General features: G+C 57.4%; 6 protein-coding genes across 47 annotated transcripts in view; 3 read left to right on the top strand and 3 right to left on the bottom strand.

The window, feature by feature from the left end:
• NAA80 (N-alpha-acetyltransferase 80, NatH catalytic subunit) overlaps positions 1-1,579 on the top strand; it is a 2,882-nt gene extending 1,303 nt beyond the window's left edge. For 3 of the 8 annotated variants that reach the window (XM_005547198.5, XM_045386215.3, XM_005547201.5), the window contains exon 2: positions 448-1,579. In XM_005547198.5, coding sequence (XP_005547255.2) covers positions 448-1,372 — 925 coding nt within the window. In that variant the 3' untranslated portion in view covers positions 1,373-1,579. The other 5 variants (XM_065540635.2, XM_074032298.1, XM_005547200.5 and 2 more) reach the window with 3 other exon arrangements.
• Positions 1-5,162, top strand: part of HYAL3 (hyaluronidase 3) — a 6,465-nt gene extending 1,303 nt beyond the window's left edge. For 2 of the 7 annotated variants that reach the window (XM_005547191.5, XM_005547192.5), the window contains exons 2-4: positions 2,366-3,276; positions 4,270-4,359; positions 4,476-5,162. In XM_005547191.5, coding sequence (XP_005547248.3) covers positions 2,383-3,276; positions 4,270-4,359; positions 4,476-4,745 — 1,254 coding nt within the window. In that variant the 5' untranslated portion in view covers positions 2,366-2,382 and the 3' untranslated portion in view covers positions 4,746-5,162. Of the gene's footprint in view, positions 1-302; positions 3,277-4,269; positions 4,360-4,475 lie in introns of all 7 variants that reach the window. The other 5 variants (XM_074032281.1, XM_074032282.1, XM_065540633.2 and 2 more) reach the window with 3 other exon arrangements.
• A 391-nt stretch (positions 5,163-5,553) lies between these two features.
• Positions 5,554-10,257, top strand: IFRD2 (interferon related developmental regulator 2). 3 transcript variants are annotated; one of them, XM_005547202.3, is made up of 12 exons: positions 5,554-5,769; positions 7,317-7,436; positions 7,524-7,608; positions 7,702-7,826; positions 7,910-8,067; positions 8,234-8,284; positions 8,368-8,546; positions 8,633-8,738; positions 9,060-9,197; positions 9,286-9,414; positions 9,493-9,588; positions 9,728-10,257. In XM_005547202.3, the coding sequence occupies exons 1-12, from the start codon at positions 5,712-5,714 to the stop codon at positions 9,806-9,808; spliced, it is 1,326 nt and encodes a 441-aa protein (XP_005547259.2). In that variant the 5' UTR covers positions 5,554-5,711; the 3' UTR covers positions 9,809-10,257. The 3 variants fall into 3 exon arrangements, with proteins under 3 accessions (XP_005547259.2, XP_005547261.1, XP_065396702.1); XM_005547204.3 differs by lacking the exon at positions 7,524-7,608; XM_065540630.2 differs by lacking the exons at positions 5,554-5,769; positions 7,524-7,608 and adding an exon at positions 6,982-7,041.
• LSMEM2 (leucine rich single-pass membrane protein 2) lies at positions 9,885-18,020 on the bottom strand. Of its 9 annotated transcripts, none has more exons than XM_015445937.3 (4): positions 17,849-18,020; positions 11,405-11,598; positions 11,127-11,318; positions 9,885-10,919 (listed from the first exon to the last, which is right to left on the bottom strand). In XM_015445937.3, exons 2-4 carry the CDS (start codon positions 11,508-11,510, stop codon positions 10,786-10,788), a joined length of 432 nt encoding a protein of 143 aa, XP_015301423.2. In that variant the 5' UTR covers positions 11,511-11,598; positions 17,849-18,020; the 3' UTR covers positions 9,885-10,785. The 9 variants fall into 9 exon arrangements, with proteins under 9 accessions (XP_015301423.2, XP_065396710.1, XP_065396711.1 ...); XM_065540638.1 differs by having other exon boundaries at positions 11,405-11,644; positions 17,949-18,020; XM_065540639.1 differs by having other exon boundaries at positions 11,127-11,315; positions 11,405-11,644; positions 17,949-18,020.
• A 2,243-nt stretch (positions 18,021-20,263) lies between these two features.
• Positions 20,264-28,243, bottom strand: SEMA3B (semaphorin 3B). Of its 19 annotated transcripts, none has more exons than XM_015445928.4 (17): positions 28,065-28,243; positions 27,130-27,287; positions 26,914-26,976; positions 26,401-26,520; positions 26,229-26,322; positions 25,919-26,038; positions 23,983-24,206; positions 23,780-23,891; positions 23,598-23,667; positions 23,370-23,514; positions 22,847-23,066; positions 22,495-22,586; positions 22,374-22,415; positions 21,968-22,125; positions 21,809-21,864; positions 21,581-21,720; positions 20,264-21,131 (listed from the first exon to the last, which is right to left on the bottom strand). In XM_015445928.4, the coding sequence occupies exons 1-17, from the start codon at positions 28,171-28,173 to the stop codon at positions 20,727-20,729; spliced, it is 2,328 nt and encodes a 775-aa protein (XP_015301414.1). In that variant the 5' UTR covers positions 28,174-28,243; the 3' UTR covers positions 20,264-20,726. The 19 variants fall into 19 exon arrangements, 11 of the variants coding, with proteins under 11 accessions (XP_015301414.1, XP_015301416.1, XP_005547245.1 ...); XM_015445930.4 differs by having other exon boundaries at positions 23,370-23,511; XM_005547188.5 differs by having other exon boundaries at positions 23,983-24,128.
• A 10,013-nt stretch (positions 28,244-38,256) lies between these two features.
• GNAI2 (G protein subunit alpha i2) lies at positions 38,257-61,714 on the bottom strand. The gene is made up of 9 exons (XM_045386219.2): positions 61,455-61,714; positions 45,774-45,816; positions 45,376-45,517; positions 44,732-44,892; positions 41,251-41,379; positions 40,753-40,882; positions 40,515-40,668; positions 39,888-40,102; positions 38,257-39,245 (listed from the first exon to the last, which is right to left on the bottom strand). The coding sequence occupies exons 1-8, from the start codon at positions 61,570-61,572 to the stop codon at positions 39,912-39,914; spliced, it is 1,068 nt and encodes a 355-aa protein (XP_045242154.1). The 5' UTR covers positions 61,573-61,714; the 3' UTR covers positions 38,257-39,245; positions 39,888-39,911.
• Positions 61,715-65,379: the final 3,665 nt, after the last annotated feature.

Here is a 65,379-nt window from a genome sequence, read left to right as displayed (position 1 = left end):
GACAAATTTGTAGTCAGAGCAGGCTGGGGCCAGGACTCCTAGGTTCTGTCCTAGCCTTAAGCAGGTCATCCATCACTCCCAGCCTCCCTCCAATGTGGGGTAGACACCTGGATCTATCTGCCCTGCTCTACAGGGGATGGGTCTCTTCCAGGTCACCTGTGCTATCAGGTGAGTGTGGGACAAAGTGCAGCCCACCACTCCCCAGTTCCAGTATGCATGGTCCCCCTCGAACTCTGTCAGCCTTTCCCTGCCCCAACCCCACCCTCCCTCCTGGCACAGCCCAGCATGGCTGTTATCTACAGGAGGAGAGCCACTGTGGTCTGAAGAGATGCCACTGCCTGGAGACTGGGGTCTTAACCTCCAGCCTGGCACTGAGCCACCTGCAACCTAGCAGCAGGTGACCTTGGCTCCCAGCCTGACTCAGCTGAACCTGGATCCTGTGCATAGGCAAGAGCTGACTCTGAGCCCTGGCCCAGCCAAGCTGACCCCTACACTAGACCCTACACACCGGATGGAGCTGATCCTGAGTACCAGCCCAGCTGAGCTGACTCTGGATCCTGCGTGCCAGCCAAAGCTGCCCCTGGATTCCACATGCCAACCAGAGATGACCTTCAATCCTGGCCCAACTGAGCTTACCGTGGATCCTGAACACCAGCCAGAGGAGACACCAGCTCCTAGCCTGGCTGAGTTGACCCTGGAGCCTGTGCACCGCCGACCCGAGCTCCTGGACGCTTGTGCTGACCTCATCAATGATCAGTGGCCCCGCAGCCGCGCCTCCCGCCTTCACTCCCTGGGCCAGTCCTCAGATGCCTTCCCCCTCTGCCTGATGCTGCTGAGCCCCCACCCCACATCTGAAGCAGCACCCATTGTGGTGGGCCATGCCCGCCTGTCACGGGTGCTGAACCAGCCCCAGAGCCTCTTAGTGGAGACAGTGGTGGTGGCCCGGGCGCTGAGGGGCCGTGGCTTTGGCCGCTGCCTCATGGAGGGCCTGGAGGTCTTTGCTCAGGCCCGGGGCTTCCGCAAGCTGCACCTCACCACCCATGACCAGGTGCACTTCTATACCCACCTGGGCTACCAGCTGGGCAAGCCTGTGCAGGGCCTGGTCTTCACCAGCAGACGGCTGCCTGCCACCCTGCTTAATGCCTTCCCCACAGGCCCCTCTCCCCGGCCACCCTGGAAGGCCCCAAACCTGACTGCCCAAGCTGCCCCAAGGGGTCCCAAGGGACTTCCATTGCCACCACCCCCTCCTCTACCTGAGTGCCTGACCACCTCACCCCCAGTTCCATCAGGGCCCCCTTCAAAAAGCCTGCTGGAGACACAATATCAAAATGTGAGGGGGCGCCCCATATTCTGGATGGAAAAAGACATCTGAGGCCATCCAGGGCAAGGAACTGTCTTTCTGGGTCAATAGACTGCCCTGGACAGTCTACAAGCCTCAGCCCACTGACCATACCTCAGCCCCCTAGCCCCTGGGGGGCAGCTTTAGTCTGGGCATGTTTCCTGGGTACCAGTGGGGCCAGGAGGTGGCTCTGGCTCAGAGCCGTCAGTGTGGCTGAATAAAGCCTCTGTTGGGTGTGGCTGTGACAGAGTTTATTTGTTGACCCCCCTACCCTCACCTCTCCCCTCTTCTGCAGGTCCCTTATCCCTGCAGAAGTCCCCAGATCCACCTTGGTCCTAAGGCCATTGATGGGAGGATGCCTGTCCTTTGCCTTTACCCCCCACCAGGCTCAGGAGACAGGGTGGCTGTTCTCTTCCCCATTCACTCACTCATTACCATTCACTGAGCGCCTACTGTGTGTCAAGCCCTGGACAGGACATAGGCAGTGGGTAACTAGACAAACAGGCATACAGTAGCAGGATCCATATGGCACAGGGGAGGTACACAGGCTTTGGGAACCCAGGTGACTTCACTCCACCTGGGGATCCAGGAGACCTCCCAGGGCAATGATGTCACAGCAGAGACCTGAGTGCTAGGTAGGAATTAAACCAGGCAGGTAAGGAGGTGGGAGCTGAGTGTTCTTGGAAGAAGGAACAAGGTGGACAGAGGAAAGAAGGGGACTTGTGACAGCCGTGGGAGGATACAGTGGTGTATTGACAAAGATGGGGAATATGGGAAGGAATGTACCTTCAGCTCACTGTAAAGCCCGCTTTGGTGTGCACCTGCCACTCGATGCCCGGGGCATCATAGCCAGCTTGTGGTGTGGCTGTTTTAAAAGGCCCAAGAGACCCCTGGGGAAACATGCTTTCCCCAGCTCTTCCTGTAAGGATGGAAAGGAGCTGGGGGAGCTTTCCTGGCTTTCCCTGCTGTGTGGAAAGTGTGGTCATAGCTATGGACTCTAAGCTCACACCCCCCTCTCTCCTGCAGGTTTCCATCCTTGGGGCATGACCACGCAACTAGGCCCAGCCCTGGTGCTGGGAGTGGCCCTGTGCCTGGGTTGTGGCCAGCCCCTGCCACAGGTCCCTGAACACCCCTTCTCTGTGCTGTGGAATGTACCCTCAGCACACTGTATGGCCCGCTTTGGTGTGCACCTGCCACTCAATGCCCTGGGCATCATAGCCAACCGTGACCAGCATTTCCACGGTCAGAACATGACTATTTTCTACAAGAACCAACTCGGCCTCTATCCCTACTTTGGGCCCAGGGGCACAGCTCACAATGGGGGCATCCCCCAGGCTTTGCCCCTTGACCGCCACCTGGCACTGGCTGCCTACCAGATCCATCACAGCCTGAGACCCAGCTTTGCTGGCCCAGCAGTGCTGGATTGGGAGGAGTGGTGTCCACTCTGGGCTGGGAACTGGGGCCGCCGCCGGGCCTATCAGGCAGCCTCTTGGGCTTGGGCACAGCAGGTATTCCCTGACCTGGACCCTCAGGAGCAGCTCTACAAGGCCTATACTGGCTTTGAGCAGGCGGCCCGTGCACTGATGGAGGATACGCTGCGGATGGGCCAGGCACTGCGGCCCCATGGACTCTGGGGCTTCTATCGCTACCCAGCCTGCGGCAATGGCTGGCATAATATGGCTTCCAACTATACCGGCCGCTGCCATGCAGCCACCCTGGCCCGCAACACTCAACTGCATTGGCTCTGGGCCGCCTCCAGTGCCCTCTTCCCCAGCATCTACCTCCCACCCAGGCTGCCGCCTGCCCACCACCAGGCCTTTGTCCGACATCGCCTGGAGGAGGCCTTCCGTGTGGCCCTTGTTGGGCACCGACATCCCCTGCCTGTCCTGGCCTATGTCCGCCTCACACACCGGAGATCTGGGAGGTTCCTGTCCCAGGTAAGTGGAAGCTGAGGTCTAGGGGTCTTAGTCAGGAGGTATGGCCCTGTTCTAGGAAGGTCCCAGGAGAAGATCTTGCCTAGGGGTTGGTCCTAATCTAGGGGTTCTGAGTGGAAGGCCCTGTCCTGGAGTATCTGATGAGGGAGGCATGGCTCTGCCCTGGAAGATGTTGAGGGGTAGGGAGGCCCAGCCTTTGGAGTGCTGGTCTGAGGGGAGATATTCTGAGTGGAAGGCCTGAGAAGTCACTCAGAGACTCGATACAAAGGGGCCCTACTCGGGCTGGGTGAGTGGCTCACACCTATAATCCCAGTACTTTGGGAGCCTGAGATGGAAGGATTCCTTGAGGCCAAGAGTTTGAGACCAGCCTAGGCAACAGTGAGACCCTAGTCTCTACCAAAAAAAAAAAAAAATTGAGACAGTCTTGCTCTGTTGCCCAGGCTGGAGTGCAGTTGCACGATCTCAGCTCACTGCAGCCTCCACTTCCTGGTTCAAGTGATCCTCCCACCTAAGCCTCCTCCCGAGTAGCTGGACTACAGGTGCATACTACCATACCCACCAAATTTTTATATTTTTATAGAGATGGGATTTCGTCATGTTGCCCAGGCTGGTCTTGAACTCCTGGGCTCAAGTGATCCTCCTGCTTTTGCCTCCCAAAGTGTGGGATTACAGGTGTGAGCCACCGTGCTCAGCCTAAAAAATTATTAGCCAGGTGTTATGACATGTGCCTGTAGTACCAGCTACTTGGGAGGCTGAGGTGGGAGGATTACTTGATCCCAGGAGTTCAAGGCTGCAGTGAGCTATGATCATGCCACTGCACTCCAGCCTGGATGAGAGAGTAAAACCCTGCTTCTAAAACCAAACCAAACTAGAGGGGCCCTACTGTAGAGGTAGAATCACATTGTGACAGTGAACCAGAAGAGTTTCTTGAATGTGGATGTGGGCCCACATGGATCTGGCCAGCCCAGCCCTGGCTTAGCAGCTCTCTGTCTCCAGGATGACCTTGTGCAGACCATTGGTGTGAGTGCAGCGCTAGGGGCAGCCGGCGTGGTGCTCTGGGGGGATCTGAGCCTCTCCAGCTCTGAGGTGATCATTGCCCCTTTGAGCCTGCCATGTAGCACATGCTGGGGTCCCAGGGTGGGGGACGGCCATGTCAAGACTATAGAGCAGGCATACTGACACAACTCTTCCCTTCTCCTTAGGAGGAGTGCTGGCATCTCCATGACTACCTGGTGGACACCCTGGGACCCTATGTGATCAATGTGACCAGGGCAGCGATGGCCTGCAGTCACCAGCGGTGCCATGGTCACGGGCGTTGTGCCCGGCGAGATCCAGGACAGATGGAAGCCTTTCTACACCTGTGGCCAGACGGCAGCCTTGGAGATTGGAAGTCCTTCAGCTGCCACTGTTACTGTGGCTGGGCTGGCCCCACCTGCCAGGAGCCCAGGCTTGGGCCTAAAGAAGCAATATAAAGCCAGGGCCCCTGCCACTGCCTCTTCTTTTCCCTGCTGCCACTTTTCCAGTCCTGGAGCTACTCTGTCCCACTCTTGCTCTATTCAGTTTACAGTCAACCCTCCCAAGCACACACCCCGCTTCCCTTGGAATCCCTGAGGGGTAGAAGGGGCCAGAAAAAACGCTTATAAAACCAGAGGCCCTCTGAGATCATGTGACTCCTCCATGGCAAGGAAGCAGTTCCAGGGAGAGTCAGGTTCCAGCTAGTTAGGGCTGCCAGCCTAGGGCTTTGTGCCTACACCTCACTAGGCCCATGGAGAGGTCACAGAAGATGGGCCGTGCACGGGCAGATGGGCCCCCAAAAATCTTGGCTAAGGTCGGTAAAGTGTTAAGCTGTTGTCTGCACTGTTTCATCATAAAGTCACTTTTTTCCACTGCCTGAGGTTTGGCTGTTCCTCCTGTTATCCCAAGCTCTAAGCCCTTCCCATGGTCCCCAGACCGAGGAGCAGGGGTAGGACTCGTCGCGAGCGTCCCGCGGCCAAGTGCCCTGAGAAGCCAGTCCTGCCGTGGTGCTCCTGAGGGGCGCTTCGGAGTTTACGAGTGTGCACCGAGGGGGCTGGGGCGCGCGCAGGGCATTGTGGGTGCATAGTTCAGCTAGCGCGTAGTCGGCTGGTGGGCCCCAGGCGTGGACTACCATTCCCGTGGTGCTCTAACGCGCAGCCAGCCGCCGTCACCTGCGCGCTCAGGCCCCTGGGATTAGTAGTTTTAGCCTCGTGGATGTGGGCCTGAATCGGATGGCCTGGAACTCGCCTTCCCGGCGACCTGTTTGGCAGGGGGGGGCGCCTCGCGAAGATGGTGGCGCGCGGGGCGAGTGGCGCCCGTCGTCTGGCCAAGTCTCAGCGCAGCGCACCGGCCGGCATCTCGCTGCCCTGGAGCCCACACCCACCGGGTCCCTGACCCCGCGCCCCCCGCGCCCGGTTCCCGGCATGCCTCGCGCCCGTAAGGGCAACACGCTCCGGAAGGGTGGTCAGCGCCGTGGAGGAGGTGAGTGGGGTGGGGGGCGTGGGACAGCTGATGAGCGGCGGGTGGGGGTCCTGCTGGGTCCCCGTAGTTGTTCTCGAGGGCCCTGGGTGGGGAACCCCCTCGGCCAGCCCCGCGCAGCTTCCCAGAACTCTACCGAGGCTGGCACGTGCCCCAGCAGTCATTGGCCACGTGCGTGCCCAACTTGAGCTCGCTGCCCACTGCCTGTTGGGAGTCCGCGCTCCCAGCCGTGACCCGGCCAGCCTCTCCGGGCCTCAGTTTCCCCGTTGCCTCTCTGCCTCAGTTGCCTGCTGGGTGGGCAAACTCACCGGACAGAGCAGGAAGCCAGTCCCCTTGCCAAACCCTGATCCTTTCCTGGACTGATCAAGGAAGTTGGCGGGAGTCCTGGCCTGCTCCGGTTAACAGAAGGAGGGGGATCTGTTGGGAAGCTACCTGATTAGGGCCTTGGCACCTTGGCAGGCCTGACTCCACAAGGTGGCTGACTATCCTGGAGCCTGAGGCAGTCTTGGGACTCGCTTATCAGCTTAGGCCAGGAGCCTGTCTTAATGCAGTAAACACTTATGTTTACTCTGCTGGGATGGGGTGTGTACGACGCACAAATTTATTTATTTTTATTTTTGAGGGGGAGGGGAGGACGGCTGATCACAGGAAGGAGGAAAATACGTAGGCATAACTTTAAACTGGTCACCACCATGGTGGGGTTTGGGTGGGGGACGTCTAATAGGGTATAGAACATGGTCACTGAATGGTGTCAGCCCCAGACTTACGACTCAGGGAGGCCTGGGGGGAGGTGCTTCTGGGTGAGTCCTGAGAAGATGGAGAAGAGAGCAAGTTGTGCAAAGTCTTGGCAGCTGGAGGGACCCCAGCACAGTGGAGTGAATGAGGGAAGGCTGGGCTGCTCTGGCAGGTAGGATAGTAAGATAAAATGGGAGCAGGCTGGGTGTGGTGGCTCACATCTGTAATCCCAGCACTTTGGGAGGCCAAGGCAGGCAGATCACCTGAGGCCAGGAGTTCGAGACCTGCCTGACCAACATGGAGAAACCCCATCTCTACTAAAAATACAAAATTAACTGGGTGTGGTGACGTATGCCTGTAATCCCAGCTACTCGGGAGGCTGAGGCAGGACAGTCACTGGAACCTGGAGGCGGAGGTTGTGGTGAGCTGAGATGACGTCATTGCACTCCAGCCTGGGCAACAAGAGCAAAACTCTGTCTCAGAAAAAAAAAAGGTGGTGGGGAGCAGAGGCCAATGTGTAGGCTGGACTTCCTCCTGCAGGTGAGAGGTGTGAGTAGTTCTTAGAATTAGGGGCAGCTTGGTGATCACACCCTGTCCAAAACTCTGCCACAGCAGCCACCCTTGCCAGTGTGAGCCCTTGTCCCTGGACAGAGCCCACACACAGGAGTGCACCAACCCTACTGACCTTTGGCTTTGGTTTTCCATCTCCGAGAGGAGCACCATTCTATCTTTTGGGATTATGAGGTTGGGTGAGGTACCCCCAGCCATCCCTCATCAGTAGAGGCAAGTTGAGTGTCCTATTCCACCTTCCCCAGGTGCCCGGAGCAGTGCCCAAGCTGACTCGGGTTCCAGTGATGATGAGGCAGCCAGTGAGGCCCGCAGCACCACCAGTGAATGCCCCAGCCTTCTCAGCACCACTGCAGAGGACAGCCTTGGTGAGAGTGGGTGGAAGTTTGACAGGGGCTTGGTGAGGGCTCCATGGGCTGAGCACAAGCAGCAGTGCTGACCAGGTGGCCTTCCAGGGGGGGATGTCGTGAATGAGCAGGGCCAGCAGGAAGACCTTGAGGAAAAGCTGAAGGAGTATGTGGACTGCCTCACAGACAAGAGGTACCCCTGGCTGCCAGCCAACTCCTACACCCAGCTCCAAGTGTGACCAAGGGAGGGCTGGCCTATATGACCCCCCTTCTCGACCTCCCCCAGTGCCAAGACCCGGCAGGGTGCTCTCGAGAGCCTGCGCCTGGCCCTGGCGTCCCGCCTACTCCCCGACTTCTTGCTGGAGCGCCGCCTCACACTAGCTGATGCCCTGGAAAAGTGCCTCAAGAAAGGTTGGAGCTGGGGGTGCATGGGAGACTTAAACTGGGCAGACGCTGGCCCTTGCTGCATAGGCTGACTGGAAAGCATCCCACAGGGAAGGGAGAGGAACAAGCCCTGGCCGCTGCTGTGCTAGGTCTGCTCTGCGTGCAGCTGGGCCCGGGACCCAAGGGTGAGGAGCTGTTCCACAGCCTGCAGCCTCTGCTGGTCTCTGTGCTCAGTGACAGCACAGCTAGCCCTGCTGCCCAGCTCCACGTAAGTGTGCCTGTGCCCCATGAAACCCTTCCTGCACCTTATCCCTCAACAGAGTGCTGGGTTCCCCCTGTCTTCAGCCTCCCTTACTCTGAGGGAAGTGAGCTCCAGGGCTGGGAACCCAGATTCATCCGCTGACTGTGGCACAGCATTGCCCTTCTCCCAACAGTGTGCTTCTGCTCTTGGCCTGGGCTGCTACGTGGCTGCTGCCGACATCCAGGTGAGTGGTCTCTGGGCACAGGTGGTAGAGCATCTAGGGCTGTAACTCTGCCTCTGAGCTCCCCTGCCTCCCTGTGTTCCTAGGACCTGGTCTCTTGCCTTGCCTGCTTAGAAAGTGTTTTCAGCCGGTTCTATGGCTTGGGCAGCTCCACAACTCCTGTGGTTCCTGCCAGCCTGCACGGCCTGCTCTGTGCTGCCCTGCAGGCCTGGGCATTGCTGCTCACCATCTGCCCCAGCACCCAAATCAGCCACATCCTTGACAGGTAGGGGTGGCTGTCCACTGGGATGGAGGGGGGATCTCAAAAAGGCCCCCAACCCACACATACAGCTCAGCCTGCCCCTTCCCTAGGCAGCTGCCCCGGCTGCCCCAGCTCTTGTCCAGTGAAAGTGTGAACCTGCGGATCGCTGCCGGTGAAACCATTGCACTACTCTTTGAGCTTGCCCGGGACCTTGAGGTGCGAGGGACAAGGATGGGGGGTGCTTGGTGATACCACCTGCCCATCACAGGCTGGATGCAGGGGGTGCCACAAAAAACAGAGCAGCTTTAGGTCATTATGCAGAGGAGGTGGCCCCAACACAGATTCATCTGCTAGATGTCATGATGGGTGCCCTGAGCAGCGGTGTCCTGGCCTGACAGACGCCCAGGAGGGGTCAAAGGGGCCAGTCAGAGAAGAGAGGGTCTTTCAGGGAAAGGATGGGTTTCGGCAGTGCCCTGTTCAGAGCCAGCAGAGCTCAAGCATCTACCTACCACACACCTTCCAACGCTCCCGTTGCAGGAGGAGTTTGTTTATGAGGACATGGAGGCCCTCTGCAGTGTCCTGCGCACTCTGGCCACTGACAGTAACAAGTACCGTGCCAAGGCTGATCGCCGGCGCCAGCGCTCTACTTTCCGTGCCGTGCTGCACTCCGTGGAGGTGTGTGTGAGAACATATGTGTCCTAGTGAGGGTGCACTCCCAGGCATAGTAGCCAAGCCCAGTTGTGTTGGCCCCTCTACCCTGCAGGGCGGTGAATGTGAAGAAGAGATAGTGCGCTTTGGCTTTGAGGTGCTCTACATGGACAGCTGGGCTCGGCACCGGATCTACACTGCCTTCAAGGAAGTGCTGGGTTCAGGCATGCACCACCACCTCCAGGTGCGGGGATGCACAGGGAGGGGACACCTGGTGTGGCTGCTTCAGTCTGGCCTGAGCTCACTGCCCTCTGCCCCCCAGAACAATGAGCTACTCCGTGACATCTTTGGCCTGGGCCCTGTGCTGGTGCTGGATGCCACTGCCCTGAAGGCCTGCAAGGTTCCACGCTTCGAGAAGGTTTGCACCCTTGGGCACCTTTCTCTTCCCCCTATTCCAGTGTTTCCTGGAGGCCTGAAATTCTGCAGAGGCTGGAAGAGGACCCCCAGCCCTTTCCCTTCCCAGCTCCCCAAGGTGTCACTCTCTGTCCCCACTCTAGCACCTGTACAATGCTGCCGCCTTCAAAGCCCGGACCAAGGCTCGAAGCCGTGTGCGGGACAAGCGGGCAGACATCCTGTGAAGCAGGACCTGCTGAAGAGGAGACTTTCTATGCTCTTGGTCCGTATTTTTAACAGAAGACAGTGCAACAACTGGTCTCCACCAGTATTTGTCACTTTATTTTTTTAATGACAAAACCAAAAACAGACATGGGGTGGGTAGCTGGGGGCCCGGACACTTGGGACCCTGGCCCCTTTGTCCCTGCACTCAGCCCTGTGGCCTCTTCCTGCCCTGTCTCAGGCCAGGCTAAATACGTGCCTGTCCCAGGGCTGTGGGGCAGGCACTAGGGGGCCTTTCCCTTCCTTTCCTTTCTCAGGCCCAGGATGACCCACTCTTAGGGGGGTGGTGGCATCTGGACAAATGCCACCACAGCAGGTGGAGAGGCAAAGCTACCTGGAATGGATTTGTGTGCTGATTTTTAAGAATTATTAGAGATAATTAAACAGAATGGTCAGGCTTCTGTGGTCTTAACCCCTGGGTATTTTTCTGTTCTCCCTCCCCACCTACCACCCCAGGCTTGGGCCCAGCTGGGTCTTCCACAATGTCACGTTTGCCCTCCAAGGCAGTCTTTCCCCAAGTGGTGCCTCTCCTGCTACTCAGAGCCCAGCCTGTCTTTGAGAGCTGAGGCTGGACCCTCACTGGGAGGCCTGGCAGAGTTTGGGTGATTGCTGTGGGGGCAGCTATTTCTAGACTTCAGAACCTGCCATCTGGGGTGGCCAGAGAGTGCTGACAGGCCACAGGAGGAGCCCAGAAGCTGGTGCCCCTTCCCCTGACCTTGGGCCACCCAAAACAAGGCTTTGGCACCAGAGACTTGGCTAGGCCTGGCTTGAAGAGATCAGGAGAGGCAGGCAGCTGTGAAGTTAACATCGGGTTCTTATACAAAAATCTCACCAAGGAAATAGTGTAGATGTGGCAGCCAGCAGTAGGGAAGGAGAGACCTGCCCATAGCCACTTTATTTCCCCCACACACACCCCCAGGCCCCAGATTCAAATGGCATCTCAGCTGGGTGTTTGGGTCTCACTGGAGTTGAGCCTCCGAAGCTGGCTGAGGCTGGCCAGGCGGAGTTTGAGTAGCGTCTCCTCCTGTGTGCGGAGCGTGTGTGCCATGATGCGCAGGGATTCGCTCTGCAGCACTGTGAATGGGAAGTGGGGGATCATCAGACCATGTGCCACCCCATGACCCCTGCAGACCCAGCCCAGGACCAGGGGCACCCACGGGCCTCCCACCCCATCTTTCATTGCTGCAGCATCTGCAGTTGGCTCCTTCCAGCTGCACAGAAGGGCCTCCCAGTCCCCACCACCTTGCTGTCTATTCCTGCTGGCACCCTGTGCATCCATACCACTCAGGTAGACAGCCAGGAGTGCCAGCGCCAGGCAAGTGAGCACCAGCAGCACGAGCAGCAGCAGGAACCCTCCTCGTCTGTACACAGGGCTGCAGCCAGCCTGGGCACACAGTGATGGCGGCAAAACGCTCAGCAGCAGCTCATTCCACGGCCGTGCCTCTTCAGTCAGACAAGGGCGCAGTGTGCCTGCTGGGGGGATGGGACATCGGTGGGGTGGTGGGTGCACCTGCTTTCGTCCCTTCCCCCAGCACATCATCCTCACTGTCCCCGCTCACCTCCACTGTGTAGGTCGCTGATGGACTCCACCCGATGCAGGTGCACCTCCTGCACGTAGTTGGGGGCCAGTGGCCCCCTGCTCTGGCTGGGCATCATTTGTGCCATGGAGTCTGCAGGGGCAGCGCAGGCTGATTTAGCCGGTGGTGGGTCAACCCCCTTCCTTTTACCAGGTGCCTTCAGGCAGCAGGGACTTCTGGAGGATAGGGATAGTGGGGCGTTTGGTTCCAAATCCCCTAAAACTGAGTGAGGAGTGACCCTTGATTTGGATCCAGGATGACCGCAGACCCTTACAGGCTTATTCTGTATACAGGAGCAGCAGGTACATTTGATTTGTTTCCTTCCAAGCACCCCAGGGACTCAGGCATTCCTCTGCCTGCTCATTTCTAGCAGTTTATCAGCCTTCAATGCTAAACCCGCAGCAAATGGAATTCAGTCCTGCCTCTTTTGTCAGTTCTCCCTGCAGACCCAATGCCTGGCATCTTCTGGTCAGAAAGCCCTATTGTAGCCACTCTGGTGCCTTTCCCTCCTGGCCTTGGTTCTGTGTTCGTTAACATACTCGGTGTGACTCTGCTGTACATGTGTGAACCCTGCTGTTTTCATTCAACATTTACTATTGGAGAGACCCTTCTTTGTTATACTGTTTCATATGCCTCTGAGTTCTCGCCCTTCACACATCTCTCTGAGGCTGCCTGGGCATCTAGGTTGTTTGCAGTACCCCTCCCCCCCACCTTTTTTTTGAGACAGTAAAGTTTCACTCTTGTTGCCCAGGCTGGAGTGCAATGGCATGATCTTGGCTCACCGCTGCAGTTCCCTTTTGAAATTAACCCCCAGGACATCTACCGTTGAGTATGAAGGTTTTTTTCCCAATTTCCTGATAGTTACTAATTTCAGTTCCCAGAAGTGGAATTATTGAAATCAAGAGCAGAGTTTTGTGTTTTTTTTTTGTTTGTTTGTTTGTTTGTTTTTTTGAGATGGAGTCTCCCTGTGTTGCCCACGCTGGAGTGCTGTCGTGATCTCGCCTCACTGCAACCTCCACCTCCTGGATTCAAGCGATTCTCCTGTGTCAGCCTCCAGACTAGCTGGGATTACAGGCGTGTGCCACCACGCCCAGCTAATTTTTGTGGGGTTTTTTTATTTTTTTTGTTTTTTTTTTTTGAGACGGAGTCTCGCTCTGTAGCCCAGGCTGGAGCGCAGTGGCCGGATCTCAGCTCACTGCAAGCTCCGCCTCCCGGGTTTACGCCATTCTCCTGCCTCAGCCTCCCAAGTAGCTGGGACTACAGGCGCCCGCCACCTCGCCCGGCTAGTTTTTTGTATTTTTTGGTAGAGACGGGGTTTCACCATGTTAGCCAGGATGGTCTCGATCTCCTGACCTCGTGATCTGCCCGTCTCGGCCTTCCAAAGTCCTGGCATTTACAGGCATGAGCCACTGCATTCGGCCGTGTTTGGTTTTTGTTTTGGTTTTTTTAAGATGGAGTCTCCCTCTGTCACCCAGGCTGGAGTGCAGTGGCAGGATCTCAGCTCACTGCAACCTCTGCCTGCCAGGTTCAAACAATTCTCTGCCTCAGCCTCCCAAGTAGCTGGAATTACAGGCGCCTTCTGCCACACCCAGCTACTTTTTATATTTTTAATGGACATGGGGGTTCACCATCTTGGCCAGGCTGGTCTTGAACCCCTGACCTTATGATCCACCCGCCTCAGCCTCCCAAAGTGCTGGGATTACAGGCGTGAGCCACGGCGCCTGGTGAGATGATGATTATTATTATTTTGAGATGGAGTCTCGCTTTGTCGCCAGGCTGGAGTGTAGTGGTGTGATCTCAGCTCACTGCAATCACCCCCTCCTGGGTTCAAGCAATCCCCCTGTCTCAGCCTCCCAAGTAGTTGGGATTATAGGCACCCACCACCGCCCCCAGCTGATTTTTTGTATTTTAGTAGAAAAGGGGTTTCACCATGTTGGCCAGGATGGTCTCAATCTCCTGACTTCATGATCAGCCCGCCTGGGCCTCCCAAAGTACTGGGATTACAGGTGTGAGCCACCGCACCTGGCTGGTGTTTTTGTTTGTTTGTTTGTTTGTTTTTTGAGACAGAGTCTTGCTCTCTCACCAGGCTGGAGTCTTGGCTCGCTGCAACCTCCACCTCCTGGGTTCAACTGATTCTCCTGCCTCAGCCTCCCGAGTGACTGGAACTACAGGCGCGTGCCACCATGCCCGGCTAATTTTTGTATTTTTAGTAGAGACGGGGTTTCACTATGTTGGCCAGGATGGTCTCGTTCTCTTGACCTCATGATCCCCTCTTCTCGGCCTCCCAAAGTGCTGAGATTACAGGCATGAGCCACTGCACCTGGCCTTTCGTTTGTTTGAGACAGAGTCTTACTATGTCACCCAGTGTACATGGAGTACAGTGGCATGATCTCAGCTCACTGCAACTTCTGCCTCCTGGGTTCAAGCAATTTTCCTGCCTCAGCCTGCGCAGTAGCTGGGATTACAGGCACGTGCCACCATGCCTGGCTAATTTTTGCATTTTTAGTACAGCTGGGTTTCACCATGTTGGCCACGCTGGTCTTGAACTTCTGACCTCAAGTCATCTGCCCATCTTGTCCTCCCAAAGTGCTGGGTTTACAGGCATGAGCCACCATACCCGGCCAATATTTAATTATATTTTCTGGTTGTTCTTTAACTTGATTTCCAAAAATCCTGGTCCAGATGCCAAGAGCTCCAGATACCTACCTGGAAGCTGATAACAGTGGGGAAGAGCATTGTGGGGACACCTCCAGATAGAAGCAAGGATGGCCTTGCACTCTGGGACTGTCATTCTCAGGACAGTAACTCAACCTCCATGATTTACTTGAAACTGCCTTTTGACATGCTCAAAAGCAAGTACAACAAAAACAAGCAAGTGCTGCCAGTCATTATGTCTGGGTGGTGGGGTTAAGGTCATATTAAATTCTCTCTTTGGGCTGGGCACTGTGGCTTATGCCTGTAATCCCAGCACTTTGGGAGGCCAAGGCAGGAGGATCAAGAGTCTAAGAGTTTGAGACCAGCCAGGGCAACTTAGGGAGACCCCATCTCTACAAAAAATTAAAGATTAGGGCCGGGCGTGGTGGCTCACACCTGTAATCCCAGCACTTTGGGAGCATGAGGTGGGCGGATCACGAGGTCAGGAGTTCGAGATCAGCCTGGTCAACGTGGTGAAACCCTGTCTGTACTAAAAATACAAAAAATTAGCCAGGCATGGTGACGAGCGCCTGTAGTTCCAGTTACCCAGGAGGCTGAGGCAGAAGAATCGCCTCAACCCAGGAGGCAGAGCTTGTGGTGACCCAAGCTCAAGCCACTGCACTGCAGCCTGGGTGACAGAGCTAGACTTCATCTCAAAAAAAAAAAAAAATTAAAGGTTAGTTTGGTATGGTGGCATGCTTCTGTGGTCCCAGCTTCTCAGGAGGCTGTGGTGGGAGGGTTGCTTGAGCCCAGGAGGTTGAGGCTGCAGTGAGCTGTGATCGTGCCACTGCACTCCAGCCTGGGCAACAGAGGAAGACCCTGTCTCAAAAACAAACAAAAAAATTCCCTGCTGCCAGATACGGTGGCGCACACCTATAATCCCAGCACTTGGTGAGGCAGAGGCAGGTGGATCACAAGGTCAGGAGTTTGAGACCAGCCTGGCCAACAGGGTGAAATGCTTGCCGGGCGCGGTGGCTCAAGCCTGTAATCCCAGCACTTTGGGAGGCCGAGACGGGCGGATCACGAGGTCAGGAGATCGAGACCATCCTGGCTAACACCGTGAAACCCCGTCTCTACTAAAAATACAAAAAACTAGCTGGGCGAGGTGGCGGGCCCCTGTAGTCCCAGCTACTCCGGAGGCTGAGGCAGGAGAATGGCGTAAACCCGGGAGGCGGAGCTTGCAGTGAGCTGAGATCCGGCCACTGCACTCCAGCCTGGGCTACAGAGCAAGACTCCGTCTCAAAAAAAAAAAAAGAAATGCTGTCTCTACCAAAAATATTTAAAAATTAGCCAGGTATGGTGACAGGCGCCTGTAGTCCCAGCTACTCAGGAAGCTGAGACAGGAGAATCACTTGAACCTGGGAGGCAGAGGTTGCAGTGAACAGAGATCATGCCACTGCACTCCAGCCTGGGCGACACAGCAAGATTCTGTCTCAAAAAAAAAAAAATTCCTCTTTGTACTTTGTTGTGCTTTTCTCACACTTTCTAAATTGAATGTGAATTATTATAGGAAAAACACACAGTAAATGTTATTGTTAAGATCCCAAAAGAGGCCAGGCATGGTGGCTTATGTGTCTAATCCCAGCATTTTGAAAGGCCAAGGTGGCTGGCCGAGCGCGGTGGCTCACGACTGTAATCCCAGCACCTTGGGAGGCTGAGGAGCGTGGACCACGAGGTCAGGAGATCGAGACTATCCCGGCTAACACAGTGAAACCCCATCTCTACTAAAAATACAAAAAATTAGCCAGGCGTGGTGGGCGCCTATAATCCCAGCTACTCGGTAGGCTGAGGCAGGAGAATGGCTTGAACCTGGGGAAGGCGGAGCTTGCAGTGAGCCCAGATCGAGCCACTGCACTCCAGCCTGGGCGACAGAGCAAGACTCCATCTCAAAAAAAAAAAAAAAAAAAAAAAGGGCTGGGCACAGTGGCTTTGCTCACGACTGTAATCCCAGCACTTTGGGAGGCCAAGGCGGGCAGATCATGAGGTCAGGAGATCGAGACCATCCTGGCTAACCTGGTGAAACCCTATCTCTACTAAAATACAAAAAATTGGCTGGGCGTGGTGGCGGGCGCCTGTAGTCCCAGCTATTCGGGAGGCTGAGGCAGGAGAATGGCATGAACCTGGAAAGCAGAGCTTGGAGTGAGCGGAGATTGCGCCACTGCACTGCTCCAGCCTGGGCAAGAGCGAGACTCTGTCTCAAAAAAAAAAAAAAAAAGAGAGAAAAGAAAAGCCAAGGTGGCCAAGGTGGGAGGATTGGATTGGCTGAGGCCAGGAGTTCAAGATCAGGGAGACCTTTCTGTACACACACACACACACACACACGCACAAAGGAGGTAAACATTTCCTCCTACCAGGGGCCAAGCTCCTCTCCTACGATGTTGAAAATGTTGGCAGTGGCTCACGCCTGTAATCCCAACACTTTGGGAGGCCAAGGCAGGTGGATCACCTGAGGTCAGGAGTTTGAGACCAGCCTGGTCAACATGGTGAAACCTTGTCTCTACTAAAAATACAAAAATTAGCCGGGCATGGTAGTACATGCCTGTAGTCCCAGCTACTCGGGAGGCTGAGACAGGAGAATCGCTCAAATCTGGGAGGCAGAGGTTTCAGTGAGCTGAGATCGTGCCACTGCACTCCAGCCTGGGTGACAGAGTGAGACTCCATCTCAAAAAAGCAAACAAAAAAGCAAATTAGCCGGGCGTGGTGGTGCATGCCTGTAATCCCAGCTACTCAGGAGAGTGAGGCAGGAGAATCGCTTGAACCTGAGAGGTGGAGGTTGCAGTGAGCCGAGACCGCACCACTGCACTCCAGCCTGGGTGACAAAAAATTTTAAAAAGTTGGGGCCGGGCGTGGTGGCTCACGCCTGTTATCCCAGCACTTTGGGAGGCTGAGGCGGGTGGCTCACGAGGTCAGGAGTTCAAGACCAGCCTGGCCAAGATGGTGAAACCCCGTTTCCACTACAAATACAAAAATTAGCTAGGCATGGTGGCAGGCGCCTGTAATCCCAGCTACTTGGGAGGCTGAGGCAGAAAACTGCTTGAACCTGGGAGGCGGAGGTTGCAGTGAGCCGAGATCACGCCACTGTACTCCAGCCTAGATGACAGAGCGAGACTCCTTCTCAGGAAAAAAAAAAAAAAGTTGAAAATGTGATAAGAGGAGCTTGCTAGCTCTGTCATGGGCTATAAGATGGAGCCATGGAGCAGACAGTCCTATGTCCTGGCCAGTACTGGACCTGTAGCTTCCTAGATTTCTGCTGTCCTGGCTCCTCTGAGCATCAGTACTTCTTATATGCAGTGGTGCAGTTAGGCGAGTGGCCACCAAGCTCTTGACTAGCTGAGTCTCAGTCTGACCGGGCCAAGGGACCCCCAACCCTAGGCAGTTAGGGATATTTAGACCCAAGTCAGGGGAGGCCAGAGGCCTATCTACTTTTCAGTCCATGGGACAGGTACCCAAATGCTTTCTGGAACCACTGCCCACCCCAATCCCAGCTTCCTCCCTTAAGAGCTGAACTGGCCAGGCAGCTGCCCGGATGCCTACACCCACCTGAGCACAGCCTGTAGTTGATCCACTCCTAACTGGGTAGCTTCCCCCATTCCTCCTTAATGTCCCTAGCAGGGGAAACTGAAGCAGGGCCTGAGGTGACAAGGGGTTCCAAGCATGGCAGGCTTTTCCTCCCTGCATAGGGGGCAGGTCCTTTTATTGGAGCTGGGGAATGAAAATGGGTAACTAACTTACTCAAGACAATGAGGTCAGTGGGACAGAGGGTGGGTCTCTCCATGGTCCACAAGGTCACAGGACTGAGGGCTTGCCCTCCCTCATGGTCACCCTCTCCTACCTTCTTGGGTCTCCTCAGGCATGGCAAACAGTGGGCAGTCGGGGGCCGATGATGGCATCCAGTAGCAGGACTGGACAAAGGCAGCAGTGGCTCCTCTGAGAGCCCAGGGAAGGCCTGGCTGCCTCCCAGTCTTGGCCTAAAATAGGCCTGAGCTCAGCCCACTGGGCTATATTTAGAGGGGGCAGCCCTCAGCCATGGGAAGGGGCAGAGTGATCCACGTGGGCCAGCCTGGACTATCTACCTGGTGAGGGAGCCAGCCAGGAGCCTGCCTCCACTAGTCTAGGTGCCCAGGGACCTTCAAGGGGAAGCGCACCTCCCCATATATCCAGAATGGCCACCCCAGGCTCAGCAAGTCCCTGGCAGCCAAGGCAGACAAGGAACCCCTGTGCATCTCTACTCGGCCACCCCTCCACCCCTGCAGACTCTTACCCACAGCCCAGTCATCTCTCCTCCCAGCGAACACAAGACAAGCAGCCTCCACTGCATGACCTGCTACCACACAATACTGTTGTTGTGTGTGTCTTATATAGGGTGATGGACAACTGAAGCCTGATGAGGGCTCTGATAGCTTCACAAGTGGGCAGATACACCCACAGCACCCATACTGGCCAGTGGGTAGACCTAGGTTGGAGGCTGGTTCGTTTGTTACTAAGCTTACAACCTTAGGTAAAGGATCTCTCCTCCCTGAACTCAGTTTGCTCATGTGTAAAGTCGGAATAACAGTGGCTTCTCCCTGGCAGTGTACACTGAGAACCACATCTGGAGCATTTATCACAATCCACGGTTTTGGTCCTCCCCTGCTCCCATCTCCACAAGGGCAGACAGGTTGCATAAGTTTGTGTAAGGATGCACATTACTGCTTACCTTGAAGGGAGGAGGTGGTCCAGCTTCCAGCTTTCCCTCTGTGGTTGGATCCCTGTGCCCTTCCTTCCCAATGGGGGCAAAGCAAGACTGTGGGCTCTACTTCCTACACACCTCAAACCTGTCACTCCGCTGTCTCACACTGGCCTCCCTGATGTTCCTCAAAGTTAACAAGCTTGTTACCACCTCAGGGGCTTGGCGGTGGCTGTTCCCTCCTGGAATGCTCTGCTCCCAGATAGCCCTGTGGCGGCCCCTTCTTGTCAGGGATCTCAAATGTCACCCCCTCAGTGAGGCCTTCGGCGTACATTCCTTTTTTTTTTTTTTCTTTTTTTTTGAGACAGAGTCTTGCTCTGTCGGCCAGGTTGGAGTGCAGTGGCCGGATCTCAGCTCACTGCAAGCTCCGCCTCCCAGGTTCACGCCATTCTCCTGCCTCAGCCTCTCGAGTAGCTGGGACTACAGGCGCACACCCAGTTAATTTTTTGTATTTTTAGTAGAGACGGGGTTTCACTGTGTTAGCCAGGATGGTATTGATCTCCCGACCTCATGATCCGCCCGCCTCGGCCTCCCAAAGTGCTGGGATTACAGGCGTGAGCCACCGGGCTGGGCCGCATACATTCTTTTCCACATCACCCAGTTTTCTTTTCTTTTTTTGAAACGGAGTCTCGCTTTGTTGCCCAGGCAGGAGTGCAGTGGGGCGATCTCGGCTCACTGAAACCTCTGCCTCCCTGGTTTAAGCAATTCTCCTTGCCTCAGCCTCCTGAGTAGCTGGGATTAAAGGTGCGTGCCACCACACCCACCTAATTTTTGTAGTTTTAGTAGAGACGGGGTTTCACCATGTTGGTCAGGCTGGTCTTGAATTCCTGACCTCGTGATCCGACTGCCTCAGCCTCCCAAAATGCTGGGATTACAGAAGTGAGTCACCATGCCCAGCCCAGTTTTATTTTCTTCATAGCACTTAGTCCTGAAGTTATATTATGCACAATGTGCCCTGCGTGTCACTATTCCCAAAGGCCCTACAGAACCTATTCAGTCATGTGGAACCACTTTTTTCTTTTCTTCTTCTTTTTTTTTTTTTGAGGAGTCTCGCTCTGTCACCCAGGTTGGAGTGCAGGGGCGATATCTAGGCTCATTGCAACCTCTGTCTCCCGAGTTCGAGTGATTCTCCTGCCTCAGCCTCCCAAGTAGCTAGGATTACAGGCGCATGCCCCCACGCCAGGCTAATTTTTTTGTATTTTTAGTAGAGACGGGGTTTCACTGTGTTAGCTAGGATGGTTTCCATCTCCTGACCTCGTGATCCGCCCGCCTTGGCCTCCCAAAGTGTTGGGATTACAGGCGTGAGCCACCGCACCTGGCCGGAACCACCTTTAATCCTCACCAGGCAACTTTGGACAGGAGAAACTCGGGCCCTGACACCACCAGGAAGGTGCCCAAGACCACATAGCAAGGCCTAGAACTGGGGTTGTCTGCTGGGGCCATTCCAGCTTTGGCTGATAATGCGTTTATTGCGTTACTTTAGTACAGTTGGCCCGCCTCGCCCCACCTCCAACAGCCCAGCCTGTTCACAGTTTTCTGCTCACTGCTCACTACCCAAGGAGGTGGGGTCTGTCCCCCAGGGTGGGCACTCCAGGCACCTCCTCGGCCCTGGTCGTTGCTCTGGAGCCCAGCTTCCCCCTCTCTTCCCTCCTGGCTGAATCCTGTGCCCGGCCTGTGCCGCCCTTCCCGGGGCTGCTACATTCAAGGGTTATCCTGTTAATAAATAAGCCCGCGCAGCTGCCCTCAGCCAGGGCCTGTCGGTTGGTGTCTCCGTCGGCCTGGGACTCCCAATGTGCCCGGCCCCAACCCGTCTGCCTTTTCAGGGTCTGTCTGGCTCCTCTCCCGCCTGTAGTCTGCTTGGTTCCCGGCGTGGGGACAGTCCGGTCACCAGTGCGTTACGCTGCGCGGCCCCCGCTCAGCGCGTGGCTCAGGAGCGTGGGTCCGCCGGTTACGGCCCTTCCTCCGCGACTCCGGGGGCAGTGACTGCAGCGCAGGCTGTGGGCGACACATGCGCAGGGAGTTCGCGCTGCCACCGCCGCCCGGCTCCACCAGCTGCAGAAAGTCCCGGTACCAGAGTTTGGGGCCCGGCGGCGCGGCGGGCGCAGCCTCCTCGGCCCGCGCCAGCCGTTCGGCCTGCGTAGCACTCAACACGTGCAGCGACAGGCGACGCAGCGGTTGCGTAAAGCCCTGCTCGACTGCAGCGCACAAGTACACGCCCGAGTCTCGGCGCCGCAGCCTGCGAAGCAGTAGTCCCCGGGCGGTGCGCTCGGTGCGCTCCTGTGCCAGCACCTGCGGGCAGGGGACAGCGTGAGGCGGGAGTGTCGGGCCGGGAACAGGGCTTCCAGGCCCTAGCACGCGACGGAAGAAGCAAAGAGTCATTGGGAACCGAGGTGGGGCGGGAAAGGGGTGCCCCCGGGCGCACATTTTAAGGCTGTTTGGGAGTTGGTGGTCTTCAAGGGAGAATCCGAACGAGGCGGGGTTTACATGAACGTGCGGGGTGGGTCAGGGACCTCAATGGGCAGGTGGAGGGCGGGTCTTCTCCCGAATTCAGGGGAGACGGGTCAGGAGCCCGGTTGGAAGCAATGGGGTCTCCGCAGCTTGTGGAGTGCAGGTGAGGGACCAAACGACGCGGCGGGGTGTGGGTCTGGTTGGGCGGGGCTTCGTTGGGTAGGGCGGGGCCTCTTCTGGATGCAGGGGGTGGGACGGGAGCCTGGCAGGGAGGGTGGAGTAAGGCTCACTTGGGTATGGGTTGTCACCCCTGCGCGCTGGAAAGTCCACTCCACGCGCGCCTGCAGCGAGCGGGGCTCACACTCGAGAAAGGCGCTGCTGCCCTCCACGCCGAACACTCTGTGTTCCAGCAGCGCGGGACGAGACGAGTCTTGGGGCAGAAGAACGTCAGATTTAGGCAAGGCAGGGAAGGTGGGGCGTCTTCTGGGGCTGAGGGTAGGGACAGCTGGGAGACTCACCTCCCGAGCACAGCGTGCTGGGGTCGCCATTCCTTACGTCTTGCCGCCGGAACCGCCTGTGGGGAACATCGGATCTTCCATGAGCCCTTCTTCTTTCAGCCCCAGGCAGTGAAAGACCCTTCGCCTCCCTCCCGGCGGCCCAACCCCGACCCCGCCCACCTCTTGACACTGGGCTGGAAGCGCGTGCACGCGACCCCGTCCCAGGCGCAGTAGGGGTCACGCGCCAGACAGCATTCGGCGCAGACGCGGCCGTGGGCAGCGCAGCGGTGCAACGCGATCTGGGCCACCGCGCTCCGCGAGGCTATGTACAGCTGGTGCTAGGGGGCACGAGGGGCTCTGGGCTGACCGAGGGCGACCCCACGCCTGCCACCCATCGGTCAGGGATCCCTTCTCCCACTCGACAGATGGGAACACTGAGGTCTTACGCCTCAGGTCACACAGTCTGGCAAAGCCAGAGCCTGTACTCAAACGCGGGACTGCGAACTACCAAGAGGGACCAGAGGCTTGGGACACTCCAGGCACAAGCTCAGTCCATCCCACCCCCACCCCCATCCTGGTCACTCACCCTCTTGGAGGAGATTTGCATGCTGGTGACAGCGGCCGAGTCCTGAGAGGGAGGAGGGGCGACGGGGTCAGGGCTTAGTGGGGTGTGGAGGGGTCCCGGGCGACTGGGGTCGAGGCCTCACCTCAAACACGTGCAGCTCCTCCAGGAGCAGCCCCTCTGCACTGGGCCTACTGCCTTTGGGGACCGAGATCACCTTCAGTACCGTGCCAGCGTCTGCAGGAATGAGAAGGGGTAATGACCATTGGTGCTCCCGGACAGCTGGAGCTAGGGTCTCCTTGCCTTTGAGGCTTCTACCCTCAGCATATTTGGGTTGTGAAGAGTGTGGACTGGAAGAGTGTGGGTTGGGCAGCTTCCAGAAGGTGGAGACACAGCCCGGGAAAGGATGTGGAGATGGGACTGAACAGGGAGAGCTTCCACCAGCAGCCCACAGGGCCTGGATGGGATCCTGGGGGTCGCTGTGGAGGGACCCTGACCTGTGCCAATGAAGAGGACGTCATAGTGTCCGTCAGCGGCTGCAACCCGGTCCGTGGCAATTTGAGTGAAGGTGTAATTGGCTCCAACTTGTAGGAAAAGAGGGCGCCCCCCAATGGGCAGGACAGAGTTGTACATGAGGGGGTGGTTCCGCGCAAACTGGATGACATCGTCGGGGAAGTCCTTGGTGGAACTGAAGGTGCCAAAGGTCTTGCTGGGGCACTGGGGGTGGGGGGAAGAGAGGTACAGTAGGGATATAGATATGGGGGCTTGATAGGCGGCCCTCCATGCCAAGCCTCTGGGAACATGAAGGGGGATGGGGACAGAACCCTGCCCTGAGAATTAGAGAGGAGATGCAGCCTTGCCCTGGGAAGTCAGAGGCGGGAAACAAGCTTTGTCTTATGGAAACGTTTTCCCACCCATAACCAAAGGAAGAAAGCACATTCACCAAGAAGACCCCAGGCCAAGTTCTCAAACCCTTGAGGCTTTGAAGTGGGTTGCAGCAAAAGTTCCTGGGCTACCAACCATGCCTGGCCGCGGGTAGGGGACGCGACCCTGGTATGACACCCACTGGTGCATGGGCCCCTCCTTGTGTGCAAAGGGTCCCAGGAAGGCCCGGCGCACGTCATTCATGCTGTACACGCACACTGCAGAACCCTGGAAAATGCTGCTGGAGGAGAAGACCAGGGCGGGGTGAGGGGCCCGGTGGAACCCAGCGGCCTGCTCAGGCGCTCCCTACCTCCCGCCCCTCACCTGGACGTGGAGAAGACAGCATAGAGCAGCGGGGTCCGGTGGTCCCGCGAGGACAACAGAAACACATCCTCTGCGGGGAACGGGCCTAGCTGGGGTAGGGCGCACAGCCCCGCTGCGGCGGGGGCTCCTGGAGTCTGCACCGCTGCCCCCCTCCCCAACCCCATACCCACTCCCGCACTCACGGAGCTGATCGAAGTGGGTGTCGCCCTCGACGCCCGGCACTGAGCACACCAGCCGCGCCTTCAGAAACGTCGTCCACTTGTTGACCAGGCTGCGCTGGCCGCCCACGTCGTTCTGCCGGGACGATCAGAGGGGATGAAAGCGAGATCAGGGCAGGCAAAGGGGTAGGGGCAGGGTCGCCGGGTGTGGCCCAGGGACTCCTCACCCGGCAAATCTGGCCAACGCGGGACACGGACAGGCGTCCCAGTGCCGGCGCCGCCTCTACCGCCGTCTCACGAAAGAAGAAGTAGATTTTGTCGTCGTCTGGGTTCTCGTTCTCCGGGATCCAAAATACCTTGACAAACTTGGGCTCTGACCGCGGCAGGAGGCATGGGTCAGCGGGTCCTGGCCTCGCCTCCTGATACGAGACCCACGCGCTGCTTCCCCTTCCTGTTGCGCGGGCACAGCACACGGGATCACAGTGTCTGACCACCCAACCTCTAGGACCACGTTCAGTTGGCGCTCTGCGCCGACCGAATCCAAAGGATCAGGGCCTGCGAGGCAAGAAGCAGCCGCGAGGGGGCAGCAGAGACCGTGGCTACCTGGGGGCCCAGGCGGGAAGCCCGGCTAGCCTCCGATCTCACCCCACACAGTCGCCCAGCACCTTAGGCTCGGGTAGGAGGGAGATGAGGTAGTCTGGTTTCACCTTCACTCATGAATCTTCCTCCCTAGCATAACCAGATGCTCCCCACTCCTGTTTCAAATCCTTCTGCTGGGTCCCATTGCTTTTTATTGTATTATTATTTTTTGAGACTGTCTTGCTCTGTCGCCTAGGCTGAAGTGCTGGATCTCGACTCACTGCAATCTCAGCCTCCCGAGAAGCTGAGATTACAGACACAGCCCACCACCACACCTGGCTTATTTTATTTTATTTTATTTTTTGAGACGAAGTCTTGCTCTATCGCGCAGGCTGGAGTGCAGTGGCACAGTCTCCACTCACTGCAACCTCAACCTCCTGGGTTAGAGTCATTCACCTGCCTCAGCCTCCTGAGTAGCTGGGATTACAGATGCACACCACCACACCCGGCTAATTTTTGCATATTTAGTAGAGACAAGGTTTCACCATGTTGGCCAGGCTGGTCTCAAATTCCTGACCTCAGGTGATCTGCCCGCCTCGGCCTCCCAAAGTGCTGGGATTACAGGTGCACACCACTGCACCTGGCCAATTTTTGTATTTTTTAGTAGAGACAGGGTTTCACCATGTTGGCCAGGCTAGTCTCAAACTCCTGGCCTCAAGCTATTTGCCTGCCTCAGTCTCCCAAAGTGCTGGGATTACAGGTGTGAGGCACTGCGCCCACCAGCCCCTAGCCCTTATTTAATTTTTATTTTATTTAGAGACAGAGTCTGCTCTGTTCTGCAGTGGCAGCATCATGCTCACTGCAGCCTCCAACTCCTGGGCTCAAGTGATCCTTCCATCTCAGCCTCCTGACTAGCCAGGACTACAGGTGTGTGCATGCCACTGCCCCCAGCTAATTTTATTTTCTTTTTTGCAGAGACAGGGTCTTGCTTTGTAACCCAGGCTGGTATGAAGCTCCTGTCTTCAAGCAATCTGTCTGCCTCACCTCCCAAAGTGCTGGGATTACAGGCACAAGTCATTGTGCCCAGCCCCCATGGCTCTTAGAATAATAACTCTGGCCCCTGACAGTCCACACTCCCTTATCATTACTAGCTCTGCAAGTCTATTCCTTTGCTTGTTCCTGCATCCAGGCCTTTGCACTAGTTGCTCCCTCTGCCTGGAATGCTCATCTCTGAACTTTGCTGGCTGGCTCTCTTGTGCTTGGGAATTAGCTCATACTCCCCTCAGCACAGCAGCTTCTTTTACCCAACCCCCTCCACCCACCCAGTCTCCTTTTCACTTCCTCTCTTGTTTCTCTCTGGCCTCATGGCCATTGGACTTGATCTTATCATGTATGTGATCTGTGAACTCAAAGAGGTCACAGTCATACCTGTCGTATCTGTCTCTGTGACACCAGTGCCTGATTAAGGAGAGTATTTGGTAAGACCTGGCCACACCCACTGCTCACTTACTTTATGGGCCTTGCTTGGCACCTGCCCTGTGGGAGGGTGACGGCCTCCTCCCACCAACCCCACCAGCCTCTCACCATTGAGCCAGCGGGAGTCGTGTGGCTCTGTTCGGAGACTCGGACGTTGGCCCAGGCTGCGAAAGATGGTAAAGTCTCGGCCCATGAGGTCTGCTGCCACCCCTGAGTATAGCTCCTCCCCTACAGACAGAGAAAGGGCTGCTCAGCCAAGCGGAGGGCTCTTGCGGCAGGAAGGCCTGGGGAGCTCTGGGAGCTCTCAGGGAGTCAGTGAGGCTATGGGGGAATTCCTGGAGCTCTTGGGGGTCTTGGGACTTTGTGAGGTTCGGCAGTTTCTAAGGGGTTCTGTTGGGGCCTTAGCCCTTGGACTCACCCACCAGCACGGAGGCAGCCCGATGCCTGGGGTCATAAGGACTCTTCCCCTTGCCATCCTCTATCCTTCCTGGGTCCAGCCGGAGCACGGGCTCCTGGGAGGTGTGGCAAGTTGTGACTACCAGGGCCTTCTTACCCTCCTGACCTCCCTCCCTGCCTAGATACGGCCTTACCTCTGCCCCGTGGCCCACTTCCACAAAGGCACAGGTTGGGTGGAAGGCTCCCGTGCCACAGGCCAGCAAGTGGGTGCGGTTGTAGGCGTGCAGCAATTTCACAAAGTTCATGCACTCAGTCTAGTAGGTTTGGAGGTGTGAGGTTTCCCCCAGGGACATGGCCTTAAGAGGTCCCAGCTCACCAGTGGCATCCTCACCCCTCTCTCTCTTTGGCATCGACCCAGGCAAGTACTAACATGGGCCACAGGGAACTGGGGGCCCTTGCTGACCAGCCCAGGCCTCACCAGGGTGGGCGTCTGGGGAAGCACAGGCCTGCAAAGCCTCCATGACTCAGAGGCCCCCCAGAAGAATTACACGAGCCCCAACCCTGACTCACCACCCCCAGACCTCAGCCACCTCGACCTCCCTGCCCTCATCCCAGCCAGAACAGGCAGGCCTCTGTTTTAGCCCTGCCCTGTCTCTGGGGTGAGGGGTTGACCCTCCCCACTCCCAGCCTGGACAGCCAGCACTCACACCAATGTCCTTCCCTGCCCAGTTGCACTCCTCTCGCCATTCCACAGGGGCCGGCCAGGCCAGCTATGGGGAGGTTGGGGGAGAGGGGACACAGGTCAGGGACTTGGGATATTCTCTACCTCAGGGAGCCCATTCCTCTGAGTCTCTCCAGGTAGGCTGGAGTGGGGTCCTAGGGCTCCTTCCCTGGGCAGTGCTGGCGTTGGGGGTCCCTGGCACCTTCTTGGCCCGCTTGCTGATGTTGTCCAGGCTGAGGGATGCCACATGGTTCTCGGCGCCCACAAACAGGCGTCCACGCTCCTCATCCACCAGCAAGGCCTCGTAGCAGCAGGTTCGCTCCAGGCTGAAAGTCTGGAGACCATGCCAGGCCTGGAGCTCTGCAGGGCAGGACACTGCTGAGGACTCGCCAGCCATGCTGGAAGCCTCCCCCAGGTCTTGCCTGGTGGTGACTCTATGGGCCAAGGTTGTCCTTAGGACCTGGCCTGTATACATGTGAGTTTACATGTGTGTGAGTTTACACACACAAACCCAAGCCCACCCAGGTGCACGTGTGGAGCTGCCAGGGGAGGTGGTACACCCCCCCAGGAAGAGGAAGGCAGGTTGAACTTGGGCACGCTCAGACAGGTGGTATCTCCAGGCGGGCACACTGGGAGGCCAGGCTCATGGACACCAGAGTCCTGGGTGAGACCGGCATGCAGGGATGGCCAGACCCCCAACTCCCAAAAGTCAGGCTGAGAGTTCCTTTCCTGCCACTCCACCACCAGCCTGAGCTCAGCAGAACTGCCTATTCACTGCCACTGCCCAGGGGCCACCCTCCTGTACCGGAGGCATGAGAAGGGGGCTCTGACTTCCCTGTTGCTCTGCTGAAGGAGTATCGCCTTGTTGGGGTTACTGAACGGAACAGAGACAAGGTCTGTTGCTATGGGGACAGGAGGGGTCTTCCTGAGAAAGCACGAAGAGAATGTGGGCAGAGGCTGGGGGCTGAGGCCCAGACAGGGTTAACTGGAGGTGGCCTGAGAGTGCCCACTAATCCCACCAGAGTCTGGTGACAGGCACGCACATGGGGCAACAGCCAACACAGAGCCCCCTGGCCATACCGGGACCCTTTCCTGCCCACCTCAAGCTGGGCCCTCCTGCCTGCCAGGTGCACCTACCTTGGAAGGAGAGCCGAAGGCGTGGGGGGCTGGGGGTGGCACCCCCCAGCCCCACCGCCCAGAGCAGGGCCAGGCCCGGGATCATGGCGGCGGCCCCGGCCCGCCCCATCTCAGCAGCTCGGGGCGCTCAGGGTTCAGCGGGTATGTGTGTGGAGGAGCCTTGAGTTGCCCTGGACTCTGCCCCAGGATCTGGAAGAGAAGGAGTCGGCAGTGAAGGCGAGGGCGGGAGGCTAGGGAGGGGGAGTCCCCAGGGATCAGATTACAGCCCCTAGGGGAAAGAGGCTGGGGGGTCACATTCCACTTCCGAACCCTCCCCTCCGAGGGTGCCCCGCCTGGCCACAATCACAGACACACCCACGCCACTGGGCACACCCTCAGGGTCACCCTGCACTGGCAGGCTCCCCTCACCACGTCACCCTTCTCAGTAACCTCCCCTCTTGTATACACACTCACAGACATTAATTCACAATGCGCACCAACTTCATGCCAGCCTCGGCCTGGGAGGAGGGATACTGGGAGACATAGGCAAGGTCCCCATGTGAGAGAGGACAGAGCACCAACAAGGATGGATGCAGAGGGTGCCAAGTGTAAAGAGCAAAACAAGCCAGTCAAAAGAGAGAGAGTGACAGGAGCGGGTCAGGCCTCTGGAGGTGGCAGTGTCCCCACAGTCCCGCAGAAAAACACAGAGACACTTTTGAGGCTGGAGTCAAAGGTGTGGGTGCCTGTGAATGTGAATGTGTTTCCGAGTGTCCCCTTGTGATGTGCGCATGTATGTAGTGTGTATGCTTATGTGTATGCACATGTTTACATGTCTGTGTGCAAATATATAGTGGCATATTGCACATGTGTGGATATGGGTTGGTGTGCACATGCATGTGGCACCATGCAATCTATGGAGTGCATATGTGCGATATGTGCATATTTTGCACACAGATGTGTTGCACATTTGTGCATGTGCAAACGTGTGCACCCATAAGGGTGGACGTGTCTCCGGGCATGCAAGTGAGCAAATCCAACTGCAGCATCAATCACTCCATAGGGAGAAGTGCCACCCAGGAGACCCACGACCTGGGCAGAAGCCTCAGCCTCTGACTTGGGGACTGCTCCCAACCCAGCTGAAGCAGCCTCTGCATGTGAGCTTGAGGGCTGTCTCTCCACACCCCTGAGGAATCAAAGAGGGGCAAGGTGAGGCAGCCCTTCACTTGTGCCCCAGCCTCCTGGCCTCGCTGAGCTGGCCTTCCCTCTCAGTGCCTCCACAGCCTCTCTGAGTCTCTCCCTTCACTTCTCTCAACCCTTGAGGTTTCCCCGTCTTTGAGCCGCTTCACTCTAGGAGCCAGACACCTCCCCCAGGCCCTCAGCTGGGGCAAAGACCTGGCTGCCATGCCCACTCTCCTTCCCAGGGGCCAGCTGGGCAGGTGCTGGACACAGGAGCCCAGGGAGTGGGGCAAGGTTCCAGGTGGGATTAAGCAAGTGGAGTGGCTGCTGGGGCAGGTTCCAGGCCCCTCCACCCACACTCCTGCCCAGCTCCTGGCCCCGTCCCAGGCCAGGACCCCCACCTCCCTCCTTCCCCCTGCTGACACTTGCCACTGCCTCTTCTCAGGTTCTAGAGGTCTTCCAGGCCACCACCGGCTGCCTTCTCACACTCCACCGAGGACTCCCGCAGAGGCACCCCTCCACTCTGGCCCCTTCCCACCGTGGGGCCGCAGGGGACCCTCTGACGGCTCCTTTAAGGAGCAGCCCCCGCCCCCACCAGGCCAGCCACCGCCCCACGCGCTGCGCCGTAAAGTTTAGAGGGCGGATCGGGTGACCGGGCAGGCAGCCGGGCAGGCAGCCGGACGGGCTGGAGAAGGCGGCCAGGCGGGAGTGGAATGGGCACGAGGGAGGGGCTGGTAGGGACAACCCCTCCCCTATTGGGTCTCAAGGCAGTAGTGTGCCCCAGGTGGTGGTCCCAGAAGCCAGGTGGCCAGCCAAGGCAAGGGAGGAAGAAACCCCAGCTCCAGGGGCTCAGCAGGCAAAGGGAATCACTGGGTGGGGGCACCACCCGGGGACTCCAATATCTCACCTGTCCCTCCACAGGTGGGGAGCTGTGGGGAGAGATAATGGGGAGCTCAGCTGCCACCTCAGTTCCCAGGGACCGGCTGGGGTGGGCGGGCAGCCAGAGGTCAGGGGAGGGGCTCTCAACTGGAGGTCGGTTGGGCCCTCGGGACCCAGTCCCAGTCCTTCCTCACCACTTGGGCTGCTTAGTACTTCAGCGACCTGACGAGCAGTGGCTTCTTCCACGACAGCCAGATCGGGGAGGGAGAGGAGGGCAGGAGAAGGGCAGATGCAGGAGGAGCAGCAAATCTCACTTCTGCACCACAGGGCGGGGCCCATCTGGAGTCCCCCATCCTGGACAGGTAGCTCTGCATCACTGCTAAGAGGTTGGGGGGCGGCCTATGACCTCCCTTCCTCTGACCTCTCTTTCTAGGTTGGAGGTGGAACAACCCCCACCAAACCCAGAGCCGAAACCTGAGGGAGTTTTACAGACAGGATGGAGCTCCTGTAACTCGGAGCCTCAGTTGGGAATGACTTGGGGTCTTGTCCTGAAGCTTAGTCTGGTGAACATGCCCCATTTGTAGCATGAGGGGTACTTCTCTGGAGGGACTGTATGTTGACAGTGGCAGAGTGGAGCCCTCAAGTCCACCTGAGTGAATATACCAGGGCTTGAGAATGGGCTTTGATCCTTCCATCCCTGAAAAAGGCATTTTCCTACCACCTCCCAAGGCTGATGGGGCAGTGTGGGCATTCTAAGTGTTGCAGCTTTGTTGCCCAGCCCTGGAGGCCTCCAGCCAAGCAGGGACAGAGGTGGGAGCAGGTCCCCTGGAAGTGGAAGTGGGGCCATGCTCTCCTTCCTGAGCCTGAGGACCTGGTGTACCTGGCCTGGCCTGGCCAGCTGGCAGGTGAATAACAGGGGCCAATGGGAGCCGCAGGGCCCTTCAGGAGGGCAAGTGGAAGGACAGATCCCTGCCTGGGCTCGTGGGCTTCCTGGATGTGGCCTTTTCCCACTCCGGGAGTAGGTGCCTGTAGTCTTGGACCTGGGCAAGCTCTCCTGGCCCCATGCAAGCAAACAACATTCTTTGGCTGTTTACAGCTTTCTACCCAAGCAGCCAGGATCAGCAAGTACCTCAGAGGCCCCCATCCACTCCCACCGTGCACCCATAGGCCCTCACTGCCATGTTTTCCAGGCCCAGGGGCCCGGTCTCCGTTTCATCACCCTGCACTTTCCTCCACTAGCGCTGCGTTCACTCTGGGAAACGGGACCAGGACCACCCCCCACCATTATCTTTCCAATAGCCTGGGATTCAACCCCCAGCCAAAAGGACTGGGCTGTCTCTGTCCCCACTGAGTGCTGTGCCCTGTCCTCTGTCCTCTAGATGTGTACCCTCCCTTGAGTAGGAATGGAGGTCCCCAGATATGGGAGGCCAAGTTGTCCCTGATTCCACATGGTCCCCTTTCTGTTCCTCAGCCCCAGGTCCAGTGTGCCAGGCCATGGGTAGGGGCCCCCATGGAGGCCAGCATTCCAGGAGCAGGGTCACTGCCTGTGGATCACACTGGGGGCTGGAGCTCCTCGAGGATTCTACAATCAGGCAGCCTGGGCCTGAATCTCAACAGAATGGGGCAAACCGGGGGAGGCAGCTGGGGTCCCTTTTCCTGCCTGTACTCCTTCCCTGGGCCTCACTCTTTTGAGAGAGCTTCCATCGACAGAGGCCTGTCTGGGTTCTTGCTCTGGGGCTGCCTGTCAGTGGCATGGCCTGCCACAGCCTTGGCTTTTCCTTCTGGAAAAACCTGGATTGTTGTGCCAAATCTCAGCACCTGCCTCCCCACCCCTGGCCACCAGCTGAGCCTGCCGCTTTGCCCATGCCTGGACTCCGGGTGGTGTGGTTGGTGTGGGATACCCATCTGAGGAAGGCTGTGGCAACCCTCCCAGTGTAGCCTGGGCTGGATGGGATCTTGGGCACCCCACTCATACCTGCTTTAGTCATCAGGGCTGGTGGCTCCAATGAACTCTTCCTTGTTCTGGCCACGTAGAAACCAGGTCATGCTGCCCAGAGGACTTAGGCACAGTAGGGACAGGCGTGGGCGGCCATAGGATCATCACCTGAGGCCTAACTTCCCAGACACTCTAAGGCCCCGCCCCAGGGGCATCTTCTGGGGAAGCATCTGCAGGCATGTCCTCACCCCAGCCTGGTCTCCACATTCCCAGGGGACCCTGGCCCACCTTTTTTGAAAGATAAGCTCCTCCCCTCCTTTCCTGTTCCCCTTCCCTTCTGAGGGCCCTGTCAGAACTGAGATGGAGGTGCTGAGGGAGGGGCTACCAAGAACCCTGGGCCTTTGGCTGTGGCCCTACCCCCACCCGCCCCACCCCTGCCCTCCCCCCCTGCACATTCCTCCCAGGCTGAGGTCAGCCCCTCTGGGATGCAGGAGCCCCCCCCACCAGCCACATCACAGCTCTTCCCTCACTCCTGTTTTCCTCATTGCCCAGCAGGGAGGGGTGGGAGGAGAGGGGGCTGGGGGCGGGGCCTCCCTCTCCCTCCCTCCTCCCAAGCCCGGCAGGGTGGAGGGGGCTGTGCCAGGAATGCTGGAAAGTGGACTCTGAGGGCACACTGCACTCATGAACAGACATTCACATAAATACTGCATTCTCCTAACTGGCTAGGGGAGAGCCTCCCAGGAGTGCTGGGTAGGGGGCTGTGAATGCTCTGGGGAGGGCTGGGGAGTCTGGAGTCAGCCCCAGGGATCAACCCTCTTGTTAGTCCAGCAGGAGGTGGGGTTGACTCCCTAGCTGGAGTCTGCAACTCTCATCTTCTCTGCAGCTGCAGACAGCGCCCAGGCAGGTCTGGCACACAGTGGGGGTACCACAGGTATGCACTCTTGCTGCCACCTTAGCTCTGGGCATCTTGGGCACCCAGGCCTATGAAGGCCTCAGAGAAACCCTCCACTGCTGCCTCTTCCATCCCAGCTGAACAAGGCCCCTTCTTAGGCTCAGCTCTTTTCCCCTTTTGTTGTGCCCCTCACCCCAGTACTTCTTTTTTTTTGAGACAGGATCTTGCTTTGTCACCCAGGCTGGAGTGCAGTGGTAGGATCATGGCTCACGGCAACCTCAACCTTCCACCTCAGCCTCCCAAGTAGCTGGGACTACAGGCATGTGCCACCATGCCTGGCTAATTTTTTTATATTATTGTTATTTTTTTTTTGGTAGAGATGAGGTTTTGTCATGTTGCCCAGGCTGGTCTTGAACTCCTGGGCTCAAGCAATCCTCCTGCCTTGGCCTCCCAAAGTGCTGGGTTTAGAGGCATGAGTCACCACTCCCGGCCACCGCAGTACAATTACTTCCTAAACCCTCTGACCCCTGTGCCCAGGGTTCTACTCGAAGCTCCCTCCCTCCCCTGGGTGAAGACTCCTCAGTCTTCTCACTTCCCAAGGCCCCAACCCACCCCTGGCACTACCAAGCCTACTCTCCTGAGAGCCCCTACATTTTGTCTGTCTTAGGACAAGCACTGACCCCTTTACCCTCCCCCAGGTTGTATCCCTGGGGTCATTCTGCCACTTCTCTCCCCATGCCTCCCCTCTGCAGGACCGTGTCCCTGACGCCTGACTCGGAGAGCTTGCTGAAGTTTGGTAGGATTGCAGGCTCTTAGCCTGGCATTCACTGGGCCACTCTCTTTTTATTTTTTTCTTTCTTTTCTTTTTCTTTTTCTTTTTCTTTTTTTTTTTTTTTTGAGACAGGATCTTGCTTTATCACCAGACTAGAGTGCAGTGGCAGGATCATGGCTCACAGCAGCCTCCTGAACTCCTAAACTCAAGTGATCCTCCTACCTCAGCCTCCCGAGGAGCTGGGACTACAGGCACACACCACAACACACAGTTAATTTTTGTATTTTTTGTAAAGATGGAGGTCTCACTATGTTGCCCAGGCTGATCTTGAACTCCTGGGTTCAAGTTATCCTCCTGCTTCAGCCTCCCAAAGTGTTGGGATTATAGGCCTAAGCCACCACACCAGGGCCACAGGACCACTCTTTGTAGCTTGGTGGGGGCCAGTCTTCCAGTGCTCCACCTGCCCCGTTTCTGGGATGCATTAGCTCTTTTGTTGCCAAGACTTTGTTTGAGCTGTGTCCTTCACCCTTTAGACCCTTCCCCTTGTCACCTGCTGGACTCCTCCTCACCGTTCATGATCCACCTGGCTGTCACCTGTCTTCTGTGTAATTCCAGTCTTCTGTGTAATTCCAGACCTGTGGTGTCAGGTTCAAGCCTCTGGGCAGGGCTCTGGGTTCCCCACTGTGGGGGAAGCAATAAGGGCTACAATCACTGGTGACCCCAGGACCCAGCAGAGGACAGGCACAGGGAGGCAGGAGATGGTGTGCCCATAGGAAGCCCTTCCACCTTCCTAGGCATGCTGAGTCTCCATGGGGTTGGAGGATGGATGGAGAATGGACACCCCTTAACCCTGTCCCAGTCCCCCAGGCCTTGACAACCCTGACCTCAGTGAGGTCAGAAAGCAGAAGGCAATGGGATGAGATGTCAAACTCTGATTTTTCTCCCAACAAGATTACCAGGGGCTGTGGGGCTGCATCTCTGGCAAGGGGAGAAAAGGACCCATGGCCTTGACTTTTGCTCCTCTTAGATATCAGTGCCCATCACCGTGTGACTGAGGGCTGAGTGCGTGGCAGGCATGGACACATTTGCTGCCACACACCTGCATACATACCCCAGCTGACTAGAGGCCATCCCCCTGGGTGATGAGAGGTGCTGCCTTCCCTCTGGTAGTCCATGGTAGAGATGAGGACCGCTAGGATCTTTTATTTTTAAGAGAAGGGGTCTTGTTATGTTGCCCAGGCTAGTCTCAAACTTTTGGCCTCGGGCGTGGTGGCTCACGCCTGTAATCCCAGCACTTTGGGAGGCCGAGGCGGGCGGATCACAAGGTCAGGAGATCGAGACCATGGTGAAACCCTGTCTCTACTAAAAATAGAAAAAATTAGCCGGGCGCAGGGGCGGGCGCCTGTAGTCCCAGCTACTCGGGAGGCTGAGGCAGGAGAATGGCGTGAACCCGGGAGGCGGAGCTTGCAGTGAGCCGAGATTGCGCCACTGCACTCCAGCCTGGGCGACAGAGCGAGACTCCGTCTCAAAAAAAAAAAAAAAAAAAAACTTTTGGCCTCAAGTGATCCTCCTGCCTTGGCCTCCCAAAATGCTGGGGATTACAGGCATGAGCTGCTACACAGCCAGGGTCTCCTTTTTTTTTTTTTTTTTTTTTTTGAGACAGAGTCTCATTCAGCCCCACAGGCTGAAATGCAGTGGCATGATCTTGGCTCACTGCAACCACCGTCTCCCGGGTTCAGGCGATTCTCCTGTCTCAGCCTCCTGAGTAGCTGGGATTACAGGCACCCACCATCATGCCCGGATAATTTTTGTATTTTAGTAGAGACGGGGTTTCACCATGTTGACCAGGCTGGTCTTGAACTCCTGACCTCAGGTGATCTGCCTGCCTTGGCATCCCAAAGTGCTAGGATTACAGGTGTGAGCCACCACGCCCAGCCCCAGGGTCTCTTTTTAGGGCAGCAGACCCAGAGATTGGGGTCAGTTTTGGGGAGTAGGGCCAGACCCAGAACTCAGCCAAACAATGCTGTAGTCTTATCCTTGCCTCCTCCCTGACTCCCAGGGTCGTTAGGACTTGGCTGGCCATGCCACTGACCAGGCAGCTAGAGTCAGGGCTTGTATTCTCCACCCAACTGGTTTGGCACTCAGTTTGGGTGGGGTGGGGTGAAATGATTCTGGGGAACTAAGACAACTAAGTTTTCCTGACATCAGAAGCCATGGGGCTCCCTGGAACATGGGACTTCTTCCAGGCCTTGGCAGCTCCTGCAGCCTCAGTGATCCCTGCTGTAACCCTGGAGAGGGCCCTTTCCCCCTTCTGCAACTGGCATCTGGGTCTGCACCTATCTGCTGGGACAGGGGATGGGACGAGGGGTGTCTAGGCCTGGGGAACTACTGAGAGGCAGCCTGACTGGCTCCTCCTCACAGAATGTCGCTCTACTCTCCTCTCTCAGGCCTGACTCTGAAAGCTTGCCTCTCTCTTCCCAGCTGCTCCCCCACCCCACAAATGGGTAAAAATACCAAAGTTCCCACCACATCAGTAGCCAGAGCAATTATTTCAAACGGGCCAGGCCCTCTGGGAGGCAGATCAGCTTCATGGCGGTCTCCACAGGCTGGAGACAACCCCCCCCCACGCTGGGAGCATGAGCCTGGGTCCCTGCCCAGCTCTGCATGTCCTGCTAAGGATCCTGGGCCTCACAGCTGCAGCTGCCCATGAGTGGAGACAGAAAGATGGGGCTTCTTAGGCTGGGAGGGCTCTGGGGATTCAGGGCCAGCGAGCATTGAATTTCTGGTGCTCCTCACCCAACTGCTCCTGAGGGTTGATGAATGGCTGAGGTCCAGCCTGGGACAGCTCCAGGCAGCAGGGGATGCCCAGGAGCCAACCTCATGGAGTCCCTTCAGTTGGGGTGCAGGACACCTGGGCAGCCCGTTCTTGCCTGCAGCCCCCTATAGCTGGGAATTTCCCAACCACCAAACACAAGGCTGAATTGACAGGCCGCCTCCACCAGTGCTGGGACAATAGAGCCTTATGCCCTGGAAATCTGAGCCTGGGTGGGAGGCCAGGGCAGGTGGAGGCCTAGCTGTCTGCACTCAGGGAAGCCCTGCCCCCAGGATCCCACCCAGACCCACTGCCAAGACAGCACCAGGTCGATCCTGCCAGGGCCCCGCATGGCCCACCCAGGGAGGGAGGCACTGGGTGAGTTAGGCAGACAATGCCAGTCCCTCAATGGTCCCTCTGTGCAGGGTTCCCCCTCAGGACAGAAGGAAGGAACCATCTTCCGCCCGCTTCCTGCTGGGCGGGCATCAGGGCTCTGATGCTCCTGCTCGCACATCTGCGGCTCAGCGGGGTCCAGGCCTGGGCCTCTGAAAGAAGGCGGGGGACCTGGGTTGGGCGCGGGATCCTGTTCTCCGTGTCGTTGGCCCTCTCAGGCAGGGGTGGGGACCGGGCCTGGGGGGCGCCGATGTCCTTCCGACCGGGCGGCGGCAGCCTCTCATCTCATCCGTACCTTCGGCCCCGGGCACTGGCAGGTGTGCGGGGGCGGGGTCCCAGGGCTGTGGCTCAACCCTCCCTCCCTCCCTCCCCGCCTCCGCGGCGCCGACCCCGGCCCGCCCCCTGCCCAAGCAGCTCTGTCTCGGGGTGGCCGCGGAGCCGTCGCCTCCTCACAAAGCTGCCTTTGTGTCCAGCGGCCTCCGCGGGACCCGCTGACGTCAGCCTCCGTGACCAGCCAGACAGGGCCGAACGCGGGCGGCGGCGCCCCCTGGCGGCCGGAGGCGGAGGCGTTAACCCCGGAGCCCCACCCTGTGGAGGCCGGCTTTTCCCCCAGCCCGTCCCGACACGTTCAGGCCGCGGCTGTCCCTGCTGCCCATAGGAGAAGGTCTAGGCGCCTCGATGGCACTCAGGGCCCGCCCCACAAGCATCACCAGCCTTGTCATCTGCAGTTCCCTTCCCCAGCAACGCGCGGGCCCTTCCCACAGCCTCAGGGAGCTTTCCATCTTCAATGATCTGCAGCCCCCCAGGCCCAGCCTGTGGCAACCATCACATGGTAATACGGGGCCTGTCTGTCACTACCCTTCAGGTTTGACGGGGGCCCTCTGGGGCAGGGACATTTCAGAATATGTCTCAAGGCCCCTAATGGCCTTCGGTTTAGTCAAGCCTGGACTGCATCCAGCCCACCTGGCTGTGTGGACTTGGCAACGCACACTCTCCGGGCTTTGGTACCTAAGTCGTAAGTCACTTTCTCCTTACACGTTAGAGACGTGCCGGACACCCCTCCTGCTCCCGGTGTGGAAGAGCACTTTACAACAGTTTCCTTAGAAGCCAGTCCAGCTGCCCGAGACCCAAAGCTGCAGAGTGCTGGGAAGGCGGGGACACACGGCCCCCACATGTATGCTGCCTAGTCCAGGTGGGAGAAATGAAGCCCAGAGCTTCGGGCTCCAGGACGGCCCGGAAAGCTGAGTCAGGGCCCTGCCCCAGGTTGAGGACTGAGGTTAAGACCACCATCACCTTGGCACACCTTAGCCGGGGCCTCTGCCCCTGGGAGAGAATACCCATCAGTTCTCGGTATTTTTTTTCTTTCTACATTTTATTATTTCAAACCAGGTGAACAATTCCATAAAACATGTGAAAAAAGCAAGGAAGTGTTCAACGCTGAAGGCCCCGGGCCTGGGACAAGGGAATGAGGGGTGTGGCCCCCCAGCAGGCAGCGGCGGTTCCTAGGTTAGCGCTAGGGAGCTACATTTTAGGTTAATGGAGCCTGGGCCCAGGGCCGCTGGGGCAGGGCCCTCAGTGACGTTGGCAGTTGTCTGGAACAGCCCTTGGAACCCAATTCTGTGGAGGGCAGGGCAGGGTTGCGGCTCGCACAGGGGCGGCCAGCAGAGGGATAGGTGTAAACACGCAGACACACTCAAGGCACGGAGTCACTTGAAAGGGGGCTGGAGGGGTTGCTGGTCAGGATCTGACAGTTTTAAATAGTTTTTCTCTAAAAAGTTTTCTAGATTTGCAGTTTTTTTTTTTTTTTCCTTTACTTTCATATTTTTTTTAAAAAGCTACGAGAATGAGTAGGTGGACTGTGGTCTCCAGGAATGGTGGTGTCTCACGCTTCTTGTGCTTTTTCCTTTGGGGCCTCCGAGCGGCTGGGGGGTAGGGGACTGGGCAGGAGGCTCCCTGTAAACATTTGGACTTGGGCTGGGGCAGGGGCTGGTGTTGGGCAAAGCTGGGGGTCCAGGCTGGAGAAGCAGGCGCCCCTCCGGACATAGCCTTGGGAGACTCAGCATGTGCCCCCCTCCCCCCATCACAGAACAAGACAATGGTTAAAAACCAGAACAGATGCCCAGAAAGGGGGTACCATGGCCATTACCAGCACCTCAGACAAGGGCAGGCTTCAAACAAGGAGGCCCGTGGCAACCCCTCCCCTACATCTGGAGCTGAGGGACAGGGGGAGCTGAGAACAAAGAGAGGAAAGAGGAGAAAAGCGGCCAGGGAACAGGCGGGGAGCGTGGTCTTCTTGCCCCCATCTTCTTCAAGGGTTGGGGGGTACAGAGTTGGCGGTGGCCCTAGAGGTGGGGGGAAAGCAGAGCATGGATCGGGAAGCAGCCAGGCCGCGCCTCTCTCCCACCTCCCTAGACAATGACCCTTCTCCATTTTTCCTACCCATTTGTTACCAGGGACACAGTTGCCGCCCAGGAGCCAGCTTCTGTTGCTGGGTTACATGGAGGAGGGGAGTCTGTGGCACTGGGAGAGTCATCCCCACCTCCACCAGGGCCAGTGGGGCCAGCCTAAGCCCAGGAAGCTCAGACAGGTTGGAGGGCAAGAGCTGGAGGTGTGCACAGAGCTGGTGGTAGTGGGCAGGAGGGCTGGGCTCCGCTGGCCCAGGCTGGGCCAATGGCCTGGTGGGTGAGGAGGTGAGATTTCTCCAGGGAACATCAGAATGGCCTCTGGTTCTGTCCCAGGGCAAGGCCAGGCCCTTCTGTCTGGACCACTGGGCCAGGCCTGCTTGTATGACCTCCTCCATGCCCTGCACCCCACTCACTTGACCTCCTGATTCACACCCTGTGCCTCCTCCTCCCTTGTCCCCTGGTCACCTATTGCCCCTCCCCCTCCAGGTTCAAGCCCCTACCCACCCCCAGAACCCCCTGCTGGGGCTCCAGGCCCGCTTAGTTCTTCCCCAGCTCCCTGCCACAGCCCCTCTGGCTCACCATCCCGCCAGGCCCCGCTGCCCCTCAGAAGAGGCCGCAGTCCTTCAGGTTGTTCTTGATGATGACATCGGTGACGGCGTCAAACACGAACTGCACGTTCTTGGTGTCGGTGGCGCACGTGAAGTGCGTGTAGATCTCCTTGGTGTCTTTGCGCTTATTCAGGTCCTCAAACTTACTCTGGATGTAGCTGGCTGCCTCATCATACTTGTTGGCCCCTGGGGAAGAGAAAATGGTGAAGACTTGTGCTGCATATGCAGCAGGCAAGCCCCATCCTACATGTGCAGCAAGGGTCTGTGCGTGTGGATGGCCAGGCATACAACCTGTGCACACATGTGCACAATATGACAATGTGTGTGGCTGCCCATATATGCCAGATGTGCAAAGGGGTACCCTACTGTGTGAAGGAGGATGCCCAGGTGCACATGTTCAGGGGTACATGCTTGAGTGTGTTAAGGGCTCCACATGTGCACACATAACTATACAAGCCTAAGTGAGGCACCAGCCCCTGCAAATGTTCCAAGGCTACACTTCTGTCCAGTGGGGGGCGCCTGAGGGCCACCTGGTCACCAGGGGCTACTGGGGACAAACAGCAACTCTCTGGAGGCCCTGTCCCCACAGTCCCCACACCTGTGTACTCAGGGAAGCAGATGGTCAGGGGACTGTGTGTGATCTTCTCCTCGAACAGGTCCTTCTTGTTGAGGAAGAGGATGATGGACGTGTCTGTGAACCACTTGTTGTTGCAGATGCTGTCGAATAGCTTCATGCTCTCATGCATGCGGTTCTAGGGGCAGAATATCGAGGTCAACACTAGCCACCACTCCCCAAGCCCGCTGCCTCCACCCGCAGCATTCTCTCAGCCTCTCACCATCTCCTCGTCCTCAGCTAGCACCAAGTCGTAGGCGCTCAAGGCTACGCAGAAGATGATGGCTGTGACGCCCTCAAAGCAGTGGATCCACTTCTTCCGCTCAGACCGCTGACCACCCACATCAAACATCCTGCAGATATAGGATCACTTTAGCTCCAGGAAGGGAGCGCTGGGGGAGGCTTTCTGCCCCATTTCCCAGGTTGGCTGACATCTGGAATCATCCACACTTGCCCACCTCACCCCTGGTTCTGGGCCTGGGGCTTGGACAGCAGACAGGCTGCAGCCACATCAGGCAGGAGCAGCAGAGGCTGTGAGCAGTTGGCAGAGGTGGCATGGATCCTGACTGCTGGTTCACCAGGTGGTGAGGATGTGCTGGCCCAGAACATGTGAGCCTCGCAAAACCTCAGTGGGGCTGGGGGATCCTGGACCAGCCCCTGCCTCTGCTACCCCAAAGGCTGGCAGGTCCTGCCCCTCCCACCTGTTTATATGCTCGCTCACTTGAAGTGTAGGTCCTTGAAGGTGAAGTGTGTCTCCACGATCCCCGTGGTCTTTACGCGGGTCCGTAACACATCTTGCTGCGTGGGGATGTAGTCACTCTGTGCAATGCGCTCCAGGTCGTTCAGGTAGCTGGGGGTGGGGGGTGGGAGGGTCAGTGGGGGCCAACATGGGGCCACCTTACCTGGACCCTGGGCCAGCTGGAAGAGGCCCCTTTCCTCCCATGCCATTTCTCAGGCATAGCCCTTGCTTTTTTCCCTTTTTCTTTCTTTTTTTTTTTTGTTTTCTGAGACAGAGTGTCACTTTGTTGCCAGGCTGGAGTACAGTGGCCTGACCTTGGCTCACTGCAACCTCCGCCTTCCAGGTTCAAGCGATTCTCCTGCCTCAGCCTCCTGAGTAGCTGGGACTACAGGCGCAAGCCACCAAGCCCAGCTAATTTTTGTATTTTTAGTGGAGATGGGGTTTCACCATGTTGACCAGAATGGTCTTGATCTCTCGACCTCAGGTGATCCACCCACCTCAGCCTCCCAAAGTGCTGGGATTATAGGCGTCAGCCACCGTGCCCAGCCTAGGCACAGCCCTTGCTTCTTTAACCCCTGCCTGCATTACCTCATTGCTCAAATGAAGAAACCTGAACTCAGAGCCCCCGGCCTCCCACCTGTAGAATGGGAATGGGAGGAGGTGCAGCTCTGTGGACAGCTAGCCAGTGAAGATCTAGTACTCAGGGTCTGAGCCAGGCCTGCCTCGGACAGGATCCAGGATGTTGGGGCTATAGGCAAAGAGGGTGGGAGGAGGCAAATTAGTCCTTCAGTGAAGGATTCAGGATGATAATGGGCACAATTACGGCACTAGCCGCAGAGCAGCCTGGTGCGGTCCCTCGATGTGGTGCTGGACAGGTTAGGGCCTACCAGGCCCAGTGGACTCTTTGCCCAGTACCCAATGAAATCTGGGCTCCTCAGGGGGAGGGCACAGACACCTGCTTGGCCAGGGTCCCAGGGGCTCCTCATTACCAGGTTCCCTTAATTAGTATCAAGGCTACCCCTGCAGGGTCCTACCTCTGCTGCCTGCCTCAATATCCCTGCCATGCCCTGGAGGCTGGTCCGAGGCCTCCAGGCTGCTGCCCAGAGCCGATTTCTCATTCCTGGGGCAAGGCGGCTGGGGCCGGCCCTTGGCTCCCACCAGCAACCAGGCCAAACCAGGCCAGAGGGAAATGATCTCAGAGTAGCAGGGACAAAACAGAAAAACAGGAAGGGCCATGGGGAACCATGACACATGTGCTGTGACCCGCATACCACGCACCGCCCCCTACTGACAGAGCCCTCAATGTGGAGGCACCATGGTGCATTCCACACCAGCCTCTCCCTTTTCCCCAACAGGTGGGTTCACCCCAGGGACCCCCTGCCTCACTGCAATCTTGGAGGGTTGCTGTGATGAGGGGCTGGAGGAGCCCTGCTTCCTGTGGTGTTCCAATCCGCAACTCATCCCTGGGGGGAACTGTCAAGGCATAAACCTGCCTGGGAGAGCAGAGCCTGTGTTCACTCCCAAAACTGTGCTGGGCACACAGTGGGTGCCTAATGTCTGAAGAATGAAGAAAGAGAATGATGGAGAAGCGGGAGGTGGCCTGGAGCTGGCTCTATCCCTGCTCCCTTTGAGTATCATGGGCACCAAGGTCCCTGCTGCTCTGAGCGCCAAGCTCGCTGGTGGCTGGGCCAGAGATCTCAGGGAGGGGCAGTGGTGAGGCCTGGGGCCCCCACAGCATTTAACTGTGACTGCATAGCTCCTGTAGGGGGTACGTATTCACAAGAGCATTCAGGCCATGTAAGGAGGGTAGGAGGAGGCTGTTCATGTGGCTGGCACAGGGCTCAGGACCCTCCTCCTCCCACCTACCCTTGCTGAAATCCACCCTCTGGGTGGGCTCAGGATTGGATTAACAATAGGAGCAAAAGGGTGTTCCAGACAGAGGGGATTGGCTTAAGCAGAGATCAGGGAAGACTAGAGAACAGGGACAGCAGCCTATCTGGTGACACCATCCAAAGCCTGTGGATGTCCCCTGCAGCCATCCTCAATGGCTATCAGCCTGTCTGTCCTGTTCCCCGTGGGTTCCTCAGCACCCTCCACCAGTCCGAGTACATGACAGATACCACAGCGAAGGAGTTCAGAACTGTGGAAAGGGTGCAGACCTGTCATGCCTCTGGGATTCCTGGGACCCCTTGTAATTCCTCAGCTGAGTCCTGGGTTCAGCCCAGAGCCAGCGAGGGTCAGAGGTGAGGTCCAGGGGCTCCGACCTACACACACACCTGTCACCTCCCAGATAACTTCTTCCCCTGTGGCCCCCACCAGCCAGCCTCCACAGCCTATGTTCAAGCACAGCCAGCTCTCCACCACCCCGAGGATGCTGCACATGCTATGCCCCTGCCTGGAATCCCCTCATCCACTCCTCCCCTGGTTGACTCTCCTTCAGAGCTCAGCAATCCTGCCTCTGGGTCAACCCCACCTCAACCTTTTCACTAACATCCTAAATTGTCACTGCATGGGGACTTTGCTCCACTCATCACTGTGTCCTTGAAGCCTTGCACAGGGCCTGGCACAGAACAGGTGGCAGCAAATTTTTTTTTTTTTTTTGAGATGGAGTCTCGCTCTGTCACCCAGGTTGGAGTGCAGTGGCACTATCTTGGCTCACTGCAAGCTCCGCCTCCCGGGTTCACGCCATTCTCCTGCCTCAGCCTCCCGAGAAGCTGGGACTACAGGCGTCCACCACCACGCCCCGCTAATTTTTTTTTTCTTGTATTTTTAGTAGAGACGGGGTTTCACCATGTTTGCCAGGATGGTCTCGATCTCCTGACCTCGTGATCCACCCGCCTTGGCCTCCCAAAGTGCTGGGATTACAGGCATGAGCCACCGCGCCCGGCCTTCTTTTTGTTTTTTTGAGATGGAATCTCACTCTGTTGCCTAGATTGGAGTGCAGTGGCATGATCTCCACTCACTGCAAGCTCCGCCTCCTGGGTTCACGCCATTCTCCTGCCTCAGCCTCCCAAGTAGCTAGAACTACAGGCACCTGCAACCACGCCCAGCTAATTTTTTGTACTTTTAGTAGAGACGGGGTTTCACCATGTTAGCCAGGATGGTCTCGATCTCCTGACCTCATGATCCGCCCACCTCGGCCTCCCAAAGTGCTGGGATTACAGGTGTGAGCCACCGCGCCCGGCTGCAAATGTTCTTTAGAAGAGTGTATGTCAAGACAGATCAGACTCAACTGGAAGAGATGTACTGTATAAGCCACCTGCCTGTCATTCCTCCTGGTCGTTCAATAACGTGTCACCCACCTACCCCCCAAACCAAAAAACACCAAGGCCTTGGTTAACGGTCTTCGGTTTCATGAGCAAAGACCAGCAGTGTCCTTCTGGGGGTTCTCAGGCCCTCCAGTCCAGCCTTTAGTCCTCCCCCAGCCCCTGCCCTGCCCAGCCCAGCCCCTCAGAGCACTCACTAGGCGGCTGAGTCGTTGAGCTGGTATTCCCTTGAGCGGCCAAAGCAGGCCTGCACACCATGGTCAGCCCAGAGCCTCCGGATGACGCCGGACAGGTCATCGGGGAGCACGCCTTGCTCCTCAGCGGTGCAGGACAGTGCAAATAGCTGCCTGGCGTCGTCCTGGGCACAGCGGCGGGTGGTCAGGCAGTTGAAGGAATATACCCCCACCCTGCCAGAGGCAGGGAAACCTCTGGAATGGGGCCCAGGCTAGGGTATTCTTGGATTCCCTAGGATGAGACTTGCCCTAAAACCTTTTTTTTTTCTTTTTTCTGCAATGGAGTCTAGCTCTGTCACCAAGTCTAGAATGCAGTGGGGCGGTCTTGGCTCACTGCATCCTCCACTTTCTGGGTTCAAGCGATTCTCCTGCTTCAGCCTCCCAAGTAGCTGGGACTACAGGCACGTGCCACCATGCTCGGCTAATTTTTGTATTTTCGGCAGAGATGGGGTTTCACCATGTTGGCCAGGCTGGTCTTGAACTCCTGACCTCAGGTGATCCACCTGCCTCAGCCTCCCAAAGTGCTGGGATTACAGGCATAAGCCACCACACCCAGCCACCCTGAAACCTTTTGGGAGGTGGGAGAGGGTGGGGCGGAGGGCACATACCGCTCTGGAGGGGTCGGCAAAGTCGATCTGCAGATTGCCCATGGCTTTGACAATGGCCATGATGGACTGGATGGTGTTGCTGTAAACAACCGCCCGGTACTGCCGGCATTCCTCCTCGGAGTAGCCATCCTCGTGGATGATCCTGATAGCCAGGAACCAGGAAGGTTAGTGTCCCCAGGGCACTGGGAGTTCCCACAGCTGCCTGGGGCTGCTGGGACCTGCTTCAGAGAAGAAAAAACTGCCCCTGACCCACTGGGACCTGAGGATAAGTGACTGCCTCTGAGAAGGTTCTGGGCCTGGCTAAGACTGGCTGGGCCTGTAGTCGGGGGCAGTACAGGCCCAGAGGATGAAGAGGGGAAGCTGGAGTTTGGGCACTGCCTCTGGGATACAGCACTTACTTCATCTGCTTGACGATGGTGCTCTTCCCTGACTCCCCAGCACCTGGAACAGAGGGCACAGGTGGTCAGGGGGCAGGCCCAGAGGGGCTCCACAGGCACAGAACAAATGCCCAGACACCTGTAGCCCAGGAGGCAGAACTAACCATCCTACCAGCTACACTGTGAGATGGAGGCAGCTGGGCCTGGTGGGCAGTTGAGCTATCAGGAATGCAGCTGGCAGGGCCACAGTGGTCAAGGTAACCTAGAGCACCTGTGCCCCATGGCAGACTCTCTGCAGGCCTTTGCCTCCCACAAGCTCTGCTGCCCACCATGGCTCCCCATTGTCCTGGTTGAGTTCAGGGGTCTTGGCTGGAGACTTGGCCAGACCTGAAGGAGTCAACCTGTTCTCACATACATAGGCTCACCAACCTGTGCAGCTGGTGCATGCCAATATGGTACCCTGGGCAGAGCTGGCAGGAAGATGCCCTGCATACTCCATCCAACAGGGTAGCAGCCCTTCTTCTCCCCACACTCTGAGCCTTAGCAATCAGGGCCCTAAGCAGGAGCACAGCGTCACACTTCAGCTTTCTGGACGTGGCCCAATGCCCCGCCCTCTGCTCACGGCACCCAGGTCTGCCCTGAGCAGATGGAGGCTAGAAGGCTAGAATCTGGGAGACCTACAGTTTAACACAGAAACGTACTGACTCATGAATCTGGGAGACCTGCGATGTATTTCACACACCCACACCCACACACGCCCATACTGACTCAAGCTTTTCCCTGGCCTGGTACACCCCTGGCCCATATTTCTCCTTAGCTGGTACTGAGATTTGCTGCATTCTCTCGTGTTAGTCACAGAAGATATTGTTTCTGTTCCCATTCTACAGACAAGGACATTGAGGCTCAGAAAAATAAAATATTGATCTAAGATAATGTAGCCAGGACTCAGAAGGGCAAGAGGGTGGAGGGAACCCATGATGCCAGGTCCACCCTGCCATTCTCAAAATGTGGCTAAGACCCTGCAGGACAATGCCCTGGGGAGGTGTTTAAAAGAGCAGATTCCACCGGCGTGGTGGCTCACGCCTGTAATCCCAGCACTTTGGGAGGCCGAGGCAGGTGGATCACCTGAAGTCAGTAGTTCGAAACCAGCCTGGCCAACATGTCAAAACCCCATCTCTACTAAAAATAACAAAAACTAGCTGGGCATGGTGGCGGGTGCCTGTAATCCCAGAGGCTCGGGAGGATGAGGCAGAAGAATCGCTTGAACCTGGGAGGTGGAGATTGCAGTGAGTCGAGATCATGCCATTGCACTCCAGCCTCGGCAACAAGAGCGAAACTTGGTCTTAAAAAAAAAAAAAAGCAAACTCCCAGGTCCCATCCCAGATAACAGCCAGATCTTGAGGAGTGCAGCCCAGGAGCCTGTATTACCCAGGGAGTCTGTGTGAAGAAGGACCAGGAGGGCCACCCAACTCCCTGGCTAGGGGCCAGAGGGAGTGGAGGCAAGGCCTCACCTTGACCTTGCTCCCTTGCTGCTGGCTGTCTTGAGCTCCAGGTCGAATGGCCCCCAGCTGGGCCCTGCTGTTCTTCCCAGACCCCTCTGCTCCTGCTCCATCACTGCCAGTCAGACCTGCAGCTGCCAGGTACTACCTGTAGCCACCTCCAGCACCCTGCTCATGCTGTTCTCTTTGCTGGGAATATGTGCCCCATGCCCCATTCACAGTGTTTCAGTTCTGATCACTGTGGCACGTCTGTTCCTCTGTACAGCTTAGCTGGGTGGCCAGTGCAGTCTGTGCAGAGGTCAAACTTGGGGACTCAGGCCAACCTTACCAGTATCCCTCGGGGCTGGTCAAAACTACCTCAGAAGAATGAAGGTGCTAACACACAAACAAACACAAGCAGTAACAATAACATCGGCAATATTGACAGCAAAGCTATATGAAAACAGCGCCCACCATGTGCCGGATGCTGTTCTACATCAATGACACCCACCAACTGCCACCTCCACAGCAATCCTGGGAGGTGGGTTCCATTCTCACCCTGCTCTAACCAATGAAGGAACTGAGGTCCAGGGAGGCTGAAGTCACAGGTTAGAGTCCCCTCTGCAGGGAGCGCATTTGTCCACCATGCAGTCCCTCCTAGAACTGTCCTGAGTACCTGGTACTGCAGCGGAGCCACACAGTCCACCTGGCACTGGGTTCACTCCCTGTCTCCCCAGGCAGACTCTGGGCCATGTGCGCAGTGCTCAACAAGCAGCAGCAGGCATTGGGATATGGTGGCAGGCCGTGCCAAGGCCCCTGCCCACCTTCAGCCCCCTACGCCAGAGACCACCCTGAGGGGAAGGGCCTGAACCCTCCTCACAAATGCCACCAGGTGTCTGCAATCACTGAGCTTCTGACTGTCCCAGGCCTGCTTTCCAGGATGAGGGGAGGGGATGTGGGGAGATGGGGAGTGACAGCTAGTTGGGTAAGAGGTTTCTTTTTGAGGGTGGTGATTATATTCTGGAATTAGATAGCAGTGATGGTTGCACAACCTTGTGGACATACAAATGTGCAGGCCCTGGGCAGGCTGGGGCAGCAATCCCCTCTATTGCTTTAGCCCCTGGGCACTACAGGTGCCAGGCCCACTATCTTCACTGGGGTGTATACCAGAGTATATACTAGCACCACTCCCTCCCCATTGGGCTGTGCATGGCAGAGGGGCAGCCAGGATCTCCATACTAACACTCCTCCGCCTGCCAATGGGGATACAGGGAAAGGTCCCAGGAAAGCCTCACAGTGATGCCCCATCACCAAGGCCCATCCCCCTGGGGCTCAAAGCACCCACTGGGGCAGGGAAGGCAGCAGTAGCCACCTGACTATCCTCCTCACTGGCTCCTCCAGAGCAGGAGGAAGAACCAGGAGCCAGTCACAGCCAGGATGGGGGGAACTGAAGGAGCAGAGGCCAAGGATGCCAAGTCATGAGTCTCCATGCAGTCCCCAATGAGGCAAGCCGAGACTCAGCAGGGAAGCTACCCAGGGGATGGGGGACCTGAGGTCTAGGGTGAAAGCTGCCCCCTCTTGTGTGACTTCAGGACTCCTGCCCACTTGAGGCATTAGTTTCCCTATCTGGCCACTGGGAGTGAAGAGGGGGTCTGGCCCTTTGAACACTCTTAGTAGGTGATGTGGGCCGCTTTGTGACCCTGCCGAGGGGCAGTGATGAGGGTACAAACTTGCTTTGCATCTGATTTTCCTAGCAGCAGCTAGACCTGGTAGACATGAGGTAGGCAGCACAGAGCCAGTCATGCTAGGAGCCAGGATATCTGCTCCCTGCCCCAGCCCTGAGAGGGCCCACTTCCCTGTCCCCCTCGAGTTTCAGTTTCCCCTCCTAAGGCCTCTTAAATGTTAAGAGAACATTCTCTACCCCTAGCAGGGGTCACTGAAAAAGACCTCCACTTGACAGGTAAGCAAATCAAGGTCATGGAGCCTCTATCCCTAGACTCAGGCTGGTCTCTTTGTCTTTCCAGCAGCTGTGACTCAGGCGGGAAGTAGTGAGTGGCAGGACAAGGGCGTGGTGCTGGCAGTCAGGCAGGAAGCAGGGGGAACAATGGGACAGAGGCAGGGGCACAGCCCAGGAGCAGCTCCAGCAAAGAAGGGGGCCAGGAGCAGAGGTGGGTGGAGTATGGCATCTGGATGGAATGGGTGGGGTGAAGAGCTCTTGGGCAGCCCACAGGCTAAGTGCTCTGGCAGCTGAGGCAGTAGCCTCACTCTCCACATCTCTGGCTGGGTCCTCTTTCCATCAGGACCTGATGGATATCCCCTACCAGATAAGATGGCATGAGGCTTATCTGTGAGTTTTGCACGCATCCAGCTCCCCTCCCACCTGCCTCTCAGAGGAGTGGCTGAGTCCAGGTTTTTCTTTTTTCTTTTTTGAAACAAGAGTCTCATTCCGTCGCCCAGGCTGGAGTGCAATAGCATGATCTCGGCTCACTGCAACCTTTGCCTCCTAGTTCAACCTCTGCCTCCTGGTTCAAGCGATTCTCCTGCCACAGCTTCCCCAGTAACTGGGACTACAGGCATGTGCCACCACGCCTGGTTAATTTTTGTATTTCTAGTAGAGACAGGGTTTCACCATGTTGGCCGGGCTGGTCTCGAACTCCTGACCTCAAGTGATCCACCTGCTTCGGCCTCCCAAAATGCTGGGATTACAGGAGTGAGCCACCGTGTCCAGCCTGAGTCCAGATTTCTGCAAAGATGCTGGGTAGGCGAACTGAGGCAACAGAAGGTGGCATGAGTCAGCCCCTCCTGCCCGCAGAGGGCTCCACCAAGTGCTCTATCCCCAGCTGGGTAAGACCAGAGAGGCCTGCAGAGGTTTCCTGGGGTGGCCTTGATATCCCCACTGAGTCACACCTCTTCCCACCAAGGAAGAAACCTCTGCAGCCTTTGCCCTGTGACGCAGCTGCTGGGCCCACAGCAGGTGGGCAGTAATCGCAGTGATGTGCTGGGTGGTGGCAGCTGCTCTGCATTAGAACATCTGCTTCCACTTTGGGAGTGCTGACCCCTGGGCGGGGGGGAACCGATGAGAGAAGGGAGACAGTACCACTCCACCTGCGCGAACAAGACCAGCAGGGCCCCTGCAGCAGGAGAGACAGGCCCACAGGTCTGGTCGCTTGATGCTTATTCCAGGCCCCAGCATTCAAGTCACAGCATCTGTTCATCTTGGACCCTCTAACTCCTTAATAGGCTTTGATCTGCTGGGAGGCTGGGACTTGCTGCTGTCCTTTCTGGCTTCAGTTTCCTCTGGGCAGAGCTGTCAAGCCTCAAGTGGCCAGCCAGCCCACCTCCCATTTTCAGATCCTCTCCCAGAAGGAGGTCCAGACTTGCCACAGCCCGGATGTCCACTCTAATGCTTCCTGAGATCCCCAAGAGCTTCAGCTCCTTTCCTGCCCTTTCTCTGGCACTTCATCTGTGAAATGGGACAACACTGTCTCCTTCTGAGAGATGGGTAAGGATTAAATGCAAAGCTCTTCTCACAGTGTGGGGCACATGGTGAGCATGCAGGTAAAAGTTATCACTATTTTTCTACCTTTTGAAAGAGTACAGATTTCCCCAAACCTCTTATTTCCTGCAACCTGCAGAGAAGACTGCTGTGGTCATCTCATTTGAAGGACAGCTTCTGAAGGCTTTCAGATAAAGAGCAGATGAAGAGCAATGGACAGCAGCTAACAGGCTGATTCAGAGCTCTGGTGGTTCCCTGCTGGGACTCAGCATAACCTGGAACAGGAGTCAGAGCTACTGGCTCCTCTGCTGGCTTTCCGCTCTGTGTCGTCACTTCCCTTCCGTATAACCGGGCACTCCTACACAGCTGGGGCCTCCTTCCTGCCCAGGAGCCTCACTGCTGACATTGCTCACTGGCTCCACACACCCAGAAAGCCGGGCAGAAGACCTCCCTGGAGAGAACCCCCATACTGGTGGGCTCCGTGGGAACACGTGGGGCCAGGGAGAGCAGCCAGCTGACGTGGCAGGCCCGAGGGCAGAGATTCTCAGAAGCAGCAGCGGTTGGGACCACAGGGTAGACTTGGGCAGCGGCCCAGCTCAAACCCACAGCACCAGGCCCGCCCACACTGCCACAACTCCCCAGCCTATCCCAGTGGGACATGGTGGGGCAGGTGGGGGTAGCCCTGAGCCCACCACAAAGGCAGCCCGGACACCACCTCCTACTGTCATCCCAGGAAGGCGCCACATCTCCAGCTCAGCCTGTGGTTCTCAGATCCCGCGCACCCCCTCGTCCCCCGCAGTCCTAGGGACCCAGGTCCCGCCACCACCAGGGGGCGCCCGGCAGCCAGAGACACTATGGAAGGAGGTGGGGGCTGGGAAACACTGGGGAGCGTTTTGTTTCAGAAAACCAGCCACAGCCAGGGGAGGCTGGGGAAGGTGCCCCACCCACCAGCCCGTCCCTGGGAAGCCCCCAGCCTGCAGACTCCGCACACACAGAAACCATGGCAACGGGAGGGAGGGGCAGAGGCCCGGCCAGACAAAGGCCCTCTGAGCCCCGCCCCTGGCGTCTCTTCCTTCCTCCAGGTGTTGCTCTCTGGCCCCCCTCATTCCCTCCGAGGAGGCTCAGCCCCGGTCCGGCACTGGGAGACAGCGACTCGAGGTCTTGAAAGGAACCAGCAACACCCCCACCCGTGTGTGTGGCATGGCCCTATAACGGATGCCTGAACAGACCAGCGGACTCCACACCTCCCTCCCGCCAGTCTCTGGAACTCGGCTGCCTCCAGCGGCTTCCACGGGTTCACAGTGCCCATAAGGGGAGCACTACCAACCGGGTTCTGGCTTGCTACTGCCAAGTCAGAGATCTCTGTGTTAGGGAAACTGAAGCCTGAGGTCCTGCCCACACATGGGAAAGGCTTTCTGGGGCAAGGTGTGTCTCCCTCAGTGGAGCCCTTTCCACTGCAGAGGGAAACTCAGGCACCGGGTGAGGAAGGCGGGCCTGATGTAAAGGAGGCTCCAGACCTGTTCATCGTTGGCCCCTCAGGCCCCAGGTACTGCTCTCTGCAGGAGCCAGGAGGTGCTGGACAAGACCCAGATCATGCGGAGCTGGGCCATTTGGCACCGTCTCCTCGGAGGCCTCTTCATTTCAGGCATCCCTCCGCTGTTCCCAAGGCACCTGAATGACCTCTCTTCCCTTCTGACTCACAGCGGTGGACTCTGGGAAAGATAACGGGAGCCTAGACCTCATCTATGAAATGCACCCCTTGAGGAAGGGTGCCAAACCCAAGGCCTGCCCTGAGTAGCATCCCTCAGATCTTCAAAGTCACCTCAAACTGCCTCAGGGCCCAACCCAAACCAGCAGCTGTCCTTGTGTCCAGAGGCCAGGAGACCATGCTAAGAACCACAGCATTGGCGGGGCGCGGTGGCTCACGCCTGTAATCCCAGCACTTTGGGAGGCTGAGGTGGGCGGATCACCTGAGGTCAGGAGTTAGAGACCTGCCTGACCAACATGGAGAAACCCCATCTCTACTAAAAATACAAAATTAGCCAGGTGTGGTGGCACATGTCTATAATCCCAGCTACTCTGGAGGCTGAGGCAGGAGAATCACTTGAACCTGGGAGATGGAGGTTGCAGTGAGCCCATATCTCATCATCGTACTCTAGCCTGGGCAACAAGAGCGAAACCCAGTCTCAAAAAAAAAAAAACAACAACAAAAGAATCACAGCATCACAGGTTCTAGTACTGGACACAGAGAGGGAAGAGGCCAGTCTGAGGTCTCACGGTAAGGAATTGGACCCTCTGGGACCCAGAGTCTTCGGTGGCCATGAGGATGCACAGGTCTCTACTCTGTGCATGGCCTCACTCATGGCCCAGAGAGGCTTGGACGCTTCTGCTCTGGCTCTCCTAAGCCTCCCTCAGCCCCCTCAGCCCCTTAAGGCCTGACCTGGCAACACAGCAAAACCCCTAGGAACCCCTACAGGAGAGGGCAAGGCCTCACTAGGCCACAACACTGAGATTCAGAGATCAAGGAGCAAGAGGAACCAGCCTCATCAACTATCATGCAGTCATCAGCCGACACCATGGCCACATTCCGCTGCCACACAGCATCACACATGCATCCAGCACTGAGCCTGTGCTCACGGTGGAGCCCTAAGGAACATGCTTTCCTTTCACTCCTCTGGACAATTCCCAGTCTCAGGGGCCCTCATCATGCACTTCAATAGCTTCTGAACCTTCCCCAGGCTTGGTCTCAGTCTAAGACTGGGGCTTGTGGGAGAACAAGCATAATATTAGGGAAAGAATGAAGTCCTAAGTTGCCAGCTATAACTTGAGCATCACTGTGAGGGGATACGGAGGAGGAAAAGCGGGAAGTCAAAAGGTGCAGCTGTGGCCGGGCACGGTGGCTCACACCTGTAATCCCAGCACTCTGGGAGGCTGAGGCAGATGAATCACTTAAGGTCAGGAGTTCGATACCAGCCTGACCAACATGGTGAAATCCCATCTCTACTAAAAATACAAAAATTAGCTGGGTGTGGTGGCGTGTGCCTGTAGTCCCAGCTACTCAGGAGGCTGAGGCAGGAGAATCGCTTGAACCCAGGAGGCGGAGGTTGCAGTGAGCGGAGATCATGCCACTGCACTCCAGCCTGGGCAACAAAGTGAGACTCCATCTCAAAAAGAAAAAAAAGCGGGGGGTTCCCCCATGACCACATGGCTGTAGAAAGATTCATACACAGTCTTCGGTCCCACCTTCCAGGTCAGACAGCTTCCTTTCTGTCTCCTAAAAGAGGAATTGAGGCCCGCGAGCCAGGGACCATAGGCACATGCAGCACACACATGCACCCACACTGTCTGCCTGCTGTCCTGCCTGATCGGTTACTTCCAGCCAGCACAGACTCCCAAGGGGCCATGGCAGTTGGAGGCAAGCGCTTGGCCACCACATGGGTCATGTCCTGGCGTCTCTGTTTCTTGTGTAAGTGCGTAAAATCCCTGAGCTTCAGTTTGCCCATCAGTGAAATGGGTGTAATGTCAGTCCCAGCCTCACAGGATTAAATATGACAAGATAATGAACAATTCAGCTCCACACAACAGTCAAGGCTCAATCAGAGACAGCTGTGGTTATCACCTGAGGGGAAATAGGCCCAGTGAATGCAGCCCTAGACCCAGTGAGTGGGTGCTGTCAGGGGAGAATCCTTAGGCTGAGGCAAGGGCTCCTTTGTCCGCCCCCAGCAGGGGAAATCCAGAGTGAGCTCATCTCGGGGCTGCTGCTGCATTTCCAGGCATTCATCTCAGCCTGTGGCTGGCCTTCCGGCTTTGGAGAGCAATGGCCGCTCGGGAATCTAAGAGCGGCCCTCTGCCTTCCTGCTAGCCCTCCCGCCAGCGTCCCTCTCCCAGCCACAACTTCCTGTGGCCAAAGAAGGGGCCTAGAATCCTTCTTGGAGGCACCACCTTCTCTGGGATCCTGGGCCTGACGGTTGCTGGGGACAACTACCTGGACTTGCTCCAACTCAGTGACCGCCACTAGAATGGCCCACAGGAGTGCACAGATAAGCCTGGGCAGGTGTTCACCTCCTAGACCCTTCCAGTTGGCAAAGCCCTGGGGGCCCTTGGGCTCTCACCCCCACCCCAGCACCAGGCAGCCCTCTGGCCTCTTCCTCTTTTGGGCTCCTCCTCCCCCAGCTGCTTCCTCCTTTTCCTCTGGTGTGGACACCACTTCCCCGAGAGGCCCAGCCCTGCCCTGCCAAGTCGTGCAGACTTCACTACCTCCTCCTTCCCGCCTGGGGCACACACAATAGGTGCTACCAACACCTCCTTTGCATATCTTAAGGCTATCAGCAGCCTTGGAGCCCCCAGATTCCTCCAAGCCATAAGGATATCTTCTCCCAACAAGGCTGAGATGACCCCACCTTTAGGCCTTTGCTCAGACTGGTGTGGTGCTGCCTTTCAAGCCTTGTAAATATGCAGAGGCCGACACAGAAGAACCAGCCCAGCAAATGTTTGGTTATTCCAGAAAGATTCTTCCTCCCCAGCCACCAAGAGCAGCCACAGCCCCAAGAAGTAACATCAGGGTGAGGGTGGGGTTGGGGTTTAGTAAGAACAAGAGCTTCAGGCTAGAAGGGCCGGGTGGGGCTGGGCAGATGGGGCCCCACCCTGCACCTGTAGCTGAGGGAAGGGCTGCCTGAGAGCATCAGGTACCAGGGACACCATCAAAGGGCCCAATCCTTTGCCTTCCCCAAAGCACCTTGCAGAGCACTCTTAGGCTGGGTGCATCACCAGTGGCCTGGCCAGAACCTGCTGACCCCTTCCCCCTCCTCGCTGAACTCCTAGGACAAGACTCCTGGCCTGAGATGCTGGGAAGATGAGACTATTCCCTGGCCTGTACCTTGCCCCCATCTGCCCAGTCCTGCCTTCCCCCACAGCACAACGGGATGCAGGAGAGGCCGCACTCAGGCTCTGGGGTGACAGCCTCCTCCTCTGCTGTGGGTGGGGTGGGGGGAGTCCCTGGTTCCTCAGTGGCTCAGAGCTTGGGTGGACAAAGCTTCCTCCATCCTGTTCCCGCCAAGTGAATGGCTGGCTTTTAGAGACAGACTGAGGAGACACAGCCAGGGACCAAGAACTGAGATCAAGGGCGGAGTATACAGGACCTGTGTGTCTGCCTGTGGCCCCAGTAGCCCCAAGTGCACCTACTGCCCCACCCCTGCAGTTCTGGAGGCCTACGGACCTTGCTGGGATCTGACCACACCCCACCTTCAGCACTACCTGCTGCCACTTGCTAGGCAAACAGATGTTCAAGGGCCTGGGACATCAGTGATGCCACTCAGTGACCCTACCTCTCAGGCCACCCAGGGCCAACCCCTGACAAGCTGCCCAGGGCCAAAGAGGTCCTGGACCATCCCCAGGCCCCACCTGGCAGCCTAGGCTCCAACGCATAGTGGGTGGTGATGCTGCCTCAGGGCTTCTGGCATGGAAGCCCATGTCCCGAAACTGGCTTGACTTCCACCTCCAGCCACAGCAGCGCAGCTCATTCCCTCTGTCCTCACACCTGCTCTGCCCTCATCTGGGGTTCCCCTCCCCCACTCTGTTTGGGATGTTCCCAGCTTAGCTCCAGCTGCCCTGATTCACCTAGTCTCTCAGCTCAAAGGTATCCCTTGAAGGACCTAGTCTCACTCCTACCCTAGAGGTATGACCTCATGTTGGCTGTGCTGACACTGGCGTGACAGGCAGGGGCTGAACCTAGCAGAACTGGGCAGGATGCAGGCAGAGGAGGTCAGCTATGGCTTGGACCCCTGTTCACTCCTTGGTGTGGGAGCTCCATCCCTGCCTGCTCCTGCAGACAAAGCCCCGCCAAGCCTGGGGGAGGGGTGGGAAGAAGAGACTCAGAGGCCCAAGCCGCCCCGCCCCCCATTCAAGTGCTAATGAGCTCCAGCAGTGAAGGAGAGGGCTGGGGTAGAATGTAGGGGCTGGAGGCCAGCCTGGGTGGGTACTGGCCACCTGGCACCCAGGGCCCTGCCACATCTCCAAACCTAGACCCCCAGAGGTCGAAGGTCCCCAGGGCAGTCTGTCACTCCTGCTGGCACCAACTATCTGCATGCCTTGGGCTCCCCACTTGCTGTGAACAGCTGCCTGAGGCCAGAGGAGGGGGTTGCCCAGGGCCGCAAACCGGGGCCAGGCAGCCTCTAGGATGGGAGACTCCTTCTCACCAAACTCTCAGCAGTGGGTCCCTCATCCATTTTTTTCTTTCTTTCCTTTCTTCCTTTCTTTGTTGTTTTTTGTTTTTTGTTTTTGAGACAGAGTCTGGCTCTGTCCCCCAGGCTGGAGTGCAGTGGCACCATCTCGGCCCACTGTAACCTTCGCTTCCTAGGTTCAAGCGATTCTCATGCCTCCCGAGTAGCTGGGGTTACAGGCTCACACCACCATACCTGGCTAATTTTTTTGTATTTTTAGTAGAGATGGGGTTTCATCATGTTGGCCAGGCTGGTCTTGAACTCCTGACCTCAGGTGATCTGCCTGCCTCAACCTCCCAAAGTGCTGGGATTATAGGCGTGAGCCACTGCGCCTGGCCTTCCTCACCCACTTTTCATACCTCCAGGCTTTGGTGGACTGTCCCTGTAACACCTGTGGCTGCAGGGAGGCACTCTGCCCCCAGGTTATGAGTGGAGAGCAGGACTCCTGCCAGGGCTTCACCTGATGCTGAGTTTCTCAGCCAGTGCCACAGGTGGAACTGGGATTCGAACTCAGGTCTGGATTACCCCATGGGCTGGTCCAGGGAGGGTGGCCCTTTTCCCTCAGGCCAGGAAACACCCACCCAAGCTCTTGGGAATACAGGCCAAGTCTTGTATTCCTGCTGCAGTGCTCTTGTCAAGTTGGTCCCTCTGCCCCCCAGTGCCTAGCCCCGGCAAATGGTGTTCATCCTTCACAGCTGCCCAGCAGATGCCTCCTCCAGGAAGCCCCCCCCCCACCTTCACAGGCACCACTAGAGTCTAACCCATTACCCAGCCAGCCAGAATCTCAGGCCAGCCCTTCCCATCTATCTCCAGCTAGACCAGGCTCCAGTGGCTGCCCCAGGATTATACTTACCCCTCTCCCAGGAGCTCTGCCCTGTTCATGGACATGTTCAATCACTTCATTCTGTCCATATACAATCATTAGGCATCTACAGTATGCCAGTCCTTTGCAAGAGACACAGACAGGAGAGAGGTCACAAAACCCCCTTTCTTCTCTTGGTAAACTTCATTGAGCCCTTGCTATGTGCAGTCTCTGCGCTGGCCAGTACCAGGACCCTCACAGCATTACTCTGGTCTGAGCCCCAGGGCTGCAGGGCAGCCCTAGCTATACCAGCCAGCTCAAGCTCAACTGTGGCTACTGGAGTGTCAGAGACAGCAGCCCTCTAGCAGCGCACCTGAGTTGGAAGGAAGAATCCAAAGCCACTCTGCTCAGCAGGAGTTCCGCACTGGGTGGGGTAAGAACTGTCTCTTAGGTGCCAGCATAGCCTGTGGCGGGGCTGGGAAGAAACAGCCTGAAGAACTTTTCTCAGGGTCCCCTCAGTGCTGGTCACCAACCCTGTGGTGGGCCTGTGGGCCCTTGCCACCTGCCCACAGTACGCAAACTGCCACTCAGTTTACTCCTCCATCTACCCAAAATCAGGTTCAGAGGATACTTCCTTCATTCAACAAACAGATGAGAAGCACCCAGTAGATGCCAGGCTCCATGCTGGGCACAGAAATGAAGAGGACTTAGCCCTGCCCTACAGTCTCCAGGCATCTGAGAGGGGAAACAACAGCGCTGGGAGCCAGATGTTTCACCTTGGTTGAAGGAGGATGTCCAGGAAGGATCCTGGGAGGTGATCTGGGAGTAAAGTTTTAAAGAACAATCAAGTAGGGAACAACAGTTCCGCAAAGTTCCAGGGGCAAGAAAGAACTGCTCTGTTTACATTCTGAAGCCTTTATGGAGCCAGTGGTGGACACTGTCTCCTTTTTCTGTGAAGCCGTCCACACAAGCCCATCCCAAATCAGAGACTCTCCCCGCTCACACACACTCTGGCTTCCTTTCCCTTAAGTGCCCAGATTCCACCTGGGCCTAGCTGGTCAATCACATTGAGCTGGGTAGGAGTGGTGAGCATCCCTAGCGCAGGACTGGTATCTGCTCCCCCTACCAAGCTGCCAGGAAATACTCTCTTGCCTGTGTGTACCACATCAGCCTCTACCCTGGTGACAAGAACTGTGCCCGCCTGCTGGCAGAGCTACCCAGGATGGAGGGAGGCGATGTGCAGGCGGGGCAGCAGGCGTGGTTCTGGCTGGGAGGGAAGGCTGGCAGTTGCCCAACCTGAGTCCCGTTGCCTGGACAAAGTCTCCCGCTACATGGGACAGGCGCCCAGAACTCTGAACTTGCCACAGCTGGGCTCCCATCACCACCTTGCACCTGAATGGGAAAGGCATGGCTCAAGCCAGGATCCCTCCCCAGGCAGCCATGGCAGATTGGGTCGTCAATATCGGGCAGAGCTTAGTCAGAGCCCTTTGCAGCACACTGCAGGGTCTTAACTCCCAACCCACATCCCCAACAAGAACCACCAGGAGGCTCTTGTTCTCCCCACCCTGAGCTGGGATACTCCTTTGGCCCAAACCCAGGAAGCCCATTTCACAGAGTAAGCAAAGGCCAGAAGGCCAGGACCCCAGGGTGAACTCCCCAGGCTAGAAAGTGCTAAGCCAGACCCTGCCTCCCTGGCTGCTGCCAGCCCAGTGTGGGAGGAGTTGCCGGGTCTCACTTGACTTAGCCCAAAAGCTGAGCTGGGCTCCAAGGAGCAAGTCTGGTGGGATCGGGGACCCTTCTAGTGTCGGGACACAAAACTAGCCAGAAGCCCTACGTTCCCCCAGCTCTATGGTCCAGTCTTGCATTTCCTCAGTCACCACAGTAGCTGCAATCAGCCTAGGGAGAGGCTGGCTAGAGACTCCTGGCTGGGCACTGGGAGGCAGCGGTACCGGAAGTGCCCTCCCCAGGCCCATCGGGCAGCAGCAGCAGTAGCAGCGATGGGCATTCCGCCGCGTCGACACCCACTCACTGCCGCTGCCGCACTCACAGCAGAGACAGGAAGAGGCAAGCGCCCAACGCAAAGCAGCCCAGGAGGCTGGGCCGCCGCCCCTTCCCGCCCCTTCTCTTCCTCCCTGAGGCAGCAGCGAAGCGGATGCCATTTTGAAACCTCCGAGGCTGTGCCCCGGAGGCTAGGTCCGCAGGGACAGTCAACAGATGGGCCCATAATGAACATACATGCTGTTCCTCGGCCACAGGCCCAGCACGAAAAGCCTTGCTTTTCACAGCCTGGGAGCCCCATGACAGTTCTGAAGCTGAGGGGCCACACCCCCCCAGGCAGTACTCAGCCTACAACGGTGCTGTGCTGTTGCAAGGGCCTCCCTCCCCCGACTCTAAAACCCCCAAATCAAAATCAGACTGCCACTGGGCACCACCCCTACTTCCAGTGGGAGGTTGGATGGGGACAGCCAGTAGGCCCACTGTCTTTGCAAAAGGCCAGCTGGGATGCTCAGAAGCACCCTGGCCCACCCCTAGCTGGCCCCTCAACTCCTCATTCAGCTAGTCCACCATCCCCCTTCACAGGGTCCCAAGATCCAACAAGCCCCCGAACTCTCAGTGGCTACATCCCAGGCCTTGCAGCCCAGAAGGGGTGTGGGCAGCCCAGCACCTACTAGCAGATCTCTTGGGCTCACCCGCAGGGGCAGCAATATGTCGGCTATCTCACCACTTCCACTTCCCCCCACCCCTCTAGCAGCCACCATCTTTCCTGGCCTTGGAGGCGACCACAACCCTAACTCCTCCACACTCTCTCCTACTTCCCAGACTGGCCTTCGAAACTGGAAAACATAGAGCCCGCAGAGCCTCCCTGGGAAGCCTGAGGCCTGGCCCCCTCCCACAGCTTGACCAGTGGAGCCTCAGTCCAGCCCCGTGGGGGTTCTTCGTAAGGCAGCCTAGGCCCTCTCCAATCCGGGGCTCCCTCATCCTAGCCCAGCCCACTTGGTGCAGGAGAGGTGGAAGGATTGGGGAAGGCCAGAGTGTAAGAGGACTTAGTGGAGGATCAGCAGAAGGTTTCGGGAGTGATGCTTGCAGAGACGGATCTGGAGGGCAGGAAGCAGGGAGCAGGGCTCGCTGAAGGGGTTCCAGTTGGAGAGCGGGCTCAAGAGCAGTTTCCCATTCGAGAGGTTCCTTGGGTCAGAACGCACAGGTGGAAGACACAGATTCCAGACTAGGGATGGGGCACAGAGGGAGAAGGAGGGAGTGGGTAGGGGGCCTGGCAGGGGCTCCGCGGGATGCTCATGCCCAACAGGAATAAAAGGCGCAGATGAGGAAAACAAGTGGAGCCTGAGGGTTGGGGAACAAGTGGCGGGCATCCTGGGGGTTTGGGTAAAGTGTAAGGAAGGATGGCGGGGTCTCTGAAGTTCTGTGAAGCTGGTTAGTAAGGGGGGATGGCCAAGCAGGGCACTGGACCGCGGGTGTTGGGGCACTGTTGGCTGGATTTGGAGGTCTGGGATGAGATAGGGATCTGGTCTAGAGTCTGGGCAGGATCGAAGGTCTAGCCCAACCTAGAGTTTTCAACCCTGGTCCTGGCCCAGGTGTGGGGTCCCAGACAGCCCGAGTCTGGGAGTTCGAAGCCCTAGTATGAGAGGTCAAAGTCCTTGTCTGGGGATTCGAGCTGGGAATTAAGGATCCCAGTGCGGGACGCGGCCTCACCCAACAGCAGCAACTTCACCTCCCGCGCCGCCTTCTCTCCGTCCTCCCGCAGGTTCTTGTCGATCATCTTAGAGCGCTCGGCCGCCGCCTTGTCCTCGGCGCTCACTGTGCAGCCCATCCCGCCGTCCGCCGGCCCGGCCGCCGCCCGGCCCCCACACGGCCCACGGCCCGGCTCGGCCCCGCCCGGCCCCGCCCGACCCGCTCCGCTCCCACTACCAGCCCTCTGCGGGAAGCTCTCGGGTCGGCAGTTCAGAGCGTCTGCAGGAGGCGCCTTCCCGACCGCCGCGCACCGACGGCGGGGCGGGCCGGGGGTGGGGCCTGGGCTAACTAAGCCCGGGACTGGGCCGGGGCGGGTCTGGAGGCGGGGCCAGAGGAGATTCGAGGCTGGTGATTGGCTTGAGGGCGGGGCGAAGGGGGAATGAGGCGCAGCCCAGGCTCGGGCCTCGGCTGCAGGCGTGGCCACGCGGAGCAAAGGCAATAGGGGTGGATCCAAACCCAGGGACCCGGCACTGGGCGGGTTGCAGGCGGGGCCGGGCTGTGATTGGGTGCGGAGCGCCGGGAGCTCAGTTGCTGGACAGCCGGGAGGGCGGATCTGTTAGCCCGAGGGTGGGGATCCGGTGCCCTCGAGGACAGAGCAGGAACCAGCGCTCTGAGCTTCTGCGAGTTGGGCGAGTTAGGTGGAGGAGGCGTGTCTTTGTCATTTGTTAAAGTTAATGAGTCCAATAAACTTGTTTTGGAATCTACAGAACTCGGGAGCCTTTCTGGACTGCGGTTTTCTTTGTCTTAAGGCGGTAAACCGCCTTCTCCCTTTGGGTTGCAGCAAATCGAAAAAGAAAAAACAAAGGCCGGGCCCAGGGACTCACGCCAGTAATCCCAGCACTTTTGGAGGCCGAGGCGGGCGGATTACTTGAGATCAGGAGTTCGAGACCAGCCTGGCCAACATGGTGAAACCCCGTCTCTACTAAAAATACAAAAATTAGCTGGGCGTGGTGGTGGGCGCCTGTAATCCCAGCTACTCAGGAGGCTGAGGCAAGAGAACTGCTTCAACCCGGGAGGCAGAGGTTGCAGTGAGCCGAGATCACGCCATTCATTGCACACCAGCTTGGGCGACAGAGCAAAACTCCATCTAAAAAGAAAAAAAGCCGGGCGCGGTGGCTCAAGCCTGTAATCCCAGCACTTTGGGAGGCCGAGACGGGCGGATCACGAGGTCAGGAGATCGAGACCATCCTGGCTAACATGATGAAACCCCGTCTCCACTAAAAATACAAAAAACTAGCCGGGCGAGGTGGCGGGCGCCTGTAGTCCCAGCTACTCGGGAGGCTGAGGCAGGAGAATGGCGTGAACCCGGGAGGCAGAGCTTGCAGTGAGCTGAGATCCGGCCACTGCACTCCAGCCTGGGCGACAGAGCAAGACTCCGTCTCAAAAAAAAAAAAAAAAAAAAAAAAAGGGCCGGGCGCGGTGGCTCAAGCCTGTAATCCCAGCACTTTGGGAGGCCGAGACGGGCGGATCACGAGGTCAGGAGATCGAGACCACCCTGGCCGACACGGTGAAACCCCGTCTCTACTAAAAAAAAATACAGAAAACTAGCCGGGCGAGGTGGCGGGCGCCTGTAGTCCCAGCTACTCAGGAGGCTGAGGCAGGAGAATGGCGTGAACCCGGGAGGCGGAGCTTGCAGTGAGCTGAGATCCGGCCACTACACTCCAGCCTGGGCGGCAGAGCGAGACTCCGTCTCAAAAAAAATAAATAAATAAATAAATAAAAATAAAATAAAAAAATAAAAAAATAAAAAATAAAAAGAAAAAAAAAAAAGTTGATTTCCATCTTTACACCTTTGCCTAGGCTGTCTCCTTTAGCTGGGTGACTTCTCATATCCATCCTTCCCCAACCTACCAGGAGGCATTCTTCTGCAGGCAGCCATCCTGGACTCCAATCTGGGACCAGGCAATCAGGACCCAAGGGAGAAAGGGAGAGAGGGTGAGAGGGTGGAGACGGAGGAAGAGGGGAGGGCGAGCAGGCAGGGTGAGGGGGTTGGGAGGGAAAAAAGAGGAAGGAGTTGCCACTGGACTTCTAGAAACAAAAGTGGCCACAATCTTATGACCTGTCTCTTCCATGGCCTGTCCACGTCTGGAGGTGGCCATGATCCCACATCCCACCCTCCTGTGGCCTGTCCCCACTGGGCAATGGCTGCAACCCTATGGCCAGGCAAAGGTGGGGTGGAGGCAGCAGTGTTTCTAGCTGAACATTTCAAGTCTTTCTGATCCTGTGCCCAGAGCCCCAACCTCGACTGGACATTTGAAGGGGCTGCCAAAGATGAACCACGAAGGCATTTTGTGTGGCCCCAGTGCCATCAGGCCAGGAGGCCCCAGCCCAAAGACAGGGAAGTCCCCTGACGCAAGACAGGGTGCTTGCCACCAACAGGCCGGTGTTTAGCATAGACCCCTTCCTTGGAACCTTGGAAAACATTTTGACTGGGCATGGTGGCTCACGCCTGTAATCCCAGCACTCTGGGAGGCTGAAGCAGGCAAATCTCTTGAGGTCAGGAGTTCAAGACCAGCCTGGCCAACACGGTGAAACCTTGTCTTTACTACAATTACAAAAATTAGGCTGGGTGCGGTGGCTCACACCTGTAATCCCAGCACTTCAGGAGGCTGAGGTGGGCGGATCACCTGAGGTCAAGAGTTCGAGACCAGCCTGACCAACATGGAGAAACCCTGTCTCTACTAAAACACAAAAAATTAGCTGGGCATGGTGGTGGGTGCCTGTAATCCCAGCTACTTGGGAGACTGAGGCAGGAGAATTGCTTGAACCCAGGAGGCGAAGGTTGCAGTGAGCCAATGTCACGCCATTGCACTCTAGCCTGGGCAACAAGAGCGAAACCCCATTAAAAAAAAAAAAAAATTAGCTGGGCGTGGTGGCATGTGACTGTAATCCCGGTTACTCAGGAGGCTGAAACAGGAGAATCGCTTGAACCTGGGAACTGGAGATTGCAGTGAGTCGAGATCACACCACTGCACTCTAGCCTGGGCAACAGAGCAAGATTCCGTTTCAAAAAAAAAAGAACCTTGGTACACATTTTGTTCCAGCTCCCAATCCCCAGGCTGGCTGTTCTCCCTGGAGTGTCTGCATATCCCTATCTGAATGTCTCTCTTGTTGAGGAGTCATTGACCTGGAAGTCCTCCAATGACTCCCTCAGGGCTCCCTCCTGTCCTGAGACATGGGATATGATGCCCCATGTCCACCACTGCTCTGAAGCTCAAGCAGGCCCTGCCATGGGTGTGCAACATGTTGAGGACACATAACGCCCACCAGGGCCACAGATACGCTGTATACACCTACACATAGGTCAGCCTCCAACGTGCCTCAGATCCACAGAACACACTACAAAAATGGGTACACATGGCCAAGAATACAGTCTGTCCACGCACAGACTGGCTTCCAAGGTGGGCCCCTCCCCTTCCCTCCACCCGTCACCCCACCCCAGGCTTGAGAGCTGATCCTCGCTCCTCTGGCCTCTCTAGCCTGCTCCTAGCAACAGCCAACAGCTCTCACAGTTGCCAGGCAACAGGGAGAAACTGTCAGCCCCTTGGAGGCCCTGCTCTCAGTAGGTGGGCACAACACAGACCCCAATCTATGGAGGCAGGGCAGGATGCGGCCACTGGAAGGCATGGCCTTCCCCCATCCCAGGCCAGGTCCTGTAGTTATGGCACCCTTCCCACCAGTTAGCTGCTCCTTTCCAGTCCTATGCTCTTCCCAGGGAGTCCAGCAACCCTTGCTTCCACCCTGCTAGCTGCTCCCTCTCCATCTCCATGGGGTCCCCAAGGCTATGGCCAGGCCTCTGCTTGCCACTCCAGTCATACACCTCCCACTCCGGGGGCTCAGAACCCCACAAGGTCCTCTCCAGCCTGACTTCCTTGATTGCCAACCC

Source organism: Macaca fascicularis, chromosome 2 (genome assembly GCF_037993035.2).
Source record: "Macaca fascicularis isolate 582-1 chromosome 2, T2T-MFA8v1.1".
In the NCBI taxonomy this organism is placed as follows: Eukaryota; Metazoa; Chordata; class Mammalia; order Primates; family Cercopithecidae; genus Macaca; species Macaca fascicularis.
The sequence above is the reverse complement of the archived record's forward strand: the minus strand, read 5'-3'. Positions and strand labels throughout refer to the sequence as shown.

Excerpts from the sequence above, each read along its gene's own strand:
- IFRD2 (XM_005547202.3), top strand. The coding sequence starts at position 5,712 with ATGCCTCGCGCCCGTAAGGGCAACACGCTCCGGAAGGGTGGTCAGCGC. Across the intron at positions 5,770-7,316 it reads TGGTCAGCGCCGTGGAGGAG|GTGCCCGGAGCAGTGCCCAA; the intron begins GTGAGTGGGGTG and ends CACCTTCCCCAG. Across the intron at positions 8,068-8,233 it reads GCCCTGCTGCCCAGCTCCAC|TGTGCTTCTGCTCTTGGCCT; the intron begins GTAAGTGTGCCT and ends TTCTCCCAACAG.
- LSMEM2 (XM_065540638.1), bottom strand. The coding sequence starts at position 18,006 with ATGCCATCATCGGCCCCCGACTGCCCACTGTTTGCCATGCCTGAGGAG. Across the intron at positions 11,319-11,404 it reads CAGCGACCTACACAGTGGAG|CAGGCACACTGCGCCCTTGT; the intron begins GTGAGCGGGGAC and ends CCATCCCCCCAG. Across the intron at positions 10,920-11,126 it reads CCTGGCTGTCTACCTGAGTG|TGCTGCAGAGCGAATCCCTG; the intron begins GTATGGATGCAC and ends TCCCATTCACAG.
- SEMA3B (XM_015445928.4), bottom strand. The coding sequence starts at position 28,173 with ATGGGGCGGGCCGGGGCCGCCGCCATGATCCCGGGCCTGGCCCTGCTC. Across the intron at positions 24,207-25,918 it reads CGACTCCCGCTGGCTCAATG|GAAGGGGAAGCAGCGCGTGG; the intron begins GTGAGAGGCTGG and ends CCCGCGCAACAG. Across the intron at positions 21,132-21,580 it reads GGGTGACAACCCATACCCAA|GTGCTGGCACAGGAGCGCAC; the intron begins GTGAGCCTTACT and ends CCCTGCCCGCAG.
- GNAI2 (XM_045386219.2), bottom strand. The coding sequence starts at position 61,572 with ATGGGCTGCACAGTGAGCGCCGAGGACAAGGCGGCGGCCGAGCGCTCT. Across the intron at positions 44,893-45,375 it reads TTGCCGACCCCTCCAGAGCG|GACGACGCCAGGCAGCTATT; the intron begins GTATGTGCCCTC and ends CGCTGTGCCCAG. Across the intron at positions 40,103-40,514 it reads CTGCTTCCCTGAGTACACAG|GGGCCAACAAGTATGATGAG; the intron begins GTGTGGGGACTG and ends TCTCTTCCCCAG.